Below are 72,089 nucleotides of genomic sequence, written 5' to 3'. Positions count from 1 at the left end.
AAAAGGGAAGTATTTGTTTTCATTATATAGCTGTGCTGCCCAATATGGTAGGCACTATCCCCCTGTGGCAATTAGAGTTTAAATAATTCAAAATTAAATGGAACATAAAACTTAGTTTTTCAGTTGCACTAGCAAAAATTCAAGTGCTTGGAATCCACGTGAGACTAATACTGCCCATCTTGAATAGTGTGGATATAGGACTCACAAAAAGTTCTGTTAGACAATTGTAGTCTTGAAAAGTGAAGGAAAATTATGCTTTTATAGGATATTATCCAGAGAGTAATTGCAAATATCAAATGTAACAAATAGGGTTAGTAAAGTAATAGAAAATCAAGATCTCTGAGGTTTTTACCTTGATACATGACTATGAATATATACTCCCCACATCATTGACTGATAAATCAATGACAATGGTGTAGAAGAAAAACTGTATTGGTGGTGAAGTTCTAAGCTCAAGTCCTAGATTACCCTCTGACTTTCTAACCTTGAACAATCGTCCACTTCTTTTTTGCTCACCACAATGAAAGGTATTAAAGTCAAAAGCCATTAAGGCCTTATGTTCTATGAATCAATGGCTGCATTTTCATTAAGTTAATTTGCACATCTCCGTGAAAGCAGACTCATGGAAAATGCTGCCAGGAATCGAATTATGAAATTCCAACCTCTCTGTACTAATTGCAAGAAGACAGAGTGAAGACTAAGAAATAGGCACTTATTCCTTGGCTTACAGAGAGTCCTTAACATGTGTGTTTGCTCAATGCTTGCTCATATGTCATTTTTCCCTTTGGCAATCTGTCTGCCTTCTGTCAGTGGCTCCTAGAGGGCAAAGTTGGTGGCTGTAATTATGTAATACTAGCCAAAACAGCTAAGAAAAGAAAAAAATTTCTTTGGCAGGTTGCTCCTCCTGAAATAAAAGGAGTAATAATTGAATTTCTCTAACAAATAATTGTTGGACCCACATATGCCAGACACTATAATGGTGACCAAAAACGATACAGTAGCAAACCTTCCTTCCTCAAAGGAAAGAACTTTGGCTTCTTGCAATTCTGGCCCAGTAGAAACGTGTGGGATGTTTGACTTTATATGTAGGCAAAACTGATATTTCAGACAGAAGGGGACCTTTTGATTACTGACTACCTGAGTAGCCAAAACTAAAGGAAAAAATGTGAAGAATTTATAGACTGAATGAGCTGTATGACATGATAAAGACCAGCTTCTGAGTCTGAAAAGCTTAGTGGGTACAATAATGGAAAGCATTTTATTTCTTCATCCCTTACAAGATCATAAATCCATGTTTCCTTAGCTATCTGGCTTCATTTGACATAGTTGTCTATTCCACATTTATGCAGGATGACTTCCATTTTCTCAAGGCCTTGATTTTGTATTCCTAACCAAATGAAAAGAACTCATGGCTCTGGATTAGTCTCCTGATCTGTCAAGCACAATATTAAAGGCTTTCACTTTTGCTATTTCATTATGTTGACTATGCTGTGAAGTTGCAGTTACTCACCTGACTTGATAAATGAGGAACTGGAAGCTCAGAGAGGGTAACTGCTTACCCAAGACTCACAAAGCTACTGCACTCCATAACTGGGAGTTGAACTCATTTTAGCTGCATTTACGACTCATTCTCTAGTTGAGATTTCCAATGATATAAAAATCACTGCTTTGCTTAATGAGGTCTTAACATGGCCAGGACAAAAAATACTATAATGTGAAAAAATGATCAATTTCTAAGATAGAATATTAATCTCCAGGATATACAAAGAACTCAAAAAACTTAGCACCAAAAAAATAATAATAACCTAATCAATAAATGGGCAAAAACCCTGAATAGACACTTCACAGAAGAAGAAATACAAGTGGTCAACAAATATATGACAAAATTCTCAATATCTCCAGCAATTAGAGAAATGCAAATTAAAACTGCATTGAGATTCCATCTCACTCTAGTCAGAATGGCAATTATCAAGAACACAAGTAACATTAAATGTTGGTGAGGATGTGGGGAAATGGGTACACTCACAATTGCTAGTGGGACTGCAAATTGATGCAATCAGTCTGGAAAACAGTATGGAGATTCCACGGGAAACTTGGAATGGAACAACTATTTGACCCAGTTATCCCATTCCTCAGAATATAACCAAAGGACTTAAAATCAGCGTATTGTTGTAACACAACAACATCAATATTTATAACAGCTCAATTCACAATAGCCAAACTATGGAACCAACCTAGGTGCCCTTCTACTGATGAATGGATAAAGAAAATTTGGCATATATACACAATGGAATATTACTCAGCCATAAAGAAGAATGAAATTATGGCATTTGCCAGTAAATGGATGGAAATAGAGATGATCATGATAAGTGAAGTAAGTCAATCCTACAAAACCAAACGCCAAAGTTTTTTCTCTGATATGAGGATGTTAATTCACAATAATGTGGATAGACAAGAAGTACTTTGGGTTAGACAAAGAGGAATGAAGGGAAGGGAGGGGTAATGGGAATAGAAAAAATATTAGATGGAATCAGACATTACTATCCTATGTGGATATATGATTTCACAACCCATATAATTTTATATCATATACAACCAGAAGAATGAGAAGTTATACTCCATAGATGTATAATATGTCAAACTGCATTCTACTATCATCTATAACTAATAAGAACAAAAATATTCAAAAAATACACAAATAATATTTTCTCTTAAAAATGCCATAATATACTTAGCAATGTAAGTCTGCTCAATTTTCAATATATTTATAGTTCACCTACTGAGTAACAGCCCTTTATGAATGAAAATTCAGTGTAGCTATTTAAAAGCATGGATTATGGAGCCAAATATCCTGGATTTGAGTCTAAGCTCTGTTAATTACCTGGTATGCCATCTTGTTGATGACCTCAAGGATATAATTCTGAAAGAATCAGACAGGAGCTTTTCTTTCCAGGTCTCCAAATAGGAAAATTAACTCATTCATATCACATTGTAAGTGCTTGATTAGTATTATGTAATTCTACTTTTATTTTACACACTCAAGAAGCATTTATTGAGCCCACTGTGCACCGGGGCTATTTATGTGGGTCCTGGTTACCTATGTTTCTGAGATCTCAAAGTCAGAATTGAAGAAGGCAAAATATTCAAAAGGTCTTAAAATATTTTCCTATCAGAGATGAAGGTGCCTGGTAATCAGCTAATCCCAAATTTTCTAAGTGTACAGAGAGTCACTGAGGCCCATGCAGAGGTGACACATTGTCCAAAGCTACATGGCCAACCAATAACAAGGTTAGGAAAATTGCCTTACTGGTGAAACAGAAGCTCAGAGAGGTCAATCAGGAATCTCTGGACTTGCACTCAGGGCCCTATCTTTATTTTTGCCCTGACTTACTGAGTCCATTCTCCTATTCATATATTTCTACCTCCCACAACTCCATTTTAAATCACATGAATTACTTTTATCCAGTGAACTCGGTTGATTTCTTGTTCACCCACCTCTGTCATTTTCCTGTAAAATACTTCTGTTTTCCTACCTGTACCCACAAGCCTGAACAGAAAACAACCACTATGACAACTGAGTAATACCTGTGGGAAGGGGGCAACCCCAGGTATTATCTGTGCACCATCAACAAGGTTGCATATCAGGTAATTAATAGAGCTTAGATCAAATCCAGGACATCTGGCTCCATAATCCATGTTTTAAAATAGCAACACTAAATTGTCCACCATAAAGGGCTGCTACTGAGTAGGTGAACCATAAATATAATGAAAATTAGGCAGACGTACATTGCTAACTATATTATGGCATTGTTAAGGGAAAATATATGTGTATAATATTTTACACATGATACAAGGACCTTGTTGACATTGTTCCACTCTAAAGGAGGCAACTCCGTTAAATTAAAAGTGTAGATATGGGTATGTCTGGAAGACAAGCCCAGGTTTCCAAATGAATGAAGCAACTAGGGTGATTTTCAGGATAGTTTACTCCCAGATGCAGGGTTTTAATTTCTCTGAGCTTTTTCAGTTAACCTGTACACTCACTCTCTGGCTAGGATTTTGGATTCAGAGTGTCAGTGTGTCCAAGGACTCTTATCCTAGGTGTATATGGGGATGAATGTCCATGAATGTGATGGAGGGACCTGGTAGACTCTGAAATTGGAGAGAAAAAATGGCATGGAAGTGTTTTTTTATTTTTTTTTTAATTCCAGGAAGAGTTCATGGCACTTAACACAAAGAGATCCATTATCTAAAAAAGGTTAAGAATAACCCTAGTTATAGCATTTTTTTTATTGAGAAAAATAAAACTCTATATGAAGAAATAATTAACCCAAGTCCACTCAGTAGAGGCAGGATGAGAATTTGAAATCATGCCTTTTTGAATATCAAACCAATGTTTTTCCTTCCTGCTAAAAGAGTGAGACAACAGCCTTCATTCATTGGACCCTGAAATGTTGCATTTACCTGCCACACTGACTGCCTAGCCATCCGCCAGATATCACTGTCAAGAAATGTCCTTTCCTTCATTTTGCAATGCATAGTTTTTCCCTAATGTTCCATCTTTTCAAGGTTTTTCCAGTAAATTACTAGGTTTGAGAAAGATTTATGCTAAAATATTAATGATAAATATAATAAATGGTTATAATCAATAATATATAATTAATAACAAATAGACAAATGATAAAAGATGTCTCTAGCCTTGCACTCAAGAGACATTAGAACAGAGATTATCCATATATAATACCTTATTAACCATATATAATAAGGTATTATATATGGATAATCATAATTATTAATATTAATGATATTACTAAAGTAGTTCTGGAGTGGGAGACATCATCTGGCTCAGTGATTCCAGTCGTCACTCTCTTTTCTCTTGACTATGTCATCTGTCATTTAATTTTTAGGCCTTGGATGCTTTATAGTACATACTACATCACATTGTATGTAAAATTCCTGGAATGCATTAAATATCCAATAAATAATCTTGTGATAACATAGCTAGATTTATGGTTTGGGGTTTCTATCACCATTCTGATAATTTTTTATATCCTATTTTATTGTATAAAAATGAACATAGCCTAAAACTTATCATTTTAACCACTTTAAAGTGGAACATTCTGTAGCATTAAGTATCTATGATCATCTTTTAAAAGACATAGAAAATGACAAGAGAAAACTCAATGACTTTTTACAAAATCTATTTCCAGAGTATGACCTGAAGTCACTCTTAGTACATATTCAACCTAGTCTGTGACACACTCTCTAGTGTCTTACCCAGTCCTGGGTCATAATATTACAGATTCAGAACAGGCCCTACCAAGTATCAGTCATCATAGAAGGAAAACTTATCTGAGAATCTGAACTTGATTTGGGCAAGTTCCTGGGATTTAACTTACCCACACCTAACTGATGATACACACACACACACACACACACACACACACACACACACACACCACTATTGTAGTGCCAGGCTAGCAGGCTAGATGATCAGTAAAATTCTGTACATATTAGACATTCTTGTGGTATTTTGGAAATATGACAGGCTCTAGAATCATTAGGACATTGATTCAAGTCCTAGCACTATCACTTTATTGTATGATTTGTATGAGTATTGTATGAGTATTGTGATAAATTATTTTACATGTCAACACACCAAGAGTATGTATAACACCTAGTTTTTAACCAAACACTAATCTAGGTGTTGTTGGTATTTTGCAGACTTGTTAAGATCTGCAATCAGTTGGCTTTAAGAATAACCTTAATAATGTACATGGCCTTATCCTTATCCATTCAGTTGAAATTTTTATGAGCAAAACCTGAGGTGTCCTGAAGAAGATGAAATTCTGTGTCAATACTACAATATAAATTCCTGTCTAAGTTTTCAGCCTACCAGCCTGCTTTACAAATTTTGAACTTTATTAGACCTCACAATCATGTCATCCAATTCCTTAAAATAAGTCACATGTGTCTTATATTGGTTATGTTTTTCTGGAGAATCCTGACTGATAAAAAACATTCATTTGGAAAACCTATTTTCAATAGAGGATTTACTATATGCTGCATACTTTTCTAGGAACTGGAGATCATTGTCCTCAAGAATTTTACAATATATGGGCTGGGGTTGTGGCTCAGTGGTAGAGTGTTTGCCTAGCATGCATGAGGCACTGGGTTCGATCCTCAGCACCACATAAATGTAAAATAAAGATATTGTGTCCACCCAAAACTAAAAAAATTAAAATGGATTTTAAAAATAATTTTTCAATATATAACCCTATTGCATTTTCAAGACAATACAATTGACATAACATATATTATACAGTGTGTTAATATTTCTGAACCACCAGTTTCTCCTCCATAAAACTGGGAATGTTCAAAATAATTAGTGTAAAAGACATAGAATATAGGAAATCAGTAGATGGTAGCCATTTTTATGAATCTATGATTATACTATGGTTTTGACAAACTTATTTTAAGAGCTTTATCTTATGTTCTGAATTTTCAATTTCTTCTATAGCAAACATATCCTAGAGGAGCAGTGTTATATCTGATTTAGAAACAGCAATAACAATTGGATTTGGAGTCAAAAGACTGATTTCAAGTCTCAGTTCTGTCGATTACTTGTTATGTTACCTTCAGCAAGTGACTGAGACAATAATATTCCCTTATAGTGTTCCAGGAGGAGTAAATAAAATCATAAGTATCAGTGACTCAAGAACAAGAATGGTGAGGAAACGAGCTTAAAAACTGCATATTAACCATAAGACTTAATTAACCAGAAGAGTTCATTCCCTGCCCATACACCCCCACTCCACACTTTTGTTTTTCATTAAGGGAATGTTTCCTTATTACTCAGTGATCAATTCATGCCTGCTTTCAGCCATGAAGTAATCCAAAAGCAGTCATATTTGGGGACTCTTTCTACCTTGCAATAAAGATTCAGTCTCAAATCTTAAATAAAGCCTGGTTCTGACAAACACGGGCTTGACCTCCGGTGGACTTGTAATGGCAAAACTGAAGATTTTTCTTCTCTTGGGTCTTCCAAAAGCCATTCCTTAACCTGGCTTCCCAAGTCCCCATCTGTTACACCCACACATTCATTTCCTATATATCCTCAAGTATGATTCTTTAAAAGAGCCTTCCAAGACACAGGGATAGTGCTATTCATAGAGCAGAGGCTGATGGGAAGTGGACAAAAGACATGTAGAGGGATTGTTTGGAACTGCCACTACAAGAAGTTGTGGGAGTATTTCCATTCTTGTCCAATGAGGATAAGAGAACAAGCTTTGTCATGGGAACTCTGTGAATGCAGAGTGAGGATTTCAACATAAATACCTACAACAATGACAGGGAGATCAACAGATGAATGAGGTTGTATTCAGCCTGTACCTGAGGACAGTGAAAATATATTTCTCTTTGTGTTGTCTTTTTATTTTTGGCATCATACAAATATATTGACACAAAGGTAATCAATAAAATAAAATTACAAGTTTTGATAAATATAGGCATTTTAAAGTACCCCCCCAAATCATGTTTTGAAAAGAAAGAGTAAATATGACAAATGTGCAAAATAAACACAACATAAAATAATGTGGCAGATCTGAGAACCAACACAGTCATTGTATCATTACATTTAATTAGGTTTAATTCACCAACTAAAAAAATTTTAGATTTAGCTCACTAAGTAAAACTCAACTCTGCTGTAGTAAGAGGTGTCTCTAAAACAAGTGAGTTAAGATAGCAAAAGAATAATAGGTGTCATTATCTTTCCTCTCTTTCTTTTCCTGTTACTGTTCAAACCAAAGTGGATCCAATGAAGTTGATATGTAATATGAGTCTTCAAATGCCATGAAGTTTTTCAGCTATGTGTGTGATGGAGATAAGTGGTCTCTGACCAAAGGATAACTGCAAAAATTCTACCAGATCAAGCCACTTCTTGCATTGGCACAGTAGCCTTGCAATCATTTCTATGGTTATTTCCAGGACTTTGAAAAATCCTAATAACAGTGTTGAAACATTTGCCTTCTACTCTCTAGGATTTCTCCTACCATCCATGCTTAAGAAAGTCAAGGACATATTTTTCACTTCACTCTTAACACCCTTATCTGCTACTCCAGCTTCAATCTTACCACTCTATTAATAATGGGAACTGTAGGGTCCCTCCATTTTTATCATTTACTTTTCAAATTTGTGCATCTTTCCACCAATGTTAACTTTCCACAGAGGAAGCAGGTGGATATGTATCCATGTATTCCAATTTTCTTTGTGTTTTTCCTGTTGTGAAAGATGCAGATATGCTGGTTTCTTTACATGTCTATTATAAAGTAAGCACATTTCCAAAAGACAATTTTTTTAGACCCAATGTGGACTAAATTTAGAATGAGAAATGAAAAACACAAGGCCAAATACACCCTTGAAATTCATGGGTATTCATTATTATGCAGAGTATCTTGGGATTGCTTTATTTCAGGATTCACCCTTAGAATCTACAGAATAATTAACCATTAATGACAACTTTTGAGGGTGAGGTCTTTTTCTTCTAATGAGTAATGGCAGTTCCTACTAATTTGCTTAGTCAAATATGGATTTCTCTTCTATAGAAAGGAAGGGAGATTTGGGGGTTGTTTTTAGATGGGAAAACCATAGTAGACCTTATTTCCAGTCCAGTTAGCTACTTAAAATACTGCATCCAATTCATATATGATTAAAGCCAAAAATTGGATGGAGACTCTATGGCCTGTCAATATAGATGAAGGTTATGTGTTCAGCAGTGTTCAAAACTCATAAGTGCCAGGGAACAAGGAGACATTGTGCAGAAGAGAGAGGAACACAAGGTAGAAGGGAAACTTTAGGCAATACCCTAAGCAAAGATAATACAACTTCATTGAACTAAAAATATTTATTCAGGGATTACTTTGTGTCGAGCTCTGTTCTAGATGCTTAAGATACAGAAAAGGACAAAATAACCAAAATATCTGAGTTTTTGAGTTTGATTTCCAAAGAGGAAAAAACAATAAGCAGAAAACCCAAACAATAAGGTATATCATATAGTTGAAGATGATTAAATTCTATTGAAAAAGGAAAACATAGGGGATGGTAAAGGGCATCTGGAGTTCTGGATGTGTAGTCAGTGTGCTGTATAAAACATCTAGATGAGGTCTGAGTAGGTACCAATTAAACAAATACTTGAAGGAGGGGGGAAACTAAGCCATAAAGCTATCTGTAGGAAGAGCATTTCTTGGCTAAGTTCAGAGCGTGCTCCTTGTGTTTATGAAATAGCCAGTAGGTGGTTTTAGTAGCAAGACTAAGGAAGAGAATAGTAGGAGAAGCCAGAGAAGTATTGAGAGAATATAGGGGGTGGTTTTGACTTTTATTCCAAGATGGGGCTCTTGCAAAATTTTGAGCTAAGGACTGCTCTAGTCTAGGTTCTGACCCTGAAGCACTATGTGACCTTGGTTCACCAGAGTTCCATAAATTAAATTCAGTTTGTCACTTGTATAATGAATAGGCAGGATGAAGACAAGCAATCATTTAAAACTCCTTTAAGCCAAGGAAACTTGCTTTATAATGGAGTCTCCATCCTAGGCTTCCCAATTCCCATACAAAATGAAATATTATGTTTCCATTAACAGTGATAGAATCCACTGATTAAAGCAAATCTTTACTGGAAATCTAGCACATATAACAAACAAAAATATAAGTGCTCCAGTTAAAGCAATGTGGAGGGGTGAATGTAAAACATTATCTGCCCTTCAGTCCAGAGATGCCCTGAGATTATTTCTTCAAAACCCAAATATGTTAGGAGCATAATTTTAAGTCTTTTTCAACATCTGTGGTTTTCAACTTGTGTTCATTAAAGCTTTATATATGGTAAAGGTATTTCAAGAGATTTACAAATACTTGGTTTGGAATTGTTTTTAAAAATGTGTTCCACTATTTAAAAATTGTAATGATAACACAAGTATCATTAAATTGTTATAATCTTACTTTATTCTTCATCAAAACAGCCTTTCATTCTCATTGTTTAATTTTATAATAAGACAACATTTTAAATTTCAACTTATAAATAGGTCAGAGACAATAAAATATAATTTTTATTTTCACATATTTATTTGGGCTACTTTATAATAATAATTTTTAGAGAGAGGATCACTTCCAAAAAATAATGTAGGGGCTGGGGATGTGGCTCAAGGGGTAGCGCGCTCGCCTGGCATGCGTGTGGCCCGGGTTCGATCCTCAGCACCACATACCAACAAAGATGTTGTGTCCGCCAAAAACTAAAAAATAAATATTAAAAATTCTCTCTCTCTCTCTCTCTCTCTCTCTCTCTGTCTCTCTCAAAAAAAAAATCTGTACGCTTACTTAATTTCTCGCTAATCACTTTCAGCTCTAACAACAAAATGATAGTAGCAATAATTTGAGCTAACCCCCACTGTGCCCAGCAGAGGTATCAGTTCTTTATGTCTCTACTAACAACTAATCACCAGGAATCCTGGGATTTGCTAAGTGGATAGATGCAATTGGGATACAATTAATATGCAAAAAGTGTCAAAAGACCCTTGTGCCCATGGATCCCAATGGATTATTTGTTCTCATCCTGCCAGCCTCCCCTTAAAGCAGGGTGCTTACAGAAGATCCTAGCCTCTTCAATGGACATCTTTGCTTTTGTTTTACACTGTCAGCTCTCCAGCAAAAGTAATATCTTCATCTTCAGTCCCTTAGTACAAGCTGGGATCGAGATTAGCACTTTTTCCCTCATAAAGCCTCTAGTTTATGAGCCAAACAGTAATCCTTTTCTTTCACCAGCTTGTTTCTCTGGAATCCTGTGCTTGCAATCAAATTGCTGCCACCTGCTTGAGCCATTGTGCCTGCCAAACAGACTACAAGTCTTACCAGGTGGGGAGCTGTGTTTCATGAGGGCAAAAGGGCCAGATGAGTTGCTCCTGGGAGGCTGGGCCTAGCAATCACTGGAAGAGAGGTAATGAGGCATGCTGGGAAGTGAAAAGTTAGGCTGTGGTTGGTTCTGGTGACTGCATCGAGTCCTCAAAAGTCAGTAACATGATGACCCTTTATTCTTACATAGGATTTGAGGAAGAGAAACCCACCAATGACCTCCCATCTCAATCAGAACAAAACCAGATGTCCTACAGTCTTCCTCACCATCTTAACTTCTCTGAACTTATTCCTCGCTTCTTTCCCCTTTACTCACTCCTCTTCAGCTACTGCTTTTATTTTTTTCTTGATGTTCTTCAAACACACAAGAAATGCTGTCACATCAGGCCAGGGCCAGGCTATTCTTTCAAATATCCACACGGCTCATTACCTCACTTTCTTCAGCTATTTGCTCAAAAGCTACTTTATAGGACATATCTACTCTTGATACTCAAAACTGAAATACACAATCCACTAGCACTTCTTATCTTGTCCCACTTTATTTTTCTCAATCACACTTATCACGAACTGACACACTTTATATTCACAAATTTATCATTTCTCTCCTCTTAGAATGTAGGCTTTATGAGGGCAGGGAATTTGTTTTAGTCGCTTTTTCATTTCCAGTACCTAGAATAGTGCTTGCCACATATAAGATGCTCAGTAAATACTTGTTTGATGAATGGATAGGATTTAGATTTCAGAGATGCTCAAATACCCACAGAATGCACCCTCTAGCATGGATCAATAAAAAGAATCCTGAATTGTGTGTCATGAAATATGAGTTTAAATATTGGCTCTATCAATCATTAAGTCACTATAATTTTTACAGATCTTTGTTTTCTCATGTGGTATGATAATTATTATAATGATCACACTTGTAAAGTCATAAAGCAAAATTGTAAGTCATAAAGTGTTATGTAAATGTTGGATTCCATTGTTACATAAAACTCTTGTATCCCTCCCTGACAAGAGATTACCCAAGACTAGAGAGCTCCAGGGGCAGAAGAGTACACATTTTCTTCATATGTTTGCCAGCACTGAATATTATTATCGTTTTGTTTTTGCCAATATGAGATGTAAAAAAAATCATCTTGTTTTAATTAGCATCTTTTAAATTATAAATATTACAGCATCTTTTCCAATGTTTAAAGGCTACCTAGATTTCCTTTTCATGATTCTTCTGTTCTTACTTTTTACCCATTTGTTGTTGTTGTTGAATTGTGTTTTTGTTTGGATCTGGAATGCCCCCCAAAGTCTCATGTAATAAAAACATGGTTCCCAGCTGATAGTGCTGTTAGGAGATGGTGGAGAATTTCAGAGGTGGGTTCCAGTTGAAAGAGACAGGACTGGGGTAATGCCTTTGAGGAATATATTGTGTACCTGGCCTTTCATCCCCCTCTGCTCGCTCGCGCTCTCTCTCTCTCTCTCTGCTTGAAGTGAGCAGATTTATTCCACCATGCCCTTCTACCATGAGGCACAGAAACAATTAAGCCAGTTGGCACAGAAACAATTAAGCCAGTTAACAATGGAATGAAGCCTGTAAAATCAGGTGCCAAAATAAATCTTTTTCTCCTTTAAGCTTTATTATTTTAGTTATTTTGTCTCAGCACTGCAAAACTAACTCAGATTGATTGCCATTTTCTATTGATGCATGAGTTCTTTGTAGTCTTTTATCTGCTGTGCATAATAGCAAATACTATGTCTATTTCATAATTTCCATCATTTACATTTCCATATTTTATCATTTTTAACTTCGTCTCTACATTTGAATATTTTGCCACACAGAGATTTTTAAATGACTATTTTAATATGGCAAATTATATCAATCATTTCATATGTAGGTATTCTGTTTTGTTCTTCACCACTCTCAGATTATAAATATTAATGTTTTCTCAAACAATTTTATGGGCTTACATTTTTATGTTCATATATTAATACATCTGTATTTACTTCATCTGAGATTTACCTTGGTGTAAGTAATGAAGGATTTTTTCAGTTTTTCTAAACCATTCATTAACAGTATTACCACCTCTGATCAGAAAAGTAACCCTGATACTATGTTAAATTTCCAAAAAATATTTTGGAAACTTTTATCTTACTGATTTGTTTCTCTATTACCTTTTCAGCATCAAATCACTTTAATCTTTATAAGTTCACAAATACTTGATAGGTCTCACTTAATATTGTTCTCTCTCCCACATTGTTCATATCCACAATTTTAATCTTCTGGTTCAGTATTTTTCTGCTTCTTTTGAAGATAAAATATATTAGCATTTTAAAAAATCCTTTCAATATCTTCATCAGTTAATCACACTTAATGCTCTATTAAATTTTTTTACAAAGATATAGTAATCTTACTGGGCTAGGTAATCTCAGCAGCTTGGAAGGCTGAGACAGGAGGATCATGGGTTCAAAGCCAGTCTCAGCAATAGTGAGGCACTAAGCAACTCAGTGAGGCCCTGTCTCTAAATAAAATACAAAATAGGGCTGGGGTTGTGGCTCAGTGATCAAGTGTCCTTGAAATAAATCCCCAGTACTGCCCCCCCAAAAAGATACAATAGTCTCTTTCCATTTACTTATATTTTCATTTAAAACTCCTTTTGTTCTTTGAATAGATAATACACATTTATGTTGGTTCCTAAGAATTTTACCTTTTTTGGTCACAATTATAAATAAAATATTATTTTATCATATTTTATCATTTTATATAGAATTTTAAAATTTAAAAGTAAAAAATAGTGCATCTGGCTATTTTGAATAGACCAATCTGACCTAATTTGAGATTATTTATCCTAATTAGTGTTACTTTTCAAATTTTTTAAATAATTTATAGTAGATGGACACAATACCTTTATTTTATTTTTATGTGGTGCTGAGTATTGAACCCAGTTCCTCACATGTGCAAGGCAAGCACTCTGCCAACTAAGCTATAGCCCCAGCCCTACTTCTCATATTCTGCTACTGATATTAAAATGTTTGCTTCTCCAGACCCCAATTGGAATGTTGCATAATTGATAGTGAAGACACCATACTACATTTCTAAAATCCAGAATCTTCTAAATTTTGAAATATTTTTAGCCCCAACAGTGGTGTGTAAGGAATTGTAAATGTACAATATATGGAGTGTAGGAGAGGCTGGAGATAGGAGGATCCATCTTCCAGCTGAGTCCTTAATGATGAGTAGCAGCTTGCATGAGTAAAAAAAGGAACAAATTCCTGGCAGAGACTTGGGAATACTTGGCACATTATGAGAAGAGTGATGTTATAATTTGCATCTGAAATATACCCAAAGGCTCATGTGTTGAAGGCCTGGTTCCCAAAGTGGCAATATTTAAAAGTGGGGAATTTGGAAAGTGATTGGAATATGGTGACTCTGATCTCATTAATGGATTAATCCATTGATGAGTTCATAATTGAGTGGACTATTGAGAGATGCTGGAAACTGTATAACATGGGACCTGATTAGAGGAAGTGGGCCATTCAGGATGTGGCCTGAAAGGGTGTATCTTGTCCCTGGCCCTTTCCACCACTCTCCCCCACCCCCAACTTTCTGGCTGCCATTAGATAAGCAGCTCTGTTACACGATGTCCTTTTGATGTTCTGTCTCCCCACAAGTCCAAAATGATGGGGCCAAACAATCATGGATTGATAACTCTGAAATGGTGAACCAAAATAACTTTTTCCTTTCATTAAGCTGTTTTTCTCAGGTATTTTGTCACAGTAATTAAAGGCTGACTAATGCAAGTGAGAAGATCAGTTTGGTTAGAGGGTGCGGTGTATGGAAGGTAAGAGTGGTAGGAGATAAGACTAGACTGATAATCTTGGTTCAAATAATGAAAAGCCTTATATGCAAAGAAGTGTGAGCTAATATCTTTTGCATTTGAAACATTTCTATAATACTTGAGGGTGGGGATTGGGATAGTGGTACAAATCAGGGTAGAGCAGATAGAGGAGTTAGATCTTGGGAAAGAAAGAAAAATAGCCTCTGAATACCCAAAAAAGTAAAAGTAGCATATCACAAATGAGAAAAGAAGAAGAGATATACTTTTAGAGTCAAGCATTCCCTGATGTTTAATAAAGTCAAATCAGTCAAGACAAGAGTCCTAATGTTGGCAGTCCTAATATTGGTAGATGCCAACCAATATTTTGATAGAATAAACCTTACCTAATCCAAAAAGAAAATTGAGGAGACCATTGAAAACAGGCTGAGCAGAATTTTGAACTAGACGAATTTTGAATAATCTATGTGGCTAGACTATGCAATACAGGACAAAAACTGGCACACATGCTCAAAGATATAGTATGGTGGCATATAAAATCACAGGTACAGAATTTAAAAAATATTTTTATGTGGTGCTGAGGATAGAACCCAGTGCCTTAAGTACTCTGTATTTATAAAAATATACATAATGTTTTATACATGCTTATATAAATATAGACTATAACTATACTTATATGGAAATGCGTTAAATATTCTATATTTATGGGTTTTAAAATGCCCTGATATTTGTTTTGTGTGTGTGTTTGCTTTATTTGTTTTGTTTTGTTTGTTTGTTTGTTTTTTGGTACTGCAGTTTTAATCCAGGGGCACTTTACCACTGAGCCACATTCCTAGCCCTTTTTATTTTTATTTTGTGACAAGGTTTCCCTAAGTTGCTTAGTGCCTCAATAAATTGTTGAGGCTGGTCTTGAACTTACAATCCTCCTGCCTCAGCCTCTTGAGTTTCTTGGATTACAGACATGCAATACTATACCCAGCCCTCAGTGTAGTTTTCAGTAGCATTTCACTGATGGCTAAAGTTTTTGAATATTTTTCATATGTTTTTGCTCATTTCTACTTCTGAGGAAGGTCCATTCAGTTCATTTGACCATTAATTGATATTTGCTTTGTTCATGTTGCATTTTATTATTTCTTTACAAAGTTTGGATTTTAATAATTTAAGAAGAGTAACTGGCAAATATTTTTTTCCAATTTTGTTAGTTCTCTTTTCAGTATTTTAATTATTTCCCTTACTATTCAGAAGCTTTTTTAAATTTAATGTCATCCCTTTCATTGAGTTAGCTTCTCTTATTTCCTGAGCTATATGGATTCTATTAAGGAAGGCTTTTCCCATGTCTTTATGTTGAAGTCTTTCCCTTATGGATTCTTCTAATAGATTCTGATTTTCTATTTTGGTGTTTGATCCATTTTGAGTTTGGCTTTTGTACAAGGTGAGAAATGGGATGTAGTTCCATTTTCCACATATGGATATCTAGTTTTCCCAACACCTCTTGTTAAAGAGGCTGATTTTTTTTCCTCCAATGTAGGTTTTGGTACCTTTGCAATTACATTGGAGGAAAAAAGCTTCTGAATAGTAAGGGAAATAATTAAAATAGTGAAAAGAGAACTAACAAAATTGGAAAAAAATATTTGCCAGTTACTCTTCTGAAATTATTGAAATCCAGACTTTGTCAAGAGGCTGAGTATTTTAGATTCTGAATCTTCTACTCTGTTCCATTGGTCTATGTGTCTGCTTTTATAGCAGTATCATGCCATTTCATTACTACGAATCACAAGCATAATTTGAAATCTTGTATTGTTAAGACCTCCATCATTGCTCTTTTTGCTCAAGATGCCTCAATGTGCCAAAATGTGTCTTTTGTTCTTTTGAATGACTTTTAGGATTATATTTTCTAGTTTTTTAAAGAACTAGAAAATTGGTATTTTGATATGGATTGAATTTGTATATAACTTTTGCTAACATGAACATTTTAATAGTATTAATTCTGATTATGCATGGACACAAGAGTCTTTCCATATTTCAGTGTCTTCTTAAATTTATTTCTTTGTTGTTCTATAATTTCCATTGTAGAGGTCTTTCACCTCCATGGCTAGGTTTATATCTAGGTATTTTCAGAAGCTATTGTGAATGGAATTGTTTTCCTTTTCCTTTTTTGGCTTTTTCCATTGATTCATATTAGTGTGGAGAAAATCTATTTATTTTTATATTGATTTTGTATCCTAGTACTTTGATGAATTTGTTTATCAGCTCTAGATGTCCTATATTAACCTATCAGTTAAATATTTCTGGATCCTTCCTTATTGCATTTCTCAAATAGCATATTTAATCTTAGATGCCTCTCTCAGTGAAGATAGTTATAGTCTGACCAACCTTGAGTATAAAACTGAATTAATACAATTATATAAATTTGGTTGTATTGGTTACAGAAATATTCTTGTCCCATACTTGGCCTGCTTGTCTTCCTAAGCTCTACTACCAATGACTGCTGTGGACTTTGAATTCCTTATTTGTTTTCACTTGGCATTATTTTTTAATCACTCTTTCTTGGCTCTGGTGACCCAGCTTCTGAAATGCTCATGGGTTTTGAACCTGACTGACCCTTTTTGGATTGATTTGTGGATCCAATCTGAAGATCTTGGCACTCCTTTCTTTCCAACCTCCATCATGCCTACCAGTTGAGGAATGAATTTTTTCACTTGGAAAAGCCTGGTAGAAGTTCTCTCTGCAAATATGAGGCATTCACATATTTTATTTGAGTGACCGCTGGCATGGGGCAACATGCCAAAATGTTTTCCATGAGCAGAGGGTTCTACAGTAAAATGTTTGAGGAAGCCTGAATATTCTAGTCTTTTCATGGAGATACAGAAAAATCAACACATTTTAATACCTCTAAGGACTCTTCAAGGAACATGTTTAATATTTAACCCAGTACTTCAAAGCTTACTTGGCCAAGAAAAATATTTTTCTCACATAATATCTAAGAAAACCTTGTAGTATATTACATTTCTGGAAATTTGGGGTTCTACATTTGAACCACTCCAATGTCTTTTAAAATACTATTACAAAATTATATAGTAATAAAAATGGAAGTTTGGAATAAGTCAGAGCTCCTGGCTTCTTACTCTTATTCTTCAATTCAATGGTTATACACGTATAACCTTGAACAAGTCCATGTACATTTTTGAGACATTTTCACCACCTGTAATGGTGATCAAGAAATGTCAACCACTAAAATAGATTATTTTTTTATTGAGGGCTCACAACATGGTAGGTGACTACATTTGGCTATAAATGTCAGTTGTTATTATAAACAATACCAATGTTTTTTTATTTGTGATTGCAATTTTTATCCTCTTCTATTCCCTTGAATAACAAAAACTTTGTAATAAATTATTCTGGTTGCTTCATTCTTTTTTATTATTAAATTATATTTAAAAGCAAATATAATTAGTTGCATTTTGGTTGCTTCTAAGTTTTATTTTTAGAGTAGTATTAAATTTATATAAAAATTGAGCAGAAGGTAAAGAGTTCTATATACCCTTGCCTTCACTCATGCATAATCTTCCCAGTATCAATGTCTCCTACCAGAATGTATAACACACTGTGTTATTTGATGAACCTACACTGACAAATCATTATAACCCAAACTCCATAATATGCATTATGATTCACTCTTGGTGTTATGCATTTTATGAGTTTAAACAAATGTATCTGTCATTTTAGTACCATAAAGAGTATTTCCACTGCCCCAAAGATCTTACTTCGTCTGCCTTTTCACCCCTTCCATTCCCATACCCTGGAAACCTCTGATATTTTTAGGGTTTGTCTTTTCAAGAACATCAGAATAAAACAGTATGTTGTCTTTTCAGATTGCCTTTCTCCACTTAGCAGTATATATATACATTTCCTTTATATCCTTCCATGACTTGATACTCATTTAATTTTTTTATTTATTTTTTATTGGTTGTTCAAAACATTACAAAGCTCTTGACATATCATATTTCATACATTATATTCAAGTGGGTTATGAACTCCCAATTTTTCCCCAAATACAGATTGCAGAATCACATCGGTTACACATCCACTTTTTTACATAATGCCCTATTAGTAACTGTTGTATTCTGCTGCCTTTCCTATCCTCTACTATCCCCCTCCCCTCCTCTCCCATCTTCTCTCTCTTCCCCATCTACTGTAATTCATTTCTCTCCTTGTTTATTTTCCCGTTCCCCTCTCAACCTCTTATGTGTAATTTTGTATAACAATGAGGGTCTCCCTCCATTACCATGAAATTTCCCTTTTCTCTCCCTTTCCCTCCCACCTAATGTATCTGTTTAATGTTGATCTTTTCTTCCTGCTCTTCCTCCCTGCTCTGTTCTTAGTTGTTCTCATTATATCAAAGAAGACATTTGGTATTTGTTTTTTAGGGATTGGCTAGCTTCACTAAGCATAATCTGCTCTAGTGCCATCCATTTCCCTGCAAATTCCATGATTTTGTCATTTTTTAGTGCTGCGTAATACTCCATGGTGTATAAATGCCACATTTTTTTTATCCATTCATCTATTGAAGGGCATCTGGGTTGGTTCCACAGTCTAGCTATTATTAATTGTGCTGCTATGAACATCGATGTGGCAGTATCCCCGTAGTGTGCTCTTTTAAGGTCTTCAGGGAATAGTCCGAGAAGGGCAATAGCTGGGTCAAATGGTGGTTCCATTCCCAGCTTTCCCAGGAATCTCCATACTGCTTTCCAAATTGGCCACACCAGTTTGCAGTCCCACCAGCAATGTACAAGAGTACCCTTTTCCCCTCATCCTTGCCAGCACTTGTTGTTTGACTTCATAATGGCTGCCAATCTTACTGGAGTGAGATAGTATCTTAGGATGGTTTTGATTTGCATTTCTCTGACTGCTAAAGATGGTGAGCATTTTTCATGTACTTGTTGATTGATAATTTTTAATATTTATTTTTCAGTTTTTTTAGGTGAACACAATATCTTTATTTATTTTTTATGTGGTGCTGAGAATCGAACCCAGTGCTTCATGCATGCTAGGCGAGCACGCTACCACTTGAGCCACATCCCCAGCTCCTACTCATTTAATTTTAACATTGAGCAATGTTCCATTGCACAGATTAATTTATTTATTTATCCATCACCTACTGAAGGACATCTTGGTTGCTTCCAAGTTTAAAAATTGTGAATAAAGCTACTACATATATTCATGTACAGTTTTTTTTTGCATGTACAAATATTTCTAATTTCAGTTATTTTTCTATATTTCATATAGCACCTATTATACACTAGATACTGTTCTAAACCCATTACAAATAATAAACCATTTAATATTCATCACAATTGAGTACAGTAGGCATCATTGTGATTTCAGTTACAATACCTGAGACAGATTATTTAGCCTGGTCATATAACCACTAAGTAACAGGACTAGGTACAGGGAACTTCTCAATCCATGAAGCCCACTTCCAATAGTTCTTGTTGAATCTTAAATTCTCTTCTAATGGATTCATGATAATTTAAAGAGATACCTGGAAGACTTGAATTCAGATACATCTAAGTTCAAATTCATCTCTGCCACCTGCCCTCAATGTGAAAAAAAAAAGCATTTCAGATCTTTGGAGTACCCTATTCCATAATATTGCATATATAAAAATTATATTAAAAGTGTTATAGCTGGGTGCAGTGGTACATGCCTATGGTCCCAGCAATTCAGGAAGCTGAGGCAGCAGGATTTTGAATACAAGGCTAGCCACAGCCACTAAGTGATGTCTTAGGCAAATTAGTGAGACCCTGTCTCAAGAAATAAAAAATACAAAGATGAAAATGTAGTTCAGTGGTAAACAACCTCTGGGTTCAATCCCCAGTACCAAAAAATAAAAAAAAAAATAAAAAGTTGTTTTGAAGCTTCAATGAGATCATACCTAGTCTAGCATATGTCTTTGAACATAGGTTCTTTACCCTATATAATATTTGACTCATGGGAGTTGAGGGCAGAGGAGAGGAAATATGAATGTGCAGGCCAAATGACAGATCAATTAAATTGGCATTTCTGTGGGTACAGCCCAAACATGTATGCTTTTTAAAGCTTTAAGATAATCCTGAAAATCTACATTTAGTTTTGATCACAACTGACTAAATATATGTGTGGGACTGACTCCAAAAATTATCACTAATTATGGCTAATAATTTAAATTCTCTCCAAACATTTTTTTTCCAAGAGAACCATTTTCAGAATTTCATGCTTTTTTTGTTTGTTTTGATTTAGGAGGAGTCTCCCAAAAGCTCATGTGTGAGTCATTCTAAGAATATTCAGAGGGGAAATTATTGGGTTATTGGAGCTTTAACCTAACCAGTGCATTAGTCTTCTGATAGGAAGTAACTGGGTGGTAACTGTAGGAAGGTTGGATGTGGCTAGAGGAGATGGGTCCTTAGTGGTGTAACTCTGATGCATGTATTTTGTGTGCTGACCTTATCTCTCTCTGCTTCCTTGGTGCCATGTCATGATGTTCTTCCTTATCTTGGGCCCAGAGCAATGGAGCAGGCCATCTATTGACTGAGACCTCTGCAACTGTGTCAGATAAACTTTTTTTCCTCTAAAATTGTTATTGACAGGTCTTTTGTCATGAGAGAAAAAAACTGAGTAAAACTCTGTTTTAGAACCTCATATCTAGTTGCTGTACTTTCAAGGATGGAGGTGCTGAAGTGTGGTGGAGGTGGATAGCTGGCTGGGTTAAGATCTTAGCAATCAGGAGATATGACCAAGAGAGGTATGTTTCATATGTCTTTGTCTTGTATGGACTAAGTTCATCATTAATGCATCATCAGGATTGTTCCCCTGCCCAGACACTCAATAGAGCATGTGAATTCAGCTCTTCCATTAAGTGTTGTTAAGTATTAACAGCCCTTTCTAAGAGAGATAGGCTGAGGGTTACAGAAACGAAGTGACTTACAGAAGCTACACAGTAAGGAAATGGCAAAGCCAAATTTGGGCCCAGGTATGTTTGACTACAAACCTTTTGAGTTCCTTCTATTGGTGACACTGTATTATTTCTCTCTCTCTCTCTCTCTCTCTCTCTCTCTCTCTCTCTCTCTCTCTCTCTCACACACACACACACACACACACACACACACACACACACACACACATACACACACACACACACACACCAAAAAAAAAAATGGACAGAAAGAGTTTCCTAGCCAATAAGCATTTGTTAAGCATCTACTATATGCCTTATATTTGAATTAGGAGCTTTACTTGTTTTAAATGCACATGATAATGCCATAAGTTAGGTATTACTATTGGATCTCTGTCATAGTTGAGAAAACCGAGTTTTAAATTTAATTTAATCTAATAAATAATTTTCTTATAGAATTTTGCTAATGGAAATTAATATCCTCATCTTTTAAGAGTAGAATACAGTCAAAGGATGAGATCCTGCAAAGGCAAATCTCAATTTGTCTCTCTACTGCTTAAAACCTGGTAGAGGCTCAATACTGCCCTTAGGATTAAGACTACACTCTTTAATGTGATTTATAATTCCCTTCAATATTTGTCTCTTGTCTCATTGCTACCGTCTGTTTTCATATTAATGTGCCCCAGTCAGGCTGAACTGTCTGTATTTCACCCAGTATCCTTTTTCATCTCTGAACTTTTGTAAATGCTGATTCAGCTACTTCAGATGCTTTTTTCAACTCCTTGTCAGAACTGCCCATCTTCAACAACAATATTATGTCCCAATTTCATTCATTCTTTCTTATTTGACAGATAATTACTGAATACCTACTATGTACCTACAGATATAATAGTGAACTTAGAAAAATCTACAACAGAGCTTAAATTCTACATAGAGGGAAACATACCTGAAAATATAAAAAGGCTAAATATATATTGTTAGAAATACATAAAAAGTAGTTAGAGAGGAGTTTTGTATATGAGGTAAAATTGCAATTTTAGATAAAGTTGCCAAGGAAAGCCTTAATTAATGAAATGGCATTTTGATGAACATCTGAATAAATTGAACAAGTAAGTCATTATAGATATCTAAGGGAAGAGTATTCTAAGCAGAGGAAATAGATAAGTTCAAAAGGCTTAATGTAGGAATTCAACTGGTATGTTGGAGAAGTAGCCAGTACTAATGAGAAAGAGTGGTAAGAGATTAAGTTGAAGAGCGAACAGGTTTAAGGATCATGCAAGTCTGTGTATGAGAATATGAGGACTTTGACTTTTACTCTGTTTAAAATGGAAAACCATGCCAGGTTTTCAAGTGGAGAAATGACATAATCTGAAAGTTTAACAAGGTTCCTCTAGTTGCTGCATTGAGAAATGACTTTTAAGGGGTTAGAGTAGAAATACAGAAACAAGATAGGAGATACAGGATCCAAGTAGAAGCAATGGTAGTGGTAAGAAGTAGTTATATTAGATATTATCCTCTTTCAGGAGGCAGAAAGCCTTTTTATTCCATAAAGAGGGATAAGATGCCCTCCAAATATAGACCCCACAGCACCTATTTTTCTCTCTCAAATCACTGGGTTTACAGTAACTATCTATTTAAGTCCATCCCCTATGGTATCAGGTCTTTGGGGTCAATAACTGGGATTTTATTACTTTTTTTTTCTATCACCATTGTCTCCTCAATAATTTGTGTATTGTTTGTTGTAGAAAAGTACTAATGTACAACTGGCCATGTCTCCGGTCCCATATTTACCCATTCTCCACCTCGATTGGATACCGAACCATTTATAGGATTACACATTTTGCATCCTACTAAATCCATGGGTGATGCTTTCTTTTGCTTGGCAGAATCATTAATTCTGCCCAACCTAAAGTTAATATTGTCCCTTTCACACTTGTTTTGAGCTTTGTTTATAGTTTTTGTCTGCTTGCCCAAAGTTTGGTACAAAGCATGTGTCTACCTTCCCCCTTAACTTAGACTTCCTTCAAACTAGTAACTCTGTCTTAACTTTTATCTCACTTCATGTACCTAGTACCCCTCAATAGTACTTCTATGGTCAAGTATCATGCACAATATCTCTCTTTTAGAAAATGCCAATGTACTACTTTAAATTGACTTTTTTGTTAAAGTGCGATATACAAAATGCACACAAATCATGAGTACCTCTTTAAAAATGTTCACAAAGTGAGCACAACCATGTAATCATCACCTATTTCAAGAAACAGAACATTGTGAATATCCTGGAAGCTCCTTTGAGCACCCTTCCAGTAATATCTTCTACCTCTTCCCAGCAGTAACCACTATTTCATCTTGTCACTGTAGATTAGTTTTGCTTGTTTTTGAAAATATCTCAAATGGAATTATACACTTTGTATATTTTGTTTCTAATGTCATTAACAACATTATTTTGTGAAACTTCATCCATGTTATTGTGTATACCATACTTGTCCATCTTCATCATCATGTAGTATTCCATTGTAAGAAAATACTGTGACTTAATTTTATATTATATTATTTTCTTTTAATTGATAAATACATTTTAAATGTTAGTTCATGGAATCTGACTAAAAACAAAGCAATGTAGATCCTTTTATTAGCCTCATCTTGGAATTAGGAAACAGACAGAGAGGTTAAGCAACTTGCCTAAGGCAATATAGCAGCATCTAGAAGAAAACCTATTTAATTTTGGCTAGAATACTTGCTTAACCTAGACTTCCAAAAGATTATTTAAGAAAAATAATTTATGATATCTACCAGTTCTATGTAATACAGCTTTGAGAATGCCAAACTTAATGGTTTAAAGACTTTTTTCAGTTCTAACAATTCTAAGAGTGGAAACTAAACTGGAAGGTAAAGAGGACCAGGCTGTGCAGTAAGATATTATTATGGCTATCACTCTATCAAAACTGCCTTGAGAACGTAGGTAAGTCATTCCCTTTCTCTGAGCCCCAGAACACCATCTATGCAGGAACAATTAAATGAATTCTTCCTGCCCTTTTATTCTGAGAGAGCATATAACTGAGAATCACCATCTGGAAAGAAAGCAGTTAAGCAATTTGGACTTGGCAGAAGTATTAAGAATATTATGAATGAGAAATCCCCTCAGGATTAGATTAACTTTACTTACCTCGCCCTCTAAACCCTCCAAATTAACTTATGCTCATGTAAAAAAAAAACTGATGAGAATAAAGGAATCAATCAGATATATCTTCACTTGGATCTCAAGTTGGCCATTTAATAGCTAAATGACTTTGTTAAGCCAATTGTTCTTTTCTGAAAACAAGAGATAATAATGTCCCAGGAAAACTAGAAAATGTAGTGGTAATGGACTCATTTAAAATTTAATTTTTGTTTCCTTAAAGGACAAAAAAAGATGGTGGAAAACCAGTAGACCATTCCACAGTCACACCCTCACCACTCATAAACACTTCTATGCCCACATGGAACATATTCATCTCTTCCCCAAGAGAGAAAACCCAAAGTCTCATCCAGTTACTGCATCCATGTCAAATTTAGGATGTCTTCATAACTTATTCATCCCCATCAACTTCAAATATGATTCCCCATGATCCAGTGATCTATTAACTAAATGAGAAATTATCTTTCCGTGCTGATATCCCAAATACAATGAGGAAATAAGTAGAGACAGAATAACCACAAAAAATTCCTTCAGAAAATGAGAGCATGAGAAATGTGCAAACAACATTCCTCAAAAATGAGAAATAAAGCTTTCTATAGGTAAGTTTCCCTGTCCTGATAGTGGAGTTACTTCCTTGGTTAGACACAAGTTCTCTTCTTTGAAAGAAGTACTTTTATCCATTATTTTCTATCACCCCTGAAATTGCCCTCTATGAAGTTATTCTTTGCCAGGGAACATCCATGGCTACATCTATAATTACTGAAATGGCAATAGAACCATGCATTCTTTTTCTTTCTACTGTGCGTTCCTTATACCATGTTCTGCTGTACCACACTTTCAAGACTGAGAGGAAGACACCGTTATAGGAGAATATAAGAAGAGACAAATATCTAGGTGGCTAGAAAAGTGTTTAAAAGCAGAGTGAAAATACTGGATTTAATGACTACTAAGCTCCTAGGGGGTTCTAAGGACTTGTTACTGCAGAAAAATACATGAAAGTGTCGTCTAAGATATCTTATGACAGAGGTAAGAGATGCCCAAATTTCTGTATAATGATCAGTTAATGTCACAAAACTGACCACATCAATCCTCTATTTTAAAACATTTTCTGTTGACCTTCAGGCTAAACTCTATGATCTTAGTCTTTTTAAAGGCCCATAGTAATTTCATTTTCTCATTTTCTACTCCATAAACATCCCTTAAAAATTTTTCTCCATAGTCTCTTATGTCAATCACGCTTTACTATTCAGCCTTCTCCAAACATGTTATGACTTTGCAAATACTATTAACCCCATATAAAATGTCCTTGCCTAACTTCTATCCCTGGTAAATTCCTACTTTCTCACAAGAGCCATCTCAAATGCCAATCCTTCTGAGAAATTTCCCACTGTTCTTTCATTCTGACTTATGTACTCTGACCTTCATATCTTGACAGGAGTACTTTCTGTAAATGCTTACTTACATACTCCTTCTTCTAGAAGACATGAACACCTTGTTTGAAAAAACTGCGTTTTATGTATTACTGTATCAGTTCATGGATGGCATGGGTTCAGGAAGTCTTAGAGAAAGAAAAAAAGATAGGAATGAAAAAAGAAAGAAGGAAGGAAAGAAGGCAGGCATGAATGTGAATTTTCTTCAGGGTAAGATGAACTCATTTTGCAGTGTCATATATTAACTGGGTGACCTTGAGTATATTACTTAACTTTAGAATGGCTTGGTTGTAGTCTCAGTTCTAATTCTTACCAGGATGTAGGAAATATCTTTTCCTCCTGAACACTGTTTTGTGCACCTGCAAAATGGGAGATAGGCAAACAAGATATTGTCAAAGATCTTTTCTTATGATTTATGTCTATTTCAGTAAAAATTTCTTGAATTCTTACTCTATGTCAAATACCAATAGGTGTAATGTTACACTAGAGACAATTGCATCTCAGTATCCTCATCTAAAAATGAAGATTTAGAAAAACAATATATAAAGCCTAGTTCAGCTTAAAGATTGCAATAATTATGTGCATGTGAATTGATCTTATGTGTGACCATGGGTGTATCATTTACCTACTCTGAGCATCAGCTTTCCAATTTTAAAATGATGGTTGGATAAGATGGTCTCTAAGGGACTAGTGAGTTATGTTGTTCTGAATATCAAAATTCAGGTGGTAAAAGTGTACCTAAATGCCTTCTTCCTATGCTTACTGTGTATCTCTCTTCTCATTGTTGCATGCTTTTGTGGGATAATGTTTAGTAGAGGCAAGAATGAGGGAAAGTCTCATAGTGGCCTGCATTGGCTGCTTTGGCCCTTGCCCTTCTACTTGCCTGTGTGTTCTTGATTGAAGTATCCATAGCTGGGCCCCATTCTTGAGGCTCATCCAGGTCCTCTCACAAAATGGACAGGAAAGTCTAGGCAGCTGTGTTCAGCTCTTATAGAAACTATAAAATATTCCAAATGAGTGATCAGTTACAAAAAAGCAAAATTAATAAGGAAATGGATGAATCAAAGGTAGTTTGTTCTTGGTGATCAAGTCTCTCTCTCTCTCTCTCTCTCTCTCTCTCTCTCTCTCTCTCTCTCTCTCTCTCTCTTGCTCTTAGAAAGATTGCCAGATTGAAGGACATAAAGCATAGTGACTGTTAGAACACCCCGTTGGTCAGACCACTAGTATTTCCTACTCCTAGAATATGGCACAGACTGGATAGGGATCTCTGCTTGCCCTGGTGTGTCCTGAGATTCAGCCAGACAAATTTCACTAGCCTAGTATACAAAGTCTCCTGAATGGCTTTTTGTCTAGAATGCCTATCATACTCATGGGCCAAAGAGACTGAGATCACAGCACCGATTGGCATGGTTATCATGGAAGGATCAAGGGAGTGACTTAGTTGAGTTATTCTGAGTTGGGTAGAGTTGAATCAGGTAGGGACTAGAGCATAGTAAAAACACTCGACAGTGAACAAACAGACCTGGGTTCAAAATTCCTTTCTATTCATGCTCAATCAAGTGAATTTAAGCAACTTTGGTAAACAGTTTTATTTTTCTTTTTAACAATAAGTAATACAGTGATTATTTTAAAAAACCTATTATAAATCAAGTATAAGGCTCTGCAAACTTTTCTAAAGTACCAGATAGTAAATATGTTAGCTGTTGTGAGACAGTTCTTGTATCAACTATTCAATTCTACCCTTGTAGTATTAAAGCAGACACGGACAATATGTAAATAAGCAGGCCTGGTTATGTTCCAACATAATTTCATTTATAAAAAATGACAGGGGGCCACATTTGAACCACAGGTCATTGTGTGAATATCACTAGAAAGAAAGTGAAATTATTACCAAACAAAGAAAGGGAAAAAATGGAAGGAATTTTAAAAGGAAGAGAGAGAAAAGTTTTGCTTGAGGCTTTATAAGTAGAAATTATACTTTTCAAATGAAGACATGTATTCTTCTTAATTCTGTAATGTCAAGTAAGTGTTTTGTGTTCAGGTCTGTCCATATCCCTCAACTGACATGGAAAAAATAGGATGGGTGTAGAGGAGAGGTTGATAGGGTGAAGAATAGGCAAGATTCCAGGTTTCATGTGGAATCATTGAATGTGCTGGAGCTTAGACTTTATTACAAGGAAGATGTAGAAAAATATTGGGTCTGTGAGGGCCTAGGAAAAAGAGCTAAAACACAAAGGTGGAAGTTGTAGAGAAACATATTTCACTCAGCACAAGGAAAACAATTATAAGTGAGTTACATACTCATGATCTCCTGTAAATGGAAGTGTGCAAGCAGGGCTTGAAAGATAAGTTGGGTAGAAACTTGTAAAAGAAATCAGGTCAAGGATTAGATTAGCTGACTTTGTAGGTTTTGCCAAGCTTTTAGCTTCTTTTTTTTCTGTCCTGCCTACTGGACAAGGACACGGAACTTCTTTGTGAATTTGATTTTATTCATTTATCTAACACCTCTTGGGCATGATTTGGTGCTGGAAACTACCTTAAGCTCCTAGGGCACATATGTTAAAATACACGATCCAACCATGAAGCTAATAATGAGTCCAGGAACTCATCACCAATACTTTTATAGAGGATCATACTGAAACCAAAGATTCCTACAATGTTTTAAAAGGCCGGACTTACCAGAAGGATAAAAGTCTATAGAACTGCAGCACAGATGCAACCCTCTCTTGTTCATTTTCAATCTATTACATACAGGTAGAACACAGCTGACATCTGTCTGATTTGGACTTATACTGAGCCAGTTGGAGTGATAGATGGTGCTTTTTACATACTGAAAAGAAGCAGCTGAATGTAAGTAGTAGAAAACCACCAAGTTTCCTTACTAATGACAAGTCATTCCAGGGGTTCTGGATGCATAATGGAGTGTACTTGAAGGGTTAATCTTTACTTTCCTAACAGAGTCTCACTCAGTTTGACACCTGTGAGAGCACCTTCCATTTTCCAATCAGTATCAACTTCATTGCATCCAAATTTTTTTAGAATGAGGTTAAAGATGGAAGGCTAATCTGTTCTCTGGGATTCGAATACTACAGCAACCTAATCATACACCTTGAATTTGTCCTTTCCTCCTAGAATTATAATATCAGAGATTTAATATGTAAGATTTATAAATTGTTTTTAAAGCCATCAAGAATATCTCTCCTTTGAAAGCTTCATTCATCCTCTCTGTATTATCTCCCAATCTCTGAAAGAGACAGCTTGGCAGAGAATTGCATGCTATGAAATCAGACATAGCTGGCTTGAAATACTGACACAATAGCTTGCTACATATAGGATCTTAATTAAATCACATATAGTCTCTGAGCCTTTATTTTCTGTCCTATAAAATGGGAATAATAACTAACTCACAGGTATGTTGCAATTAGTTTAATGCTACACCCAAAACCTAGCATAGTATCTGGAATATAGTACAAAAATTTATCCATGGTTGCACTTATTCCTAGAAAAGTGCATGCAAATTGCAGTGAGTCTTTTCAAGTTCAGTCCTAATATGGGCTTCTACTTGCTATGTAACTTTTGAGTAAATCAGGTTTAAGTAAATCAGTAAAGCCAAATTGGGTAAATTAGGAGGTCATTATCCTTATTGATATATTAATAATATTTAGGTATAGGAAAAATAATGAGCTAAATATATTTAGTGCATCTCTCACATAACCCAGCACATAATAGGTATGCTAATAGTTATAAATTATTACTACCCTGCCCACTTTTTTGCCCCCAGAGTTTTTCATAGACATCTGGACTGAGAGACTACATTCTCCCAATCCTGCAAATAACTGTCTAAATGTCCTACTGATCTAAGCATGGTCACACTAAGGCATACTAAGGTCAGAGTGTCCCAGGGAGTCCTGAGAGACAGCTATGGGCCTGGTAGCCCAAAAAGCCTACTGATCAGAAAGTGACCCCTTTCTTGACCAATACATGCTGCGCTAATTATTGTTAGGTTTTCCTTTCCCATAAACACACTCTTAACTGGCAAAAATCATAGTACCCTGGGGGATTAGAAGGTGGACAGAGGATAGAGAGAAAAGTTGATAAGAGGCTGTGCCACCAATGCTTTGATTAATGTTTAACTGGTTATCATGATTTGACTGGGAGTAAAAGAGCCTTGTTTCTGGTTGGTGTGCCACTGCCATACTCCATGACCCTGGGTAAGTATCTTCCTACCTCTGCCTATCAGATGGCAAGTAGGCCCCCCTTGGCTCTGGCATTCTAAGAATCAAAGGAAGTGCTAAACTCATAGGAAAACAACATAAATTAGGAGCATTTGGTGTTTGGGGATGCATCCAGAGAAAATTTTAGAAAATGTCTGACATTTCAACATGTACAGTTGGTGACAGGGGAAGTAGACTCAGCAATGTTCCAAAAAATTCTGGGATATATGACTTGGTGAGATGATCAGTATTTGTGAGAACATTTCAGTTTGAGCAACATAAAAGTCTGGGGCTGCCCAGGCCTAACCCTATATGAGGAAGGATAAAGATGAGCCAGCAGCTGGCAAGATGCCCTTATATCATTCTAGAATAGCATTTTGTGAAAGTGACCTGAGTTTTTTCCCCAAGAATCATTCCTGAACTTCATTTAACACCATGACAGTTGAGTTTAAACCTCCAATTCTTGTTTCTTAGCTATGTGACTTTGGACATTGTGTAAGAACTTCCTGAGAATACTAGATGGGAGGAAATGAAATTACCATTTAAAATTTCAAGTGGTGGTTTTTCAATGAAAGGAGCATAGGCAAAAAGAAAAGATGTGAAGACTGACTGAATCCTGGGATATTTTACCATTAAGAGATTTGGATAATAAAAAAAGAACCAACAAAAGAAAACTGAAAACAACTGGTGAGAGAAGCAGGAGCAATATCAGGAGTATGTGGTGTCCTGGAAACTAAAGAAAAGAATGATCATAGAGGAAGGAGTAATAAACTTTGAGACAAAAAACAAAAGTGATGGTGACAGAGAATGGAGGTAATATGAGAGAGTGTTTCCAAACGTAAGTTGGCTATCTTCTAGTAAAGACCCCTTCATTATGTCCATGCATATGTGCATGTCCAAGAATTTTATATATTTTGGTTTTATTTGGAAAATAATTCTAATTTTGTCAATAGCAGCTTTAGCAACATTATTTAAATTTATGGAATTTCTCTAGCTCTGATTCCATATACAATTGGCAAATTTATTGCTTGCTATCCATTTTACATTTCAAGGGAGATATTTAGGAATCCCTAAATCTGAGGATAATATTAATTGAGATATAAATGCATGGTAGACACTTCACTCACTATTGTGTGATATGTGTCAACAATCCTGTTATGCAATCTACATGAATCCAATTCCTGCCCTCCACTTTTTTATGATTCAACTTCATTCTCATTGCCACCTTGTAATATAGAATTTAATATTCCTGTTTTTCAATTTGCTATTTCTTAAGTTGTGAACATTTACAGAGTGGTTTCATATTCCTTAATCTTAATTCAACCTCACAACAGTTTTCAAAGCAGTATAAATATTATGTCTTATGATTTATGAAGAATCATTCTCAGACTACAGTGCAGATCACAAAGTGACAGCTTCCATCACGTGAGAGCCTGTGAGTTCCTGCTATTTGCTCCTAAACACAGAGAAATAGATGATCACACATAAAGTCTTCTTCTAATTCCCCAAATCCTCTATTAAGGTCAATTTTTCCTTCATAAACTTTCAGGTAATCACAAATGGAAGAGTCTCAGAGATCATAGTCTAGGGGTCATTAGCAATGATTGCATATCAAAAACTCCTAAGGATAATGTGTGGAGTAAGAAATTGGCAAGCTCCTCACGCCCACCCTGCCATAAGAGAAGCCCAGCCTGAGAAGTTCCTTTCCCTACAGACCTTACTAGACCACCCTGGCATCTAGAAATAGGAACATTGCTACAACAAACATGAGGCTGGAAAATACTGACATTCAGAGTCTGGGGTTCCCTACCCTCCCCCTAAAAAAGTCCAGCAGCTATATAAGCCTCTTTGTTTCTGCAATTTTCTGTCCCTGACACTTTTTTCACCCAAAGAGAGGGAACAAATGATGCTGTCTGGAAAAACACATTCCACCACCCTTTGTCAGAAATAAAGGGAACAAATGAAACCTATCAACAAAATAGCAGGCAAAGGCTCTGAAAATTAAGCTAACATTGAAATCACAGACAACAGTAAGACCAGATTTGTTTGCAGAAGCTAAACAGCCAGTGTCTGCTAACACAAAAGATTTAAAGAGGACCCAGAGTGTCCTAAAATAGTATCCAAAATATCCAAAATTCAATTAAAAATCATGTCATTAAAACAATGACAATTTGAATAAGAAAATATAACCCACTGATGATAAAACAAAGATGAAGTGAATATTGAAATTATTTAGCAAGGATATTTTTATTTGTTATTTTTAGATATACATGACAGTAGAGTGTATTTTAACATATGCATACATAGAATATTGCTTATTATAATAAGCATTCCATTCTTTTTTAATATTTATTTTTTAGTTGTAGTTGGACACAATACCTTTATATTATTTATTTAATTTTATGTGATGCTGAGGATTGAACCTAGGGCCTCACATGTGCTTGGTGAGCACTTCTATCAGTGAGCCACAACCTCAGCCCCTAAAATCCCATTCTTGTGGTTGTACATGATATGGAGTTTCACTGGTCATGTATTCATATATGAACATAGGAAAGTTATGTCTGACTCATTTTACTGTCTTTCCCAAACCCTTACTGTCTTTCCCAAACCCATCCTCATCTCCTGTCTTCATTCCCCTTTGTCTAATCCAATAAATTTCTATTCTTTCTTTCCATCCCTCTGTTGTGTGTTAGTACCCACATATCAGACAGTACATCCAGGTTTGGCTTTTGGAGGATTGACTTTCACTTAGCATGACATTCTGAGTTCCATCCACTTACTGGCAAATGACATAATTTCATTCGTCTTTATGGATGAGTAATATTACATTGTGCATAGAATCTAGAAATAGGTTATTTGGGTTTTTTATTTCTTCTTTTATATATTTTTATCTTTATATTTAAAATGTTTATATTAGTGTATTATAGTTATAATAATAGTTGTTGTCATTTTGAACCATGACATTCATCTGTTGAAGAGCACCTAGGTTGATTCCATAGCTTTGCTATTGTGAATTAAGCTGCAATTAAACACTGATGTTGCCATGTCCCTATAGTATGCTGATTTTAAGTCTTTTCAGTACAAGCCAAGGAGTGAGATAACTAGGTCAATTGGTGGTTGCAGTCCAAGTTTTCTGAGGAATTTCCATACTACTTTTCAGACTGGTTGTACACATTTACAGTCCTACCAGCAATGTACCCTTTTCCCCACATCTTTGTCAACATTTAATGTTACTTGTCTTGATGATTGCCATATTGACTAGAGTGAGATGAATCTCTGTGTCGTTTTAATTAAATTTCTCTAATTACAAGAGATGTTGAACATTTTTCATATATTTGTTGACCATTTGTATTTCTTCTTCTGTGAAGTGTCTGTTCAGCTCCTCTACCCATTTATTAATAGGGTTATTTGGGTTTTTATTTGGGGGAGTTATTGGGACTTGAACCCAAGGGCACTCAATCACTGAGCCACATCCCTAGCCCTATATTGTGTTTTATGTAAAGACAAGAGTCTCACTGAGTTCCTTAGTGTCTTGCTGTTGCTGAGTCTGGCTTTGAAATTGAGATCCTCCTGCCTCAGCCTCCCAAGCATCTGGGATTAGAGGTGTGTGCCACCATACCCAGCTGAGTTATTTCATTTTTTGGTGTTAAGTTTTTTGAGTTCTTTGTATATCCTGGAGATTAATGTTCTATTAAAGGTGTAAGCAGTAACAATTTTTACCCATTCTTTAGGCTCTCTCTTCATGTTCTTGATTGTTTCTTTTGCTGTGAAGAAGCTTCTTAGTTTGACACCATCCCATTTATTGATTCTTGATTTTACTTCTTATGCTTTAGGAGTCTTGTTGAGAAAGTTAGGTCCTAAACCAACATGATGAGGAGTTGGGTTTACTTTTTATTATAGTATATGTAGAACCTCTGGTCTAATGCTTAGGTCCTTGGTCCACTTTGAGTTGAGTATGTGCAGAGTGAGACAAAGGGGTTCAATTTTATTCTACTATATATGGATTTCCAGTTTTCCCAGCACCACTTGTTGAAGAGGGTATCTTTGCTCCAATGTATATGGCACCTTTGTGTAATATGAGATAACTGTGTGTGTGTGTGTGTGTGTGTGTGTATGTGTGTGTGTATCTTCTGTTCTGTTCCTTTGGTCTTTATGTCTGTTTTGGTGCCAACACCATGTTGATTTCGTGATGTCCCCTGCTTCACTTTTCTCTTTTAACAAGGATTTTAAAGCAGTCATCATTAAATTGTTTCGATACACAATTAAAACTTCTCTTGAAACAATGAGAATATAGAAACATGAACTATAGAAATAAAGAACAGGAAACAAGGAATAAAATGACATACTATGCTCAAGATCCACACACAGATTAAAAGACTAAAAAGAATCCCATAAGAGAATTAAAAAGAATTCTCAACTAGCTAATAGTGGGATGAAGAGAACAGAGAATCAAAGTGGTTAATCTGAAGAAAGATCAATTGAAGATATTCAATCTTAATGGAGAGGAAATAAAAAACAATGAGCAAACTCTAAGCGACTTGTGGAATAGTAGCAAAAAGCACAAGATATCTAATTATTGTATAAATAAAACAGAATAAAAAGAGAATGAGACTTATAAAGTATTACTAGAAATAACGTAGATTTCAGCAAAGAAGCCTTCAGGTCTTGGAATTTTCTTTGACAGTAGAATTCTTATTACCGCTTCAATTTTGTCATCCATTACTCATGTCTTGAAATTTTCTATTTCTTCTTTTATATATTTTTATCTTTACATTTAAAATTTTTATATTGGTGTATTATAGTTATAATAATAGTTGCCATTTTTACATAATCATATGTACATAAAATGTGATTTGCTCCATTTTAGGCTCTGGAACCTCCTCTTTTCCTCTCTTTCTTTCTTCAGTCTCTCATTCCTTTTATTCTACTCTACTGGTCTTTCTTCTATTATTTATTTTCAATTGGTAATTTATAGATATACATGAAGGCATAATTCGTTGTGATATATTTACACATGCACATGGCATAATTTTGTCATATTAATTCCCCGTCTTTTCCCTTTTCTGTCCCTCCTCCCTGCCTCTTAATCTCCTTCTTCTTCTCCACTGATCTTCCATCTATCCTCATGACATCTGGTACCCCATGTTTTTATTTTTTTACTTATTTTGGCCTGTATACGAGAGAAAACATTTTACCCTTTACTTTCTTAGTCTGTCTTACTTCATTTAGTGTGATGTCCACCAGTTCCATCCATTTATCAGTAAATGCCATAACTTCATTCATCTTTATGGCTGAGTAAAACTCCATTGTGTATATATATGACATTTTCTTGATCCATTCATTTTTTCATGGGCATCTGAGCTGACTCCATAACTAGAATATTATGAATTGCACTGGTATAAATATTGATGTGCCTATCACTACAGGGTGTTTCTTTTAGTTCTTCAGGATAAATACCAAGTAGTGGTATAGCTGGGTCACATGGTGATTCCATTCCTAGGCTTTTGAGGAATCTCAATAGTGTTTTGCAGAGTGGTGTGTACTAATTTGCATTTCTACCAACAGTGTATGAGTGTACCTTTTCCCCTTCATCCTCACTAGCATTATGATTTAAATTCTTGAGAAGTTCCATTCTACCTGGAGTGAGACAGAATTTTAATGTATTTTTGATTTGCATTTCCCTGGTGTCTAAGGATGTCGTATATTTTTCATAAGTTTGTTGACTATGTATATTTCTCCTTTTCAGAATTGTCAGTTTAGTTCTTATTCCTATTTATTAAGATTATTGAGGTTTGGGATATTAAGTTTTTTGAGTTATTTGTATATTCTATATATTAATTCCCTATTGGAGGAACAGCTGGGGAAGATGTTCTCCCATTCTGTAGGCTCTTTCTTCATGTTCTTAATTGTTTCCTTTGCTGTGCAGAAACCCTTAAAATTTGATGCCTTTCTACTTATTCATTTTTTGGTTTTATTTATTGTTCCTCTGGTGTCTTTTAAAGGAAGTGGGCTCCTGCACAAATGTGTTAGAGTGTTGACCTTGTATTTTCTTCAAGCAGTTGCAAAGATTCTGGTCTAATTCCTAGATCTTCGATTCACTTTGAGTTGAATATTGTGCACAGAGGTAAGCACCAACTTTTATTCTTCTACATATGGATATCAACTTTTTCAATTAAAGTTTATTTAAATGGCTATTTCTTCTTGATTGAAAGTTAGCAGGGTTTATGTGTTCAAGAATTTATCCATTTCACCAAGGTTTTCCAATGTGTTGGCATATAATCATTCACAGTAGTTTGTTATGATCATTGCAATTCATTTAGAATGACTACAATCAAGACAAAGAAAAAAAAAATACTGATGAGGATGCAAAGAAAGGTGAATTCTTATACAGTATTGGTGGGAATACAAATTATTACTCTCATTCTGGGAAAAAAGTATGAAGATATTGTTAGTATTAAAATTTAAAATTTAAATGGAATAACCATATGATCCAGTAATACCACTACTGAAAGAAATTTGATCAGTATATCAAAGAGACATCTGCACTCCCATGTTTACTGCAGCACTATTCACAATAGCCAAGAGATAGAAATAAACTATGTGTCTACAAATGGATGAACAGATAAAGAAAATGTGAATATATATATATATATATATATACACACACACACACATACACAATGGTATATGTATAAAATGTTACAGTCAGATAGGAAGAAAAAGTTCTGGTACTCTTATGCACTAAAGTGACTATGGCTAATAATATTTATTGTATATTTTAAATAGCTAGATGAAAAAAGATTTTTAAACTTTTTTATTTGTTCTTTTAAGTTATACATGATAGTAGAATATATTTTCACATATCATACATACATGAAGTATAACTTCCCATTTTTGTGGTTCCACATGGTTTGTAGTCATACTGGTCATGTATTCATATATGAACATAGGAAAGTTAAGTCCAATTCCCTCTACTGTCTGCCCATCCCCCCTCCCTTTTTCCCACTCCACCGGGTCCAATCTGGAGAACCTCCCCTTCTCACACCAGCCCCTAGCACCTGTTGTGAGTCACCATCTGCATATCAGAGGGAACATTTGGCCTTTGGTTTGGAGGGATTAACTTATTTCACTTAGCATGATAGTCTCCAGTTGCATTCATATACTGGCAAATGTCATAATTTCATTCTTCATTATGGCTGAATATGTACCAGATTTTCTTTACCCATTCATCTTTTGAAATACACCTAGGTTGATTCCAAAGCTTAGGTATTGTGAATTAAGCTGCTATAAACACTGATGTGGCCATGTCACTATAGTATTTAAGGCATTTGAGTATATAATGAGGAGTGGGATAACTGAGTCAGATGACAGTTTTATTCCAAGTTTTCTGAGGAAAAGAGAGGATTTAGTATGTTCTCAGAACAGAGAAATGATAAATCCTTAAGGTGATGGATACTCTAATTGCTCTTATTTGTTTATTATGCAGTATATACATGTACCTAACATCATATTGTACCCATAAATATGAAAAATTATCACATATTAATAACAACAAAAAAGAAGTAAAGATTCAAAATTTCATAAATTTGACTACAGTTACATTTTAAGATAAAAAGATGATGACATAACTCAGAAGAAACCCAAAGAAATATATGACAAAATAATTAAATATCTGAAAATTAAAGAAAAGATGAAACATCTTGGAAACAGCTTGAGAGAAATAAAGAATTTGGGAAAGGCCAATTGGAAAACATTATATTTCTTATCTGAAATCATGGAGAGGAAAGAAAAGTAGCATAACATTTCAAGTGATGAAGGAAAATAATATCAATTGTGAATTCTACCTCTGGTGAAACTATCCTTCAGGAATAAAAGGAAAAATTAGGATATGCTCAGCAAAGGAAAACTAAATCATTTTGGCAGTAACATACCTACCCATCTGGTATTCAACATATTAATATTCAATAATATAAGAGGTAAATGGGGGGCTGTAGCTCAGTGGTAGAGTGCTTGCCAACATGTGTGAGGCACTGGGTTTGATTCTCAGCACACATAAAAATAAATAAAATAAAGGTCAATCGACAATTAAAAATAAAAAAGAGGTAAAGAGACCTAAATTAAAACTTTCTACACTTTAAGTGGTGAAATGTTAACACTTGTAAAATCAGTACACTGATAGACTTATAGTAATATATAGAAGAAATTATAAAAATATACAAAGCTACTGGATGTGAGGTGTCCCCCAAAAACTCTGAACTGCAGGAAAGTTCAGAGGTAAAATTAAATTTTGAGAGCTGTAATCTAATCACTCCATTCTAATTTGAAAGGACTGACTAGTAACTGTAGGCAAGTGGGGCATGGTTAGCAGGAATAGATCACTGGGGTCATGCCCTGGTAGGTGCATCTTCCGGGTGGCGCCTGCCTCTCTCTCTCTCTCTCTCTCTCTCTCTCTCTCTCTCTCTCTCTCTCTCTCCTTTCTAACTCCAACATGAACTGAGAAGCTTTCTTCTGCTGGGTCCTTCCTCCATAATGTGATGCCTCACCTTAGACCCAGAGCAGGAGAGTCAGTCATATATACTGAGACCTCTGAAACTACAATTCTCAAATGAACTTTTCCTCTTCTGTGTTTTTTTTCCACAGCACAAAAGTTGACTAAAAACAAAGACATTACACTAAAACATGACTACCACAAATCAGCTAATATGAAATCCTAAAAATGTTCAAGTAACCCACAGGAAGACAAGAAGAAAGAGGGGAATAAGAAATGTGATAACAGAAAATGGAAATGGCCTACATATATTAATTTAAAGACAAAGATTTTCATAGTAGTTTAAAAACATGACCTAATTCTTTGCTCTTTACTAGAAAACTCCTTGAAAACAAAGAAATATGAAAGTCAAGTATAAAAGAATAGAACGAGATATACCAGACATTAATTGTATAAAAGCAAAAGCAGCTGAAGTGATATCCAGCAATACCTGTTATCTCATATTCAAAGTAAAGAAAATGAATAGAAACAGTGAGTAGTCTTACATAATGATAAAAATAAAACGATGAGTCACAAGGCAGATAAATTATCATAGATGTGTGTACCTCAAACAGCAGATCCTCAAGAAAAATGAAACAACACCTGATAGAGCCAAAAGGAGAAATAGACAAATCCACGTTTATAATTGAAACTTCAAACCCCCTCTAAGGAACTGATAGAAATGATAGAGGAAAAGCCAGCAAAAACAGTCCTGAACAACACAATCAGCAGGATGTTATGGACATATTGAGAAGAATCTACCCCAAATTAGCTTTTTTAAAGCTCCCATGTAATATTCCCTAATATATACCATATATCTCGCCACAACAAAAACCTCAAAGATATAATAGACTTGACCTTGTAAAAAATTGTTTTCTGATCTGCATAAAAGCAAACTAGAAATGAATAATAGAAAGACAAGAGGAATTTATGTAAGCATAAATAGCACACTTCTGAACAATCTATAGATGAAAAAGAAAGTCTCAAAGGAAATAACAAACATAGTGGGATGATTTAAAATAAAAATACAACATAACAAAATGTGTGTGATGTTGACACCAAAATCACATAAGCATAATAATAAGAGAGCTCATGTAAAATAAATAAATAAAAATTTTTAAAAATGTGTGTGATGTGCACATGGAATGCTGAGAAGATTCAAAATGATAAATGCCTACATTAGAAACAATAATAAAGTCTCAAAGCACTAACCTAAGTCCTATATGAAGAACCTAGGGAAAAAAGAGAAAAAGTATAATAATAAAGAAAGGAAACCAATGAAACTAAAGTTGGACAAACAATAGACAAAATCAAAGATATAAAAAAGTTTTTTTGGAAAAACATCAATAAAATCACTAAACTTCTAACAAGACTGACAAACTTAAAAAAAAGAAGACTAAGTCATCAATATTAGGAATGAAACAGGCAATATCAGTATATGTATTACAACTATTAAAAGTATGATAAGAAAATGTTATGAATAAAGCACCATTTGAATATTTGACAGCTTAGAAAATAGTGAATCAACTTCTTGAAAATAACAAACTATAAAATCTCTACAAAGATGAAGTAGGTATTTTCAATGCTGTACAATTATTAAATTAACTTAATTTAATTTAATAATTTAAAATATCTGAAAACAAAAATCTCCTCACATAGGTGATTACATTGCAAAATTATTAGCAAACAATGAAAAAGAATGAGAAATAATTCTTCATATACTTTTCCAAAAAATAGAAAACATAGTTCAACTTACTTTATGAGTCCTGAATTACACTGATACCAAAATTAGATAGATAATGTATGAAAAAGTAAGTAAAAAAGGGAAGAAGGAAGGAAGGAAGGGAGGAAGAAAGGAAGGAAGGGGAAATGAATGGAAAGGAAGAAAGATGGGAGGAAGGGAGACCACATGGCAATATTTCTCATGAATGTAGACAATAATGTACATAAAAATATAAACTAACTACATACAACAATGTGACCAAATGGATTCATTACTGGCAGCCAAGGTTGGTTGAATTTTTAAAAAATTAATAAGTGTGATGCACCATATCAAGAAAATAAAGAAAAATATTGTATGATGATATCAATTAATGCAGAAAAGGCATTTGACAAAATCTAATACTGTCTCATAATAAAAACTCTCAACAAGAATAGCACTGACTAGAATGTGATAAAGAATAGTTCCATAATCCTCCAACTAACCTCATACTTTAATGAAAGATTAAATGCTTTCATCTTTGGGAATAAAGCAAAGATCAACAACTTTCATAACTCATTTTAAATGACATTGGAAATTCTAGAGAGAAGAGTAAAGAAGTCTTAGGAAAGATGCTACTTTCATGTGGTCATCCCCCAGTGATCCGTCTCCTTAAGTTATCATTCAGTCCTCTCTTATTACTATGGACTGATTAGATAATAGTTTTCACAATCCAATCATTTCAACTTTCAGCATTCCTGCATGAACACAGGAGGAGCTTTGGAGGAATATGTCATATTCACACCATAACACCATGTACTAGCTTATTGATCTTAATCAAATTTCTGAATTCTCACAGTTTAGTCATGTATACTATGGGGATAATAATAGTACTCAGCTCAGAACAATTATTGGAGATCCCCTTTTAATTTTTTTTCTTTCTTTAGATTCTTCATATTAGAGAAAACTTTCAATCCTTGATTTTGAGTCTGTCTTGTTTCAGTTAGTGTATTGTTCTCTTGTTCCAGCAAATGAGATAATTTTATTCTTCTTTATAACTGAACAAAACTCCATTTATATATGCCACATTTTCTTTATTCATTCAGCTATTGATAGGCAAATGTTCTGGTTCTATAACTTGGATATTGTGAATTCTCCTGCTGTAAACATGGTTATACATGTATCACTGGACTAGATAGTACATGTAATTTATTGAGAAGGCTGCTATGCCAGGGACTGGATAGCTGTTCACCAAAATATTTTATTTTCCTCTTGATCACATATCTTTTCTACATTTTATACCTTCTCTTATGGTTAAGTGTCATTGTGTGACTAAGACTTGGCCAAAAAATATGCAGCACTTCCATAAAACCCTTCTATAAATTATTTTCTCTTTTTATTCCTCCACCTCAGATCAAACAGATCAGGAGTTCCAGGATGAAAAGGTTTGTACTTCCATTGTTCTAATTATTCTATATTAGCTCTCCTAGAACCACTCTTTTTCTTATCTTCCTCTATGTTCTAGGGCTCTTACCTCTATTGATTACATCATCTGGACACTTAAACTCATGCCCTTTTAGCAACACTGTACCAACTCATACACACAAATGTTATAATGTTAAAATAGTTTCATGCCAGTTTATAAATACCTCTATTCTCAGCTATGTAGCAAACTATCATTCTTCTTCTCTTTCCCTCCAACATCATTTAGTGAGGTCACCTAACTAGCCATGATACCATCTGCAAGTGTTTCATGATTGCAAATATTGGTACCATGGCTCTCTGAATAGTATTAACAGCCAACAATTTTAACTAGAAATTTCTTCAATCTCTAGATATTGTGGTATTATGTTAAAGGCTCAAGGAATGTTTTGTGAATAGGCCGAAACTGTCTTCTTTTTTAAATTTTTTAAAATTATTTTTTATTTATATGTGACGGCAGACAGCATTACAATTCTTATTACACATATATAGTACAATTTTTCATGTCTCTGGTTGTATACAAAGTATATTTACACAAATTTGTGTCTTTATACATGTACTATTGATAATAATGTCCATGATATTCTACCATTATTTCTAACCTCATAATCCATCCTCACCCCTCCCACCCTCTAACAAATTATTTTGATACACATTTCTGTATGCTATGTTATAGAAAACAGTATATACCTTATAATAATATGAACAAATATACTTTTGTAACTACATAAGCTGTATCATAAAAATAAAAATAAAAAATTTGCTATTTAGATAACAATAAAGTATATATTTGGCACTACTATGTGGAAATAGGAAAATCATATCCTTTCCACAAAAAGGGGGGATATTTAGTATGTTTTCTCTTGAAATGTGACTTCTCGGGAAGTTCCTCCATGTCTTTCACACAAATACATTATTACCAGGTCCACCTTACATATTGGCCAAACGTGTTTAATTCCCTGTAATAAACATGGTTGGGTTCAATCTGCATCCAGATAAAGAATTTCCATCCTCTTTGTAGCTCATCTTGGTTTAAACCCTCTATCTAGTGTTGTATAACTTGGGCCTCTTCACTTAACTCCTCCATGTCACCACTTTATCATCTGTAAAATCACCAATATTTTTCATCTATTAAATGGATCATTGTACAGACTCATTGAGAAAATGTAGGAAAGTAAATTAGAACACTACCTGGTAGATAGCAAGTCTTCAATAAATAACAGCTCATGTATTTGATGAAACTGATTCAGGCCGATAGGATAAATTAACCAGGACCCAACTCCAAAAGTGTTTTCCCAAATCCCCTAGAGTCTGTGTCTTCTGGTTCTTGAGACTGGAGATGTCTGGGTCACCACATGGCTTCTCCTACTGGGAGGGCATATGAGTCTGGCTTCATCTTCATATCCGTAATATCTATACCTCTTCAGCAACAAGGCTGAATTTACACAAAGAAAGTAAAGCAACCATTGGGATTTAAGTAAAGCAATCATTGTGGTTTAAGTGAAGCAATCATATTGGGTTTAAGTTTGTGTCCTTGAAATGTACTACCCTGCCTTTGTACCTACTGAAGAGGTCTGTTGTCACCACAAGGGTTGGTATGAGGTTTCTGAAGGCAGGACTGCATCCTCTGCTCTCACAATCCTCTATTACAGGGCCAGGGAAGCACACAGGAACATGGGAAAAGAAAGGATTTTCTACTGGATGCTGTGATAGGAACATCTCTGACTTAGCCTTAGGTTCCAAGTGGGATATCACAAAAAAAAAATTATGCAGGTTCTCATGAGATCCATCACCTGTTCCTCATGCTCTGTATAATCTCATATCATTCTGCCCTGATGGCAAGAATGCTTCCCCCATCTTCTACCCCTGACCACCTTTCTCCAGGATGCCCCTGCTTATTTCTCAAGGTCGAGGTCAAACCTATCTCCAGGCCTAATGACACTCTCCTGTGTGCTTTGAAAGATTTATGGTAGGTCACTATATTAAATTTGTAATTATTCCCTTTGTGTTATAGCTGCTTATATACTACTCTTCCTTCATCTATTAAGACATGGTTTAAAAACATAATTCAGTAGAGTTCCCAAGATAAATTATCTTCAAATGCTTATACCCTATAACTATAATATACACTTTACATTTGACCTAACACAAACACACACACATACACACATATAAAAAACACCCATTGGATTGAAACAAAACTTTTATAACTATTCTTTCCATATGTGCTGCATTCAGGAGTTTTATTTTCTTCTTCATTTTCTTTTACATTTTCTGTTCTTAACTCAGAAATTTTATTTTAAGCTCACTATTGGACTTCAACGTGCAATGCAATAGTTTTAGATATTCTGATGGCACCTAGAAAGACTCTGGACCCCTCACTCCAGTTTGACCAAGCTGCTTGTTTTTACTTGTTCTAAGATGTTATGGTTTAGATTTGAACTATCTTTTTAAAAGCTCACATGTTATATTGAGAGTACAGAGTGAAAGATTAGATTATGAAAGCTGTAACCAAATCAGTGCATTAATTCACTTGATTGTGTGATCACTGAAATTGATTACTGAGTGGTAATGGTAGGCAAGTGAGGCATGGCTAAAATAAGTAGGTCACTATGGCTGTGCCCTTAGGGATTATATATTGTCCCTGGCTCTTTTCATTCTCTCTGCTTCCTGGTTCCCATGAGGTGAGTGGCTTTCCTCCACCATACCTTTCCACCATGATATTCTGTCTCACCTTTGGCCCAGAGCAATTGAGTCAAGCAACCTCTGAAACTATAAGCCAAAATAAACTTTTCCTCCTTTAAGTTGTTCTTAGGTATTTTGGTCACAGTGGCGAAAAGGTGACTAATACACAGAGATAAAAGAAAAAAAAATAGAAAATCACCAGACTCCAAACCCATGGAAGGGGCCAGGAACTCAGAGCCACTCTTTAGTACATCCTAATTATCTTAAACCCATGGGTGTGTTTTATGCCTTGTATTTTGCATATGACATACATGTATTTTGTTTCTGTTGATCTTTAGCTAAATAAAACTCATTTAAGGAGAGCTGGGGTTGTGGCTCAGTGGTAAAGCGCTCACCTGGTGCGTCCAAGGCCCTGGGTTCAATTCTCAGTACCACATAAAAAATAAATAAATAAAAATAAAGGCACTGTGTACAACTAAAATAAATAAATATTTAAAAAGATTTTTAAAAACCTCATTTAAGTATATAGTACCATTTTCACTCCTTCAATGAGGTAAATGAAGCTTACAGTGTTTAAATGACTTGTTTGATCTCGCTCAGCAGTTCCAGAACTGAAGTCCAGAATTGTTGGCTCAGATTTGTGTTGTCATCCATACGTACATACTGTAATTTGCTATGCAAGGTAGTAGAAAGTGTGTGGGTTGAAAGAGTGATTTAATGTTAATTTAAATAATGATTTCGTAATTGCTATAATCTGTTTTCTGTTGCTACAACAGAATGCCACATACTGGATGATATTTAAAGAAAATAAATTTATTCCTCACAGTTCTGGAGGCTGGGAAGTCCAAAATTAAGGTGTCCGAATCTGGCAAAAGTGTTCTTTCTGTGGCATCCTATGGTAAAAAGTGAGAGAGTGAAAAAGGGCAAGAGCTCAACTGGGGGCCAAAATCACTGTTTTAACAAATCTACTGGGGGGGGGAGTGAGAATTGAGCCCAGAGGTACATTACCACTAAGCTACATTCCAATTCCTTTTCACTATTAATTTTGAGATAGGGTCTCATTAAGTTGCTTAGGGCCTCACTAAGTTGCTGAGAGTGACCTTTAACTTGAGATCCTCCTGCCTCAACCTCCCAAGTTTCTGTAACTACAGGTGTGCACCACCCTCCCAGATACAAACCTACCTTTGCAATCAAAAAATCTAGTTCCATGATAATTTAATCCCAAACACCCATTACCAATCACCTATCAAAGATACAGTCACCTCTCAAAGATCTAAACTCTCAACACTGTTGCATTGAGATTAAGTCTCCATCACATGAAATTTGAGAGACACATTCAAACCAGACTCTAGCTGGAATAATTATCTGAGACTCAGATCCCACAAATGTAAAATAGATAATAATATTTACCTTATATTTTAGTCAGCTTTTGTGCAGTTGTGACTAAATGTACCCAACCAGAACAACAGTAGAGGAGGAAAATTTATTTGGGGGCTCATAGTTTCAGAGGTCTAAAGCCATAGACAGCAGACTTCATTCCTTGGGGATCAAGGTGAGACTGCACATCATGGCGGAAGAGTGTGGCTGAGGGAAGCAGCTCACATGATGGTCAGAAAAGAGAGAGAGAGAGAGAGAGGGAGAGGGAGAGACTCCACTCTCTAGATACACAATATATACCCCATAGCCACACCCACAATGAACCACTTCCTCCAGCCACATCCTACTTGCCTCCAGTTACCACTCAGTTAATTCCATGAGGGATTAATTCTTTGATTATGTTAAGGCCATAACACACTCATTTTTCCTCCACTTGTTGCATTTTCTCACATGTGAACTCTTGGGGGGGCACCTCACATACAAACCAAAACAACTTACAAAAATTTGTGTGATTAATATGACAGTATATAGAAAGTATCTAGTATCTACTTAGGACTATGTACTAAGTGCATAATAAATAACAGCAGGTGCTATTATATTAGGCCTCTAACATAATATAGAGATTTTTCCAAAACAGATGTGAAAAAACAGGGGAGCCTAGGCAATGTAGTCCATAGTAGTGAGAGTCTCAGGACAATTGCAACCTGGTGGAGGGTATATGTAATGGATGTAGGAAAGCAAATGGAGAAAAACCCATCATATCTGTTGGTGTAAACTACCTGGAATTCTGAATTTGTTTGCCTAAATTCTGAAGACAATGAAGAGTACAGTCTATAAAAAATGATTTTACATACAGAGACTTTGAAGACTTCAACTGTGCTGGCCTTAATGTATTAATCTTCAATCTATCATTCAAACTTGAGTCTCTATTGAATCCTTAATTGTCTCACAACCTTATCTATTTCATCTTTTCTTCCATTTGCCTTGTTGAGGCTACCCACATTACTGCAACCTCCTAATTATAAAACTACTTCCAATCTCCCTCCAATCCAACCTCATCTAGTTATGAGGGAAAGCTACCAAAATGCTAATTTAGTTTGATACAATTCATTATTGAACACTCTCTCATTGGCCCTCTAGCTCAAAGTGCAGTGCAGACCAGACATTTATCATCTGTTAAAGACATGTTATATAAAACTATCCTCCTTGGTTCAGATTCTAATTTCACCACTGTTTACCTGTGAGACATCTGGTAAATTTACCATCTCTGAGCCTTAATTTCCTCATCTGTAAAGCAGAAGCAATTATGGTACCTATCTGAAAGGGTTGTCATGAGTATGAAATAAATTGACATATAGATATTAGTTATTAGGTTTATTTCTTTTTATACTTACATTTTTTATTTGTTCTAATCAATTATAGAAAAACAAACTCCAAATATTTTCTCTAATGTGTGGTAGCTATTAGTTTTTATATTCTTATCCTATGCTTTAGCCAAACTATCAAACTTAATTCATTTTCTTTCTTTTTTCAATGCTGTTTCTTTTGCATGGAATGCTTTCTTATGCATGTCAAAACCCTATTCACCCATTAAAACTCAATTAAAATGGCATCTCTACCCTGAAGACTTTTTATTGACCAACCTATATGTGTAAGTTAATTCACACAGAACTTTAAAACATGGTCACTTTCTTTTCTATAAACATCATTGTTGCATATAGATTTTGTATGGTCTTATGAATTATGAACTCCCAGGGAACAGAGTTTATCTGGTTTTTTTTGTGCCTCACATATCACAACATAACACTAGAATAGCATTAAAGTCTCAGTTAATGCTTATTGAATATGAGGTAGGTTGAATGGATTAATTATGTGATTTGCTTGATTCTTCCATCTAGGTAGCAATATCTCTATAAATACTTTGATACTCTGGTGTTCTGGCTATCTTCAGGCCCAACATTCTCAATACTCACCTACCCCAATATTCACCTACCCCAATAATCCTCCAAGCAGTAGGCAATCCTTAAATCTTCAACTACCACAGTCTTTCTGTATTTCCTCTAACTTCCTGTGGACAAGGCACTTTTCTTATTTTGACTTAATTTTCCCTCTATAATGAGGTCATATATTCCGTTGGACTCCAAGGTCCCCTCTATCTGAGACTGTGATTCTGTGAGTGTGTCTCTCATGCACAGGAATGCTAAAAATATGTGTTTGGATGTCCAAGTAAATATGGTGCCCTGAAGTGTGAAAAAAACAAGTCTTTTTCTGGAAGTAGGTGGGCAAATATCTATTGACACTGTCTCACTCTGCTTGAACTGTTAAAAAATATGATAGACTGGGTGACTTATAAACAACAGAAATTCATTTCTCACAGTTCTAAATACTAGAAAGTGCAAGGACAAGATGCTAGAAAATTTAGTGTCTGATGAGGTTTGCTTACTAGACCATAAATGGTCATCTTTTTTGTTGTGTCCTCACATGGTAGATGGGTCAAGATAGATCTCAGGGATCTCTTTCATATGGGTACTAATTCCAATTTTGAGGATTCAAAATATTTAGGCCATAAATCATGGCTCCAAAAATGCATGACCTTCTTACATGTGAAATACATTAATTTCATTCCAATAGCTCCATAAGTTCTAACTTACACACCAGCAACAACTTAAAAGTCTGAAATCCAAGGTGTACTTAACATATAATCTAAATCAGATATGACTAATACACAAAGAATGATTCACCATGAGGAAAATTTACCTTTAGTTGTGATTCTGTGACATCAAACCAATTATGTGCTTCTAAAATACAAAGATGTCAGGTACATGATAGATACTCCCATTCCAAAAAAAAAAAAAAGAGGAAATAAGAGAGAAGAAAGGAATGATGGTCCCTATCAAGTCCAAAATCCAGTACAACAAATAATGATAAATTGGGGGGGGTGGTACTAGAAACTGAACTCAGGGGCACTCAACCACTGAGCCACATCCCCAGCCCTATTTTGTATTTTATTTAGAGACAGGGTCTCACTGAGTTGCTTAGCGCCTCTCTTTTGCTGAGGCTGGCTTTGAACTTGCAATACTCCTGTCTCAACCCTCCTGAGCCACAGGGATTCTAAGCATGTCCCACCTCACCCAGCTATGATACATCTTAAAGCTCAAGAAAAAATATTATTTGACCCAATGCTGTATTTTCTTAGCCTAGTGGGATGGGGGTTCTGCTTCTAAGACCCACTGGGCTTTGGATTGGCCTATAGTTGTGAATATCCCTAGTCTTATGGATTTGCTGGCTTCAGTCAATGCCGTAGCTGTCAGGGGTTGGAGTCTCATGGCTACATTTTCCTGAACTGCAATTCAATGCATTCAGGCCTTCTGTAGCATCACCTAAGCTGACTTAGCAGCATGGTGATAGAGTGCTGGAAGTGAAATCTATAAATGTCAGGTGGCACTGAGAAGTAGTGACATTCTTTTCAATCTTATCTCTCAAACTAGACATTTTCACTCTGGTCCTGCAATGAGAGGGGTGTCCCTGATGATCTCCAAAATGTCCTGGGCATCATTATTCCATTGTCTTGAACAATGGGTCTTGACTTCTGTTTAGAAGACTTAATATTCTCTCCCTCATATTGATGACTAGTTCCTACTTCTGTGGAGATGACTAATCCATATTTTTCCTTAATAAATATGGCCACATGTTCCCTCCTAAGCATACTTTCTATTTTAAAATATAAATAGGCTACACATTTTTCAAAAGTCTAAGTTCTAATTCACTGTTGATCAAGAATTTCATTTTTCAGTCATTTCTCTCTTCTTACATTTTTATAAGCAGCCAAGAAAACAAAGCTGTCCTTTTGTCATTTTGCTTAGATATTTCCTCAAATATACAATTTTATCATTCACAAGTTTAATCTTCCACAAAATTGTATGACATGAACACAATTCAACCATGTTCTATGCCATTTTTTCACAAAACAATATTTCCTCCATTGTCTAATAGCATGTTCTTCATTTCCATCTGAGACCTCATTGGAATATTCATCATTCATATTTCTTTCAAAAGTCTATTCATAACCACTTAGGGATACATATAGAAGATTCAGATTTTCTCTAAAACTTTCACCTACTTTTTCTAAGCTCTCCACAACCCATAAAAGTTAATTCACAGCAATGTAATCTTTTTTATAATGCACTCTAAACCGTTATCCAACTTATATCCAGTACCCACTTCCAAAGCCACTTCCACATTTTAAGGTATTGGTTTTAGCAACACTTTTATTAATTTTTTTTATATTTTTAAAGAATTTAAAAAATTTATTTGTTCTTTTTATTCATAAATTAAAGTAGAATATATTTTGACATCATACATACATGGTATATAACTTCCCATTCTTATGGTTGTACATGATGTGTGGAGTTACACTGGTGGTATAATCATATATGAACATAGGAAAGTAATGTCTAATTAATTCTACTGTCTTTCCCATTCCCATCTTCCCTCCCCTTCCCCCATTCCTCCCTGTCCAATCTGGTGAACCAACACTCCACCCTCCACCCTACCTATTGTCAATCAGCATACACATGTCAGAGAGAACTTTTGGCCCTTGTTTTTTGGGATTGGCTTATTTTACTTAACATAACATTCTCCAGTTCCAACAATTTACCAGTAAATGTCATAATATCATTCTTATTTAAGGATGAATAATATTCCATTATGTATATGCACCAGATTTTCTTTATCCATTCATCTATTGAAGGGCATCCGTGTTGTTCCATATTTTGGAAATTGTGAATTGAGCTGCTATAAACATTGATGTGGCTGTGTCTGTGTGGTATACTGTTTTTATGTCCATTGGGAATATGCGGAGGAGTGGGACAACTGGTTAAAATGGTGGTTCCATTCCAAGTTTTCTTAGGAATCTCCATACTGCTTTCCAGACTGAATACACCAATTTGCAATCAAATTAGCAATGTATAAGTGTACCTTTTTTCATACATCCTTGCCAACATTTATTGTTATTGTATTATTTTCTTATTTTTCTTATTTATAGCTTTTATAATGTTGTGGTATGTTCCTACTATCCCTAGTTTTCTAGTGTTTTGAACATGAATGGAAGCTTTGTTCTGTCAAATTCTTTTTTTGCATCTATTGAGATACTCCAAGAGTGATTCAGCTAAGGAAGAAATTAGGAAAACCATTTCATTTACAATAACCACAAAAAATGAAATAAGATAAAATACTTGGAAATTAATCTAAACAAGAAGGTAAAAGAGCTCTACAATGAAAATTATATAACACTGAAAAAATTGAAGAAGACCTTAGAAGATGGAAAGACATCACATGTTCTTGAATATGCATAAATAATATCATCAAAATGGCCATACTACCAAAAGCAATATACAGATTCAATGCAATTCCCATCAAAATATTAATGGTATTCTTCAGAAATTTTAAAAAACACATTTTTAAAATTTATTTGAAAGAATAAGAGACACAGAATAGACAAAGCAATATTTAGCAAGGAAAGTGAGGCAGGAAACATCATAAGACCTGACTGAAATTATACTACAGAGTCAGAGTAACAAAAATAGCACGGTATTGACCTCAAAATAGGAAGGCCAATAGAACAAAATAGAAGACACAGAGACAAATCCACATACCTATGGCCATCTGATATTTGGCAAAAGTGCTAAAAATATATTTTGTAGAGAAGGCAGACTTTTTAAAAAAAATTTTGGTACCAGGGATTGAACCCCAGGGTACTTAAACCCTGAGCCACATCCCCAGTCCTTTTTTATAGAATGTTAGAGATGGGGTATCACTAAGTTGCTTAGGGCCTCACTAAATTGCTCAGGCTGCCTTTGAACTTGCAATACTCCTGCCTCAGCTTCCTAAGCCACTTGAATCACAGGCATGGACCACCACACCTGGCTAAAGACAGCCTTTATAACAAATGATTCTGGGAAAACTGGAGAGCATGTGTAAAAAATTGAAATTAGATCTCAATCTCTCATCCTTCATTAAACTCAAATAGAAATGGATCAAAGACTTGGAAATTATGCCAGAAACCTTGCAACTGCTAGAAGAAAACATAGGGTAAACACTCCATCATATAGATGCTGGACCCTACTTCCTTAACAAGAGCCCCAAAGAGCAAGAAGTAAAATCAAGAATCAAGAAATGGGATGCCGTCAAAATAAAGCACTTCTGTACAGCAAAGGAAATTGTTAGAAAGAAGAATTTGTAGGCCCAACACTTCAAACATATTGGCAGAGAAACCAGCTTCTTTAACAAGAATCCTAAAGCACAAGAAATAAAAACCAAAATCAATCATTGTGATGGCACCAAAGTGAAAAAGCTTCAACACAACAAACAAAACAATTAAGAGCATGAATAGAGATCCTACATAATGGGAGAGAATTGTGGGCAGCTACTCCTTCAGTAGAGGATTAATATTCATAATATATAAGAACTCAAAAACTTAACACCAAATGAATAAATAAATAACCCAATAAATGAATAAGGAAAAAAATTAAACAAATTTCTCAAAAGAAAAACAAATGGCCAACACATATGGGAAAAATTGTTCAACATCTCTAGGAATCAGGAAAATGCAAATCAAAACTACATTAAGATTTCATCTTACACCTGTCTGAATGGCAATGATAAAGAATATAAACAACAATAAATGCAGATGAGATTGTGGGGGAAAAAGGAATACTGGTACATTATTGGTGGGACTGTGGACTAGAATAACAACTCTGAAAAGCAATATGGAGATTCCTCAAAAAACTAAGAATGGAACCACTATATGACCCAGCTATCCCCTCCTTTGGATTTTCCCAAAAGATATAAACTTGGCACACTATAGCAAGATAGCCACATCAACGTTTATAGCTGTACAATACACAATACCTAAATTATGTAATCAACAAAGGAGCCTGTCAATAGATGAATGGATTAAGAGACTATATATATATATATATATATATATATATATATATATATATATATATATATACACATATATACACATATATGTACATATGTATAGTATATAGTATGCATATATGTGTATATATTTTATATGCACATACATACACAGAATGGAGTTCTACTTAACCATAAAAAAATGAAATTATGGCATTTTCCAGTAAATGGATGGAACTTATAATTTTATGCTAAGTGAATATCATGTGAGATGTTTCCCAAAAGCTCACATATAAGACTATGTAAGGTTTAGAGGAGAAATGTTTTAGTTATGAAAGCCTTAGCCCAATCAGTGAATTTATCCCTGATAGGGATTAACTAACTGAGTGGTAACTGAGGGTATGTAGGGTGTGGAGGAAGTGAGCACTGGGAGTGTGATTTTTGGTTATATATTTTGTATCTAGAAAGTGGAGTTTCTCTCTCTGCTTTCTGATCATCACATGAGCTGCTTCCTTTCATCACACCCTTCCACTATGATGTTATGCTCCCTTCAAGCCCCAAGGAATGGATTTGGCAATCTATGGACTGAGATAGCTTCAACCATGAGTTCTCAAAATAAACTTTTCCTCCTCTAAAATTCTTCTTGACAGGTCTTTTCATCACAGCAGGAAAAAAATGACTAAAACAGAAATAAGCCAAACTCAGAACCTCAAAACTTGAGTGTTGTCTCTCTTTTGTGAAAGTAAGAGCAAAGAAAAAGAAATGTGGTTGAAAAAAAATAGGATATCATAAAGAAAAAGGGAAGATTAGTAATGTAGAAGAAGGAGACCAAGAGGGAGAGTAAAGGGATGAGTAAGGAGAAGTAATGCAGAATGAATTCTTAAAAATCATATTATGTACATATATAAACATACAAGAACCAATCAAATATAAATAAATAGATGAGCAAAAGGAAATCTAATAGAGGAAGGAGAATGGGGGATGGGAGAGAACATGAGTGTTAAGGGGGGAGAGAAAAGTGATAAATCACAAACTAAAATCATGTGTGAGCTTGTCAGGATGAACTCAACTACTGTGTATAACTGTAAAGCTCTAATTAAAAAATAAAATTACAAATAATAATACATGTTGGTGAAGATGTGCAGAAAAGGCTACACTTACACATTGCTGGAAGGGCATAAAATTGGTACAACCACATTGGAAAGCATTATTCTTCAAGACTAGGAATGAAATCACCATATCACCCAACTATACCACTCATTGGTATTTATCCAAAATAACTAAAATCAGCATAATATAATGGCACAGGCTCTTAAAAGTTTATAGCAGTACAGTTCAAAAGAGGCAAGTTATGGAAACAGACCAGGTACCCATCAACAGATGAATGTATTAAGAAAATATGGATACATACACAAAGGAGTTTTACCCAGCCATAAAAATGAGTGATATTTTGGTCTGTGCTGAGAAATACATGGATGTGGAGAACATCATGGTAAATAAAATAAGCCATTCAGAAAGTCAAAGGTCAAATGTCTTCTCTCATATGTGGAAGCTAGAACAATATAAGCAAAAAGGGGGTAAGATATATCATAAAAATAGAAAATAGAAGGGAGTAGAAGAAGGGCATAGAAGATTAAGGGGATGAATGAAAAAAAGGAGGAAATACAGAATGGAGTTGGCCAAATTATGCTATGTATGCATATGAATATACCACATTGAATTTTACCTTTATGTATATCTATAAAGTGTCAAGTAAAAAGCAATAAATAATAGAAGACCAGTATAACAGAGTGAGGAGAACAATGGGTTGGAGAAAGGGAGATAAAGACAAAGAACTGGGGAGTGAAGTGAAGCAAATTATATTTGATGCATGTATGATCATGTCAAAATGAACCCCACTATTATTCAGAACTATAATACACTAATAAAAATATTTTAAAATATTATTTGTGATGTGTAAATTTATGTTGCTCTTCCCACATCTTTGTCACTTATATTGTTTTATAAATAATTAAATATTTGGAGGAAAAAATAAGCAACATAACTGGAAGAGAGGATTTTGAAAAATGCAAAAAATGTTATTACAAAAAATGATAATATTTGAAGTGATGGATATGCTATTTGATAATTACATAATGCACAAATGTGTGCTGAAATGATAGAATTTGATCATTGCACAGTGTCAACATGTATCAAAACAGTATATTGTATTACACGAATATGTATAATTATTATGTGCCAATCAAAATTTTATAAAGAATAGACATTCACTTAGTTCATGGCTCTGGATACTGAGAAGTTCCAAAGCATGGTCCTGGCCCCTGCAGAGAACTTTCTTGTTGTATGATAACTTGATAGAAGGCATAATAGTTTTTAGTTACCTTTGCATGTCTGTGACCAAAAGACCCAACAAGAAAAATTTAGAAAAAGAAAAATTTATTTTGGCTCAACTTTCAGAGGATCAGTCCACTGTGGGTCAACTCCATATATTCGTAAAGTAATACAGAAGATCATGGCAGAAGAGCAAGATAGAAGAAAGCAGCTCAGGGCATGACAACCAGTAAGTAGATAGGGAGCTGTGCTCACCAGGCACAAAATATTAATCCCAAAGGCATGCCCCTATTGACCTACTTCTTCCAGCCATACCCTGTCTTCCTATAGTTACTATGCTGGTAATCCATATCAATGAATTCATCCACTGATTAAGCTATACCACTTACAATCTAATCATTTTATCTCTGAATATTCTTTCATTTTCTCACACATGAGCTTTTGGGGGACATTTCATATCTAAACCATAACATATGAAAAGACACCAAGTGTGTGCTACCTCCAGTCTCTTGCTTTTCTTACAAATCCATCAGTTATATCAAGTGGTCCCAACCCTCATAATTTCATATAATCTTAATTGCTTCCAAAGGGCCCACCTCTAAATACCATTAATATATAAATATAAAGATTAATATTCCAATGCATCAGCTTCTCAGGGACATATTAAAATGGTAGCATACATAGATTACAATAACTACTATGAAGGAAATAAAGAGTGATATGAGAGGCAGTCGTGGTGGAGGCTGAGCTAAGATTTTAAATAAATATCCCAGGGAAGCCTTATTCTAAGGAGTACATATAAGATGGGACATTTGGATGAAAAGGAGTCAACCATGCTAAAGTGGAGGAATAGCGTTCCAAGAATAGTAAATATCAAGGGTAAAAAGCTTTCTAGACATGTCAGAAATGTCAGGAGAACATTTTGGCTGTAGCAGTGAATGTTATAGAGTAGGATGGGAAGATATTTAAGAAGTAGGTCAGAGCCCAGATCTTAGAGGTCTTTTTGAACTTAATGAGGAATTCTGATTTTATTTTGAATATGTTCAGATATTTTGAAGTGTTTTACACCAAAGCTTGATGTCTATTTTACATCCTACTGTGTTGAGAGTGGACTTTTTGAGGAGTGGGCCAAACTAAAAAGATGGATGAAAGCCATTGTAGTAATCGAGATAAAAGATATAATGAAAATGGAAGCACAGAGAATTGGAGTGATTTGAACTTTATATTTGGAGGTACAATTAATAGAACATGCTAAAGGACTGGATGTTTGAGATGAGGAAAAGAGAGCATTAAAGCATGAAATATATTTCTTTAGCTTACACAAATAAATGGATATGTGCTATTTACTCTGATGACGAATACTTTGCAGAACAGGTTTAGGGAGGGGATTGAGAGTTTTATTTTGCCAGGTTTGTATATGAGATGTCTTTGAGATATCTATATTTAGGTGACAAGTACTTAGTGAAATATTTAAATCTGGATCTCAGGGTGAAGTTAAATTTGTAGATACATATATTTGTGAGTTGCAAATGCAGATGAATCTTGAAACCATGGAAATCATCAACTAGGAAGAAAGGGTGAAGAAACAAAAGAAGCAAATTCATGTAAATACTCTATATTAGCCCAGAGTTTAAGAAGAACCAATATGCTAAGGATAATTCTAAGGAACAATAATTGAAAGTTAAAGAAAACCAAGATAATACAGCATCATGGAAGGTGAAAGAAGAAACAACGAAAAAACAATGGAGTTGTACTTCCTCAAAATTGTTTTGGTAAACCATGGTCCTGTGTGGTTCAATATGAATTTTAAAACATTCTTTCTATTTCTATAAAATTTCCATTTGATATTTTGATAGCAAAGGCATCAAATCTGTAGATCTGTTTAGTTAGTAAGGACATTTAAATATATTTTTTAAATATTTATTTTTTATTTGTACTTAGACACAATACCTTTATTTTATTTAATTATTTTTATGTGGTGCTAAGGATCAAACCCAAGGCCTCGCAGTGTACTAGGCAAGTGTGTTACCTCTGAGCCAAAACTCCAGACCCAGGATATTTAAATATTAAGTTGTCCAATAGATGGTCATGGGATGTAAGACCTCTTGGTTTGTATCCTCTTTAATTTTTTGTATTAATTTGTAACTTTCAATATACATCCCTTTCAGCTTCTTAGTTTACTTTATACTTAAGCATTTCATTCTTTTTAGTGTTGTTGTAAATAGGATTGTTTCCCTAATTTCTTTTTTGGTATGGCTTGTCATTGGTATATTAAGAGAGAGAGAGAGAGAGAGAGAGAGAGAGAGAGAGAGAGAGAGAGAGAGAGAGAGAGAGAACAACTTTTCTATGTTGATTTTGATCCTTAAATTATCTTTGTTTGTCATAACAATTTTAGTGGAATCTTTAAAGTAGTCTACATTTGAAAGCATGTCACATGCAAGCAAATGATTTTCCATGTTCTTTTCTGATTTTGATGCCTTTTATTTCGTTATTTATTTTCTTTCTGGTTTCTCTGACTAGGACATTCAGTACTACGTTGAATAGGCGTGATGGGAGTGGACATCCTAATCTTATTCCTCATCTTAGACGAAAAGTTTGGTTTTCACCCTTGAGTATGATGTTTGCTGTGTGTTTGTAAAATATCATTTTATTTTGTTGAGGTAATGTCCCACTATTTTTAGTTTTTACAGAGTTTGTATCATAAAAGTGTATTGAAACTTGTCAAATTCATTTTTATTCATCTATTGAGATCACCACATGATTTTTAGATTTCATACTGTTAACATGGCATATGATATTAATTTTCATGTTGAACCACCTTTGTATGCTAGGGATAAATCCAACATGGATATTTATGATCCTTACAAAGCAGTATGGATTCTTTTTAAAGAATTTTTGTATGTAATTTCACTAAGGATACTGAGCAGTAGGGGTTTTTTTCTGTGATGGGTTTTTCTGGCTTTGTTATGAAGATAATGCTGTTCTCATAGAGTTAAGAAGTGTCCACTTCTTGATGTAAAATATTTTATAAAGATACAAATTATCAAACCAGCATGAAAGTGGCTCCAGAGGCTGAGGCAGAAGGATCGTGAGTTCAAAGTCAGCCTCAGCAAAAGCAAGTTGTTGTTAAGCAACTTAGTGAGACCCTGTCTCTAAACAAAATACCAAATAGGCTGGGGATGTGACTCAATGGTCTAGTTCCCCAGAGTTCAATCCCTGGTACCAAAAAAAAATCATTTTAAAAAACAGAATAATATTGGCAGAAGGCAGGGATATAGGCCAATGGAACATAACACAAAGCCTAGAAATTAATCCATGCATATAAGATTAACTGATCTTCAACAAATGTGGTAGCAATAAAAATTGGAAAAAGTAGGGGCTGGGGATGTGGCTCAAGTGGTAGTGCACTCGCCTAGCATGTGTGAGGCACTGGGTTCGATTCTCAGCACCACATAAATGTAAAATAAAGATATTGTGTTCACCTAAAAAAACTAAAAAAAAATTAAATATTCTAAAAAATTGGAAAAAGTATAGCTACTTCAACAAATGATGTATGGCTAACAAGAAAACCACATGCAAAGGAATAAAATTAGATAATATAACCATTGTGGAAGACAATATGGAGATTTCCTCAAAAATTTAAAACTAAAACAACCACATAATACACATGATGTAGCAATCTCATTACTGGGTATATATATCCAAAGAAACTGAAATCAACATGTTAAATCTATATCTGCAATTCCATCATCATTGCAGCATTATCCACAATAGCCAATAGAATCAACCTAAGTATCCATCAGTATATCAATGGATAAAAAAATATATGGAACATATACACAAAGGAATACTATTTGGCTTAAAAAAGAAGGAATTTTTTGTCATTTGTGACAAAAAATGGTGAATCTGGAAGACATTATGATATGTGAGATTAGCCATACGCAAAAGGGAGAGAAATATAGGAGAGGATGTGGGAAAATTGGAACCTTTGAACTCTGTTGATAGACTGGAAAATGGTACAAACACCAAAGAAAACAGGGTGGAAGTTTCTCAAAAAATTAAAAATTCAGCAAGGCACAGTGGCACATGCCTATAATCCCAGCAGCTCTGGAGGCTGAGGCAAAAGGATCTCAATTTCAAAGTCAGCCTCAGCAATTTAATGAGATCCTAAGCAACTTAGCAAGATCCTGCCTCAAATTAAAAAAAAAAAATTAAAGGCTGGGGATGCATCTTGGTGGTTTAGTGTGTCTCTGGGTTCAATCCCCAATACAAAAAATAAATCCAATAATTCCACTTATGCAAGTTTCTATCTGAAAAAATTGAAATCGAGATCTTGTGGGGTTTTGTGTGTGTGTGTGTGTGTGTGTGTGTGTGTGTGTGTGTGTTTGTGGTGCTGGGGATTGAACCCAGAGCCTTATGCATGCAAGGAACAGACTCTACCAACTGAGCTATATCCCCAGTCCTGAAATCAGGACCTTAATGAGATAACACTACTCCTATTTCACTTCAATACAATTCATAATTGACAAGATATGGAAACAACCAATATGTTGATCTACAGATGAATAGACTTTTAAAAAGGTTGTTCTATATGTACAATGTAATGCTATTTACCCTTTAGAGAAGAAAGAAATTCTGAAATATGCAACAATATGGATGAATCTTGTGAACATTATATTAAATGAAAAAGCCAGTCCCATAGATATTGAATGATTCCATTTATCAGAGTTACTTAAATAACCATAGAATCAAAGAATAAAATGGAGGTCACCATGGGAGGGCAGAAACAGGAAGTTTCTAATCATCAGGCATAAATTTAAATTTTCAGTTTAGCAAAATGAATAAATTCCATAGATCTGCTGGACAGCATTGTACTTATAGTAAACAATAATATATTGTAAAATAAATTTCATGGTAAGTGTTCTATAGCAATATAATTTTAGAAAATAAAGTGATCAAAATTTAAAAGTTGTGACAGGAAATTTGATGTCAAAAAATATCCGTGGGATTTGACAACATGAAGATCATTGATGATCTGAATGAGAGTATTTATAATAAGCAGACTTTATTTTTTAATTAATATTAACATGAAAAGTGCTCTACACGTTATGTCATTTCATTCTCACAGTGATCTGTAAGGCAGGGACTATTATTTTTGCCACATACGAGATGAAGAAAATATGGCCAAGGGAGATGAATAATTTGGCCAAACTAAGTTGGCAGAGCTGGGATTCTATGCAATCCCCCAAACTCATAAAAAAAACATTTGACAAAATGGATAAATGTGTTCAACAAAAGCATACTTAAGGATGCATATTCAAAATCTCTGTTCTACTCCAGTTTAAAAAAAAAGGAACATTATAGAAAGGGCCCATTTTGCATTTGGCTAGTTATTTCTATCAGAATGGCAAATAAATTTTTTGTATTACATAGAAGTATATTGCCGCAACCCGGCTGGGCACAGAATAACAAGCCGCTCAAGCAGGAACAAAGTTTTATTTTAAAAAGGCCGCCAGTGCCCCGTGTGCACCCGGCTAGCAAGCTGGTCCACACATGTGTGTGCGTCTACCGGAACCGGGGGCCTGGACCTCCCCCGGAAATTCCCTCCTACTATCCTTCCCCAACCAATGGGAATTCTCTGGGAGTCCTGTAACATGAGTCCGTAGCAGGTGATGTGAACAGCAGGAGTCCAATTTCCATATGAATGTAAATCTTAACATAATCATATCATCTCAATGGCTAGCTGGCAGTCACCTAAACCAAAGGTGCCATGTATCATAATACTTTTGCTGTGGCTCCTAGCAGTATATGATTGGGCAACACAGAAAATTGTCCAACTCTTCTACATTGTGTACCGTAATTTCATTTTTTCTTTTTTCTATTTATTTATACATATTTTAATCAATGCATTATAATAGCATAAAGGTGAAGTTCACTGTGGTATATTTATATATGTACATAGGAAAGTTTTAACAGATTCATTCTACTGGTCTTCCCTTTTCCTGTCCCTCCTCCCTCCCCTTCAACCCCGTTCCTCAATTCCACTGATCTCTCTTTTATTTTCATGGGATTCCTCCCACTTTTGCCTTATTTTTTATAACATCCACATATGAGAAAAAAAATTCAACAATTGATTTTCTGAGTCTGATTTGTTTTAATTAGCATGATGTTCTCCAATTCCATCCATTTAGCAGTAAATTCCCCAATTGCATTCTTTATGGCTAAGTATTTTTAACAGAATCCAGTTTGGAGTGACTTACAGATGAAAGAAAAGGACAGTATTTCTAAATGACCCTTTTCAAAGTTTCTTCAAATTGAACACAGAAATAGCCACAGAGGTAGATAAAGGGGACTGTGAGATCAAGGAAGAAAGTTTTTGTAACGGAGAGATACTACAGCATGTTTGTAGGATGATCCATTAGAAAAAAAAAACATGTAGGAGGGGGCAAGAATGGAAATTGAGATGATGTCATTGAAAAAATGAGAGGGTTTGGGATCTAAAATGTAGGTAGAAAAATTGACCTCATATAAGAGAAGAATATCCTCATTGTAATAGAAGGTGTAAAAACTAGGTCCAATCACAAATACATTTATAGATTTAGTTATGCAGAAAGAAGGACATTTCTGTTTAATGGATTCTATCTTCCAGTCCAATTGATGTATGTACCAGAGTACAGAGGTTTTAGAAAATCTCTACATGCTCCTGGATTATATGAATGGTGGCAGCAGGCAGCCAAGAAGACCCTGGGAGACTTAGGTTCTGAAAGGAAGGCCTTGTGGTTCTCTTGCTCAACCCTACTTAACATACATCTTCCTTGTTCAAAGGAGACCTGCCCTAACTTGAGGGCCCTAAGGGCTGGGTGTGGAGAGAAAGGGCACAAAAGGCCACAGAAAGGGGAATTTAGGACTTCAACTGTGAACTTTTCTGACTTCATTTTTTTTATGATTCCTGGATTTGTGACCCATTCCCCTGTGGTACAGTACCAGAAGAGATGTTAAAATTCCTTTAGTTCTGGACTTTGTAACCTTCAGTGCTGAGCTGTAGCCATAAAAGCCATGCACTTGTCAATGGATTTTTTCAACAAGCATAATCTCCTTTCCTATGTAGTTCCAGAGTAAAATTTAGACAGACCTCACTTCTAAACCACTCACAGAATTGCACCTTTCCAGTGCACACACAGTACATGCATTTATACCTTTTCACTTTTCCAGTGCACATCAATACCACTTACCCCTATCAAGATATATATGCCTCTAAAATGCATGTATCTCATACCCAATCATTTGCACACATGCAAGCCTGCACATGCTCGCAGATCCACCTTCCACACATAATTCAACACTTATTAAGGGATTACCCCATCCGGTGTCTGACACTGAACTACACACTGAGCCCCAAAATGAGTAGCACACATTTCAGCCTTTGAGATGTTCATATTTCAGGGAAGTGTGAAGAATAATTAGAAGGAATATTATAAGATAAATACACAGAAAACTGGAAAACAAAAGGTAAAAGGTGCATGGGTAAACTGTCCATGGGGCTCCAATAGGATGAGGGACAATTCTTAGCAGGGAAGCTTCAAAGAGAACTCCCTGGATAGGAACTCTGTCATTGTTGTTTCATGTCTGAGCATAACAAGGTAAGTTGTTATATCATTGTTGTTGTTTTTTTCTGGTTATTTTTGGGGGGGGGTTGATTGGGAATTAAATCCAGGGGCACTTTACTTATGAGCTACGTCCCCACCTCCTACCTTTTGTTAAGACAGGGTCTTGCTAAGTTGCTTATGTTGGCCTCGAACTTTGGATCCTACTGCTCAACTTCCCAAATTGCCAGGATTACAGGTATGTGCCAGCACAACAGCAAGTTGCCACCTCTTATTTCTCTAATACTAATGCAATATGAGTTAATTAAAAAGAATTACTAATTTTACTATAAGTTCTATGCCAATGCCTTGAATATATCACCTCACCTCTCTTTAAACTCATTCTGTTCTGCTGAAAAATGGGGATGATTGTTCATAGCTCACAAAGCTGTTGCAGAACTAAGTAAAAGGAAAGATTGTAAAAAGCACTCTAAATTTTCAGGCACTTGTTCAAAATGGGAATTGTCTGTCTAATTTGCTGGTGCCTTATAGGAGTGTGCTGCCTCATGGCCCCATTTCTCAGTTAAGGGACAAAAATCCTAAGGCTTTTGGGCATTGAGCCAAAAGGGTAGAATGTAAGCTTCCTGTCACCCCCCTCACCCAGCTTCTCCTATATTTATCATTTTATCCCATCCTCCTGGGGTTCATTATTGCCAAATCTTGAAGAATGCATTTGGGCCTTTGAGCTTCATGATTTCTGACTCTTGAACCAAACATGACCCCTTTGAGGTTGGAAATCCATTTACTTTTGGCAAAGTCACAACATCTTGTTTCAAAGAAAAGGGGAGTTAAAAAAAACTCTAGCTCACAAAATCTTAGGGAGTTTTATAACCAAAGCTTATAAGACATTTTTGGAGCTGAGTTCACTCTTACAACAGAGCCCTTGGATGATTTAAGTGTAAATGAATCAGAAGGGTCCAGATCAGATTTCCCTTGAAATACACAAAGTTTAGAAATGGAAGGAGTGCAGGCTCAGCCAAGAGCACTCTCTGTTTGGGCAAAGCCCCCAGGGTGGCTGGAATCATAGTATTTGTGAAGATTTCCCACGGAGACACAGAAGTGAATCCCAGAGAACTGTGCATTAAACAACAGAGGGCTCTAGGCACCTTCCTCAATTCCTGTGCCCGTGCCCATGCCCAGGCCACCCAAGGGCCATAGGAGCTCCTGTGTAGGGGATGGCCAACCTCCAGGAATGGCTCTATAAATGAGCATCTCTGGACGTAAAGGAAAGATAGAAGTTTTACTCTCAGTTTAGAGCCCCTTAGTATAATAATGGAGACAAGCAGAATACACAGGATACTCCACTAAAAGAGCAGGCTCCTGTGCCATGGAAGAGGTCCAACACAAGCTAATAGCAGCAGCAGGGAAAAGTAAATAACATAGAGAAATGGTAAGAGCACTGGACAAGAGTCAGGAGACTTCTAGATCTAAGTTGTTAAGTGCCACTCTTCCTTCACACTTTTCCAATCCCACTTATACCCAATCAATCAATAATCAAGTCTTGTAGATAGTGATTCTTTCACAAATCTATCTCATTTTCTGTCACTCTAACAATGTCTTAACTTAGATATTATCACTTCTATCATGGAACTTTTTAACTATTTTCTGGTGGTGTCCCTGATTGCAGTGTTTCCTCTCCAGCCCATCTTTCACAGGAGACTCAAGAGTAGTCCATCTAAGGACACAAATCAGATGATGCTAACCCTCTGTTTAAGATCCACCTATTATTCCCCATTTCTTATAAGATAAAATATTATATCAGGTATAAATACAGTGATGTTTATGACCTGATCTATGCCCTACCTTTATATTTTACATATCACAACTCAAGCTTTTTAAACTGGAAATCATAAAGTTTCCCAAAATTATAATATCTCTCTCTACAGCTATACATCTGTATCTATTTCTACCCATCTATATATCTAATATGTATATTTATGAGGCATTTATCTTAAATCCATGCTGGAACAGAGTATAAACAAAAAAACAAACAAGTCTGTTTTTTAAATAACCAAGTTAAGGTAAACTGAAGGATTATAATTTTGTACTTGATACCATTCTAAATATTTCATGTGCTTTAATACATGTATTCTCCCACCAATCCTATGAGATTCTATTCCAATTTCATATAGCAGGAAAGTGAGGCAGACGCAGGTTAGGTAGTTTTCCTTTGCATTTATAACTAATAACTAGCAGAGGCTGAATATGAATGCAACTAAGCACCAGGGATGTAACATCAGATAGTACCTATAACTAGTTTTACAGACATTTCCTTCTACATCTAATGCCTTCATATATTCTGCCTTTTGTGACTGAAGTACACACTTCCCTTTCTCTAATTTAGAAAGTTTCATTTAATAGCATAATTATTGCTGATAACAAATAACTGCATATTTTGAAATATATATTAGGGAGGATTTTGAGTGTTCCCCAAACAATAAGTGTTTCAGATGAGGTATATGATGATAACACATCGTATATAAATATTGAAATATCACACTGTACTCATGAATATGTACAATTATTAGTCATTTCAAAATAAAGTTATGTATACATATACATATATACATGTTTTTTATATATACATGTGTTTTTCTTTTTTTAACCTTATACTTGTTTTTCAAGACCCAACTCAAATTCCATGTCCTCCAGGGAGTCTTTCTTGAATTATCCTTACTCTTTTTCTGATTCTTCTACAATTTTCCATAATTTTGATAAATTACTTATGCTGTATGGGAGACAATTATGTATCTCTCACTAGCCAGTGAGTGTCCTGAGAGGGTGAATAGTGTCTTTTTCATATTTGCAACACTATTCACAGCCTAGCACTAGCATGTGGTGGGCTATCAGTAGATGTTAATAACTCATCATCTGACTTTTCCTGGTGTAGTTTTTGTTAAAATGGAACTGGTTTTATGCATGTATGAATGTTTAGTCTTATTGGGCCCTGTTTTGTAAATACCAGTGGTATTTCTAAGTTATTACAGTATCACCCACCCTCTAAAACATCTTTATGGACTGGTAACAACCTGCTTGAGGAACACTGGGATAACCTCTGAGCAGAGACAGGGAAGTACAATGGAAACAGTACAGGCTTTGGAATCAAGTAGTACTGTATTTAATTTATACTATTTATATGGTTATTTGATTCAAGGTTATTACTTAACCTCTCTGATATTCAGTTCATTTGACTGTGAAAAGGAACTAATAACCTATTGCCTCAAATGTTACAATCAATTTCTGAAATCAAGCTTCTGAAAATGAAAAGTATCTTACAATCTATATGTATATTTTCTTTAGGTTCCTGACTATATTTACTTTCTGTCTGCCTTTCTAACTTTTTCTTTCTTCTAACAAGTGTTTGTTAAATTAATAGGGAATTTTTCAATCTGTAGCATCTTAGAATAAAGAAAATGGCAATGTTTACTTTATAAGCTATTGCAAATATTAAATGACCTCTTATATAAAATAATGTGTAGTAGGTGATCAGTACATAACTGATTAAATCAGCAGGTTGGAAAGTGAAAATATCGTGAATTGAAAAACATTTATAATTTTAAATTCTTTCCCTTTGCTTATGCCCTCTAGACTTTGATAATTTATCTCTCAGTCTTAAAAAAAATGGTGACCTGCATGCTTTTCAAAATGTGGCATTATGTCATTCTCAGAGTACCCAAGAGAAAAATATGTCTTGAATTTGCTAACTAATTTATTAATTCATGCAAACATATAAGTCTCTACTCTTTGTAACACACTACTTTGGGTACTTCTAAACCAAATATAAAGAAAACAATAATCTCTGTGTTCATGAAAATATCATTCTTGCAAGGGAATCAAAAGCATGAAATGAGGATACAGAGGACTGGAAATAGGAGATGAATTTAAAGAAAATTTCAGGAAAACCTCACTGAATAAGTGACTTTTGAGCAAAGACCATGTGGATGTTTAAAGGAAGAGCATTCCAAGCATAAGGGACTGTGAATTCCAAAATCATAAGACAGGAGCACGCCTGATATATTTGAGAAAAAAGTAAGGAGGTCAATGTGACTGGAGTAAGCGAATATCATGAAGAGTGGTAGGAAGACAATGTGGGAAGGGTATGTGATAATGCGACAGGGGCACAAGGTTATATGGGCCTTTGAGAATCAGAGAGTGTTACATTTTTGTTTCGGTCATCAGATAACGATTTACAAAATTCATAATGAGAATTGTAATCCATTGTCTATACATATATTTATATTATTTTTTCTTTATTCTGATTATCTAAGATTCCTTCTATTATTTCTTTCTGTTTTAAGAACTTCCTCTTGCCATTGTTTAAGGAGAAGTCTACTAGCAGCAAACTCCTTTAGTTTTCCCTTATGTGAAAATGTCTATTCCTACTTGATTCCCAAGGGATAGTTTTGTCAGACATAGAATTTGCTTTTGAAAGTTCCTTTACTTCAGAACTTGTTGTGCCACATCTGTTTTATTTCCATAGTTTCTGATGAGAAATTTAATCAGTCTAATTGGTGTTCCTCTATACATCAGGTGTTGATTATCTCACTACCTTCAAGACTTTGGTTGCCTTTAATTTTCAGAAGTTTAATTTTGGTGCCATGTTGCACATTTTCTTGAGGTTGCCTGAATCTCTTAAATTTGATGGTCTTTCACTAATTATCTGGCATATTTCTTTAAATATTCTTGAGTTCCATTATAATTTTTTTTCTTTACTGGACTTCAATGATACAAATATTGGACATTAGGTTAATGTCCTATAGGTTTCTGATACTATGTTCAATTTTTTCAGTCCTTTTTTTAAATTCCGTCTGTTCTTCATATTGGGTAAATTCTATTAATATGCCCCAAAGTTTATTAATTCTATTTCCTGTTAGCTCTTGTTTTACTCTAAGTTCATCATCCAACTGGTTTTTAATTTATTGTATCTTTTCATCTATAATTTTCATTAGGTTATTTTTATAACTTCTATTTCTTCATTGAGATTTTCTATTTTTTTCATAAATTTCATGAAATTTTGTATTTGACTATTGGAACATTTTATGGCAGCTACTTCAAAATCCCTATCAGATAATTCCAACATCTGGTTAATTTGATATTGATGCCAGCTTATTTTTCCCATTCAAATTTTGATTTTCTTAGTTGGTTTGACAGATAATTTTTTATTGCATCCTGTACATTTTGTCCATTATGTTATGAACCTCTAGGTTTTTAGCACGCAATCATCCCATTTAGGTTTAGCCCACAAGTCCTGGCCTACTTTTGTGGACTGATTCCTGTGATAATTAAATTTCCAAGACCTTTGTGCTTTTATTTTTATTTGCTTTATTTATCTGGTGCTGAAAAGCTCCCATTGATTTCTGTTGGTGCTGAGGAGAAGAAGATACTTTCTCCAGGTCAACACACCTAGAATATCTAGTTTGAGGGCAAAGGTCTCTGAACCTCAGGGAGAAAGAACTTCTGAGGCTGGACCAGTTGCATCAAGAGGTGTCATTTGAGTGCCTCCCAATTGTGTGGTGTCTCCTGGTGGAGGAGGGAAAGTTCAAGCCTGATGGGAAAGGAAAGCTTTTCTTTTTGGCACTTATTTCCACCAAATTCCTCATAATTTCCTCTTACTAGTGCTACCAAACTCTCTGTGCATTATTGGTGGAGTTCCTTTCGATTAGGGAGACAAACATATGTATCTATTGGGGCTGGAAAAACTTGGACTGGGTTACCTTCTTCTATTGGATAAGGGGGTATATTAAGATACCATGATTCAATGCTAACTGGTTTGCTTCCTCTTTCTGCCTATCCAAGTTCCCTTTATAAGTCTCTTTATATCTAGCATTTATTTTTGTACTTGACCAGGAGAAGCAAATACATCATTCTGGACCAACTTATCTTCTGGCTACTCTCCAAAAAATGATATTGTGAAAAGAAAAGTATTAAATTTTGGACATTAATAAGGAGGCTAATGCATAAATTCATGTAGGAGACAATGATTGCTTGAAGCAGGGTGGAAGCACTGGAGGTGATTAGAGGTGGCCAGATTCTGGATATATTTGAAAGTAAAGCAAATAGGTCTTACTGGAAAATTGGCTGTGGTTGGTGTGAGAGGAATCATGGATTTTAGGCAACTAGAGGTATGCAGTTTTTATTCATTGAGATGGGGAACTTGTGGTAAGAATAATCTTGAGTAGAAGAGATTTGAGTTCAGTTTGAGATATAGTCAGTTTGTGATGTTTAATGTATATGTGAATTGAGTTGTGAAATAGGTAGTTGTATATGTAAGTCTAAAGTTCAGGGAAGAGGTGCTACTTGGAGATAACTCTTGGGAGTTTTTATTGTATGGAATATGGCACACATGAAGCATAAACCCATTTTTTTTCATTGACATCCATTTCATTTTGAGGGAAGTATTCCATATAAGTCATATTGTTTACATTATATAATAACAGTCCAAGTTAAAAATCCCAGCTTTCACTCTAAAGATCATTTAGCATTTTTAAATGCTGAAATGGATATTTTAGTAGTTGTTTTGGTTAACAAGGCATAGAGATATGTTTGCCTTACTTCAGGTAATGGAAAGTTATTTTAAGGACATATGGAGTATAAAGTAAAATAGGAACCACCCCATTTGTCAGGACAGAAGATGACTCAGTGATGTACATTGTTTCTGATCTGGTATCCTGCCACATGGAGACTCTGTTTCTAATTCTACCAATCTTGATAGAATTGCTGAACTTTCCCTATCTTAAATTCAAACGTCCCAAGAATAAGATATTAGTGGTTTGGCAGCTATAAACCAGGGTTAGAATACCTGGATTAGATGAAGTTCTCTTATCAGATTATGTCATTGCCCATGAATAGCATGTGAATGGGTACCTATGCTTCAAGTGGCTCAAATTCTGGATCTAATTATCTGTAGATGTGATGCCAAGGTCTCATGGGAACAAACTATGGTGAAAGACTTCTGGCTTAATTTCCAAACAAGAAGCTAAAACCAAGGAAAATCTTCTTAGAAAAGGCTTGCTGTGGGCAAAGGCGGGCTAAAGTGGCATGATCATTAGAATAGAAATTTCACTCATAACTTGTCTGTGTCTCCATTCCAATTTCTCTGTATTTGTCTCTTATGTCTTCTCCATTCCTTGACTTCTTCCCTCCTTCTTACTCCCCTTTATTTGTCTGTAAGATAGAATTTAAATATATTTGAAATCTTTTTATCTAGTTATTAAATTTAATTTTTTTTCCATTTGAAATCCTCTTAACTAAACTATTTTCTCTCTAAAAGTAGTGGGAAATTTCTCTTCTTCCTCACCACCATTGATTTCAGTACCAGGCAAATTTATCTAATGATTCTTTCAACTAAAATTCTGCTTTAATTTTTGTATTTTTTTTCAGTATTTAATGTGACTTATTAGCTTTTATCTAAGATTTTTGGCATTATAAGAATTTTTAATGCATTGTATTCAAGATCATATATTAGTTAAGGCAGTGCTATGTACAGTAACAAATAAACCCAAAATGTTTAATGGCTCAAACATGGTAGAAGTTTATTACTTATTCCCAAAAATATGCAAAATGGGTGTTGTTATTAGTGAATGGCTTTCCTCCAAGTAATGACTTAGAGACCTCAACTCTTTCTGTATTCGGCTCTACCATCTTCAATTCATAACTTCCAAAGTTATTGTGACCATATGTACCAAAACAGTGGAAATAGAAAATGTGGAAAATATTTTAGGTAAGATCCAGATATGGAACCAACCATTTTCATTCACATTCTCTTAATGCTCAGTCTTTTTGCCTCAATTTAACTTCAAAAGAAGCTGGGAAATAGATATGATTTCAAAAAGAAGAGAAGAACCAAATTTTAGTGAATATTTGTCCAGGTTCTGACATGGGGATTAATTATATATTTTTAAAAAGTGTTTATAATATTTGCATCATTTATGAATAATGGAATTATTTTGGATCCTGTGAACTTCCTCCAAATTTACTTTGAAAACACTAAAATGTCTTTGTCAGAGTACCAAAGGACAGTCTTAGAATTTCCCCCTCCTCTCTTAAACTCGGGATTTTATCCAGAGGCATTTAACCACTAAGCCATATCTCCAGATCTTTTTTCTTTTTCTTTTCTTTTTTTTAAATTTTGAGATAGGATATTTCTAAGTAGCTTAAGGCCTTGCCAAATTGCTGAGAATGGCTTTGAATTTGTGATCCTCTATCCTCAGCCTCCTGAGCCTCTGAGATTACAGGCTTGCAACAATGTGCTCAGCCAAATTTTTATTTTCTTTTTTATCAATAAGTTCTTGTCTATAGCAATCAGAACATCAATGACAACATGTTAAAGACATTTTGCTGTGATGTCATCCTTACAGTCAACTCAATCTCAGAAGATATCATTGCTCTAAATAACTTTGTGTTTCATCATCTAGAACTATATGATTAATTCTTAGAAAATGATAAGTATGCATGAAATTCTATGGACCCAATATGTCTGTGTGCAAAAAGCTATTCACTGTGGCATTCTTTAAGATGCTAGAAAATGGAAAATAATATAAATGTCAAACAATAGCATATTTAATAGAATATTTTGCTGCCATTTTTAAAGCTTATGGCATAAATAGAAACTCATAAAATAAACAAGTTTCTGATTATAAATATATTAACAAATATATATATATTACAAATACATGTCTTTAAAATAATGTCACTGTGCCCAAATACTATAGTGGTTCAAATGATGGAATACTATAGTTCAAATGATAGAATTTATATATTTTTTATGTTTATCTTCATATTTTTTGGAATTACTTATTTACTTTTATAATAATGTTTCACCCACTAGAGGAATTCCACAACCTTATAATTTCATTTATCAAAATGATAGGTAAGAATTCACATTTCCTTTAAAGTCTGCTGTCTCTTAAATATGTATTTTTTAATATGCCAGAAAATTAGAAATGCTAGAC

General features: G+C 34.9%; 1 long non-coding RNA gene across 1 annotated transcript; it reads left to right on the top strand.

Moving 5' to 3' along the window:
• Positions 1-21,652: 21,652 nt before the first annotated feature.
• LOC144371627 (uncharacterized) lies at positions 21,653-63,437 on the top strand. The gene is made up of 3 exons (XR_013431580.1): positions 21,653-21,726; positions 29,011-29,106; positions 63,262-63,437. It is a non-coding gene; the product is annotated as an uncharacterized LOC144371627 (long non-coding RNA).
• Positions 63,438-72,089: the final 8,652 nt, after the last annotated feature.

Source organism: Ictidomys tridecemlineatus, chromosome X (genome assembly GCF_052094955.1).
Source record: "Ictidomys tridecemlineatus isolate mIctTri1 chromosome X, mIctTri1.hap1, whole genome shotgun sequence".
Lineage (NCBI taxonomy): Eukaryota > Metazoa > Chordata > Mammalia > Rodentia > Sciuridae > Ictidomys > Ictidomys tridecemlineatus.
This window is presented reverse-complemented; position numbering and strand designations above follow the sequence as displayed.